The 72,089-nt window shown below is 39.9% G+C and overlaps 1 long non-coding RNA gene across 1 annotated transcript; it reads left to right on the forward strand.

The window, feature by feature from the left end:
• The first annotated feature begins 41,624 nt into the window (after positions 1–41,624).
• On the forward strand, positions 41,625–52,455 carry LOC137153920 (uncharacterized). Its single transcript, XR_010919948.1, has 3 exons — positions 41,625–41,757; positions 44,071–44,141; positions 52,368–52,455. It is a non-coding gene; the product is annotated as an uncharacterized lncRNA (long non-coding RNA).
• Positions 52,456–72,089: the final 19,634 nt, after the last annotated feature.

The raw sequence follows: 72,089 nt of genomic DNA on the forward strand, positions 1-72,089 counted from the left end.
TTGGCAGTAAACCAAAAATCCATCTTGGAATTTTAACCTTTTTCTTCAAGTGATTGCACATATTCATTCCACTGTAGGTGTGCACATGCCTTGTGCACAGTCATCAGAGACCTTTTTCCCTCAGAGGTAGTGGTTGGAGCAGCTCAAGTGCCCTCTGCCATCGCATGTCACTGTGTGCAGGTTTAAGTGGGCTGAGCAGCCCCCAAATCTCCTCAGTTCCTTCTTACTACCAATGACAATTGTTGGAGCCCTTCCAGTCTTTTTTTATTGCAAGTTCTTCCCTCACTCTTTGTATCTAGTTTGTTTTATTCTCTTAGTAGTTAGTTAGATATAAAGTATTGTTAGTGTTAGGTTTCCGTTTTAGGAGTTTTTTGCCTATTTTTAAATCTCTAGACTGGGATTGGAGCCATGCCGCTCTCTCCGGGGTTTGTCCTGCCAGTCGTGTACCAGGCTGCTGATGGTCAGCGATCCAGAGCCCAGCTGCCTAAAACGTTTGGTGGAGTTTCACATCAGTGACACATGTCACATTTGTAAAGAGTTCAAGCCTCGCTCTAAGAAAGAGCAGCGATGGTTAAGTGTCTCCTTATGGAGGCGGTGTTCTGCCCTCCATCAGAGCCATCACACTCAGATCAGACTCTGAGTGGTACAGCCTAAGTGTGGAGCGCTCTGCCCAAGATGTCTTCAGCACCTCGTTCTGTGTCTCTGGTACTGAAAATGAAACACAGATCTTCCAAGGACTTGGTACCCCATTCAACAAGATCGTTGGTACTGAGGCCAACCAGAGGCAAGGACTCTGACAGAGATTCTGAGGGGAGATGTTCCCCAGAGCACTCCTCATCTAAAAAGAAGGGATCACTGACTCCGGAATCTGTGCCAGGTATGTCGAGGCTGACCCCTGAAGTTTCCATAGAAAGACTTAAAGCTCAGGACTCAATATCAGTACCAACGATACTGGAGGTGTATGCAGCTACCAGAGAACTGATTAACCTTTTGGTAACCTTTCTGACCACTGGGCATTCTGGTTTCAGTTGGTTCCAGTGCTTGCGGTTCCTGCCCTGGCTCCTCAAGAGCATGCAGTACTGATGGCTTCTACACTTTCAGTACCTCAGAAACCAATACAATCAAGGAGCAAACCACCCATGATATCCCCAATACTGCCATCCCTGGGCTTGGGTTACTTATCCCCAGTTCAGACAGAATCTGCTCCACTGTTATCACAGGACTCAAGGTCATCTTCCTCAGACTCAGAGATGGGGCCTTTTCTGTTCCACTTGAGATGGGACCAATACCCTTCACCAGAATTTTGGTGCCCAGGGGTCTTGCAGCAGTCTCAGTAGCAGACCCATCTCAAGTGGCAATGGCCCAGGCAAGAATGGGCACCAACACTTGGGGTGTCCCCTCTCATGATAGGACTTCCCCTCACCTACCTCAATTGGTGTCCATGAGGGCTCACTGAGAACATCAACACCCCAGGCAATATTCTCTGACACTCAGTACCTGGATTAGTACCAAGAAGCTGGAAGTTGCTCAGACAGCTCCTCCACCACAATACCAGACATTGCCTCAGCATCCCAGTGCGTCAACTTCATCACCTGATGAAGCTACAGAGATGATGAATGATTCACAAGGCTCACCAAGAGCTACTTAAAAGGGTGGCCTCTGTACTGGACATTCAGGTGAAAGAGGCCAGCAAGAAATCTCAAAAGCTAGTGGATACATTAGCTTCAGTGGGGCGCTACAGGATGGCGCTCCTGATTAATGAAGCAGTTTTGAGAGCCCCAAAGAACACTTCTTCCCTCTCTCCCACAACAAAATAGACAGAGAGGAAATACTAGGTCCCTTCTCTAGGTTTTGAACATCTCTACTCTCAGCCCGCCCAGCCCTGGGCTCTTTGGTTGTGGCAGCTGCTAACGTGTGGGAGAGCCAGAGGCTCCAAGTGTCAACACTGAAGGAAAAGGAGTTGAAGAGACTGAACTTGTCTGGCTGTAAGCTTCATTTGATGGGTGGGCTGTAACTTAGAAGAGCTTATTGGTTAACAATTCTAAGTTGCTATAGCTTAACTCTCTGGGAGAATGTGATGAAGTTTAAAGATGATTTCAGGCAGGAGTTCATTGTGATGGAGGAGAGTAAGCTGGTAGCCAGGACAGCTCTGCAGAATGGTTTGGAAGCAGTGACTCAGCAGCTCATCAGCTGATACAGATTTTGATGGATTTGTCAAGGATCATATACTAGTTCCCTCAGAGCTATCTGTTTCTATCCCTGTGGGTTACAATCGTCTATCCCATTTCTTCCATGCTTGGATTCACAGCATATCAGACTGGTGGGTCCTAAGCATGGAGGATCTGGGATACGCCCTATTTCTATTCTCCCTTCTCACATCTTTTTCCCCATCCCTCTTCAGGGACCACTTTCACAAGGCTGTCATTCAGCAGGAAATCAATCTCTCCTTCAAGCAGGGGACATAGAGGAAGTTCCTGTGTTCCTCAGGGGAATGGGTTTTTATTCTCTTTATTTCCTTATTCTCAATACAAAAGGTGATCTCAGAACTATTTTAGGTCTAAGAGAATTAAACAAATACCTAAAGAAAATTAAGTTCTGTATGGTTATCCTAGCTTTCATTTTTCCATCTCTTGAACAAGGGGACTGGTATGCTGCACTCGACTTAAGATGCTTACTTCCATGTAGCAATCCTTCAATACCACCAGAAGTTTCTCATATTTGTAGTGAATGAAACCCACTATCAATTTGCAGTACGTCCATTCAGCTGCCCTTCATGTTTTCACAAAGTCCACGGCAGTAGTGGCTGCATATCTTTGGAGATTGGGGGTTCCTCTGTTCCCTTTCCTAATCAACAGGCTTGTGAGAGGCTGGTCTGAGTCTCAATAAATGTCATGGCTAATACCATTGGAAAGGACTTTCTCTAAAGATGTTCAGTAAGTACTTATGACTAGTTAGAAAGCCTTCAACTAGGCATACTTACCCGGTCAAATGGAAACATTTTTTATCTGGTCTCAACAGAAATCTCGCTCTCCAGAGCAGGCTTCCAGCAACCACGTATTGGTCTAACGTGTGCACCTAGAACATTAAGGTCTGATAGTTAGTTCTATTAAAGTACATTTGGCAGCTATTTCAGCTTTCCACCCTTCCCCATCGCTATCCGATTTCTAAAAGGTTAGACAGATTATACCCACAGGTGCAAAACCTGTTCCCCCATGGAATCGTAACCTGGTGTTGGCAAAAATTAATTGAGCCACCCTTTGAACCTCTCACAACTTGCCCACAACCCCACCTCACTATGGAAGTGGTGTTTTTGTTGCAATAACTTCAGCCTGGGTGCTAGATCCTCCCTATACAGTTTTCCATAAAGATAAAATTTACCTCTGTCATCACCCAAAATTTCTGACAAATGTGATGTCCAATTTCCACATTAATCCAGCAGTTCATTTGCTGACTTTCTTTCTGAAGTCTCATACTCAGAGAGATGAGGAGAAGAACTTTAGCCTTCTAATTGGACCACACTTAAGTTCTTTCAATCCTCAATGCAGTTGTTTGTCACTTTTATGGACAGAATGAAAGGCTAACGGTTTCCACTCAGAGGATTTCCTCTTGGATCTCTTCTGGCACTTGTTTGTGCTGCCAGTTAGCTAAAGTCACCACCACCACCTATAGTGTTGGCCCATTTGACTAGAATGCAGGGAGTTTCAGCAACTTTCCTGGTGCAAGTACCTATCTGAGACATTTGCAGAGTGGTGACTTGATCATAAGTCTACACTTTTGCTGCTCATTATATCATTTCCTATCAGTCCAGGAATTCTGCTAGTTTCGGACAGGTTGTTCTTCAGTCACTGTTCAGGTAGATTCCAGACTCCGCCTCTACATTAATCTGCTTATGGGACACCTACAGTGGAATGCACACATGCAATAACTGAAAGAAGAAGAAACTGTTACCTGCCTTTTTACAACTGTTGTTCTTCGAGGTGTGTTGCACTTGTCCACGGTCTGCCCTCCTTCCTCTGTCTATCGGAGTCTGTCTGGTAAAAAGGAACTGGGGGGGAGTCGAGGCAGTTCTGCCCTCTTATACCTGCATGCAGTGGCACGTGATGGCAGAAGGTGCTCAAGTCATGTAGACGGGAATCACGGAGGGAAAAGTTGCCCAGCAACAATGCATGAGGCATGCACACCCTACAGTGGAATGGCCATGTACAACATATCTCGAAGAACAACAGTTATGGAAAGATTTGGTAACAATTTCTTCAGCTTTCACCAAATCTGATGGGACTTGGTTCAGATCTATCTCTAATTTTCAAGTAATAATATGAGGGGCTGCTAATCAGTAAGCACTGCTGAGCTATTCCACATACAAAGTAGAATACACATTCACACAAATATTAATGATGTATGAATAAGGAGAATCCAAAAGATCCAGATGGTCATCCATATCTTTGAAGCCTCACACCCCAGTTGGCACTCAGACATCTCCCAACAACTTCCATGAGGTTCCATCAACATCTTGTCTGTTCTGTTGCCTCTCTGTAGAGGACAACGAAACAGCCTGGTAAATCAATATCATTAAACATTTGCCTTTCAGTGAGAGGGGATATAGATATCAGTGAGTGGTATAATGAAGAGCATTTCTTCCTTTCCACAAACTCCTGTTATTTTATCTACATTGTTCTTTCATACTTCTGTTGGCTATGTCCTGTCAGAAGCGAATAAGAGGCACTGTGGATTGGTGCTGTCATGATCTCATCAAGCTTGTGAAAAGAAAACAGTGGGAATGTGGAAAAATTATATTTTTCAGACTCTTCTATGCTAACTCAACAGTTGCCTATGTTTATCTAAGCGTTACTTCACCGGCAACTATGATCCTTCAACCCTATCAACTTCATTTTGGTTCAGATTCTTGTCAGAGTTTGGCTTGACCTTTGTTTTTTATTAGGTCTGAAGCATAAGAGATCAGACTTTCAGAGGAATGTAAAACTCTGTGTGGGTGTGGGTATGTGTGGGGGTGTGGGTGTGTGGTGCGCCAAAGCAATGATGGTTAAAAAACCTTGCTGACACCTGATTGAAATTTTTCCTGATCTCTGCTACATACGGTATATTTCTATATCTTCTTATATATTTGATTAACAGTTAACTGTGACTCCTAACAAAGACAAACAAGGAAACTTTAATGGCAAGACTATTAAATGCCTATGATCGAAGTTCTAATGTTCAGTGTTCTAATGATACATACATGGAGAAATAGTCTGTCCCTACCACATGAATACCATTACCATTCTTTAGCCCACAACTCCTTGCTTCCTGAACTGAAGCGTTGATGAAACCTCCAAACATGAACAACATTTTTAAAAAGGGTAATGGAGTTCTATTCTGTTGCCTCAGAGTGAGTTGTTATGTACATTGCAAATACGGAGGAGTTCTGATTATGTCCATAGTTAAAATAGAAGGTTGACCTTGTGGCTAAGGAATAGGACTGGAGTTGTGAGAAATGAGTGTTATTCCCAGGTGGACTACTTCCTCTGAGTCTAATCACTTAATTGCTCAGTGTCTCAGTTTCTCCAACTATAAAATGATGATTAAAAACAATAAAATGGGGATGACCATTTGTATTTTGTCAAAATGCCCTAGAGAGAAAACTTCCAAACAATCACTATCACTAAGGTTAAGATTCTTTCACGGATACTTTTTAGTGGAAGTCAGGGACAGGTCATGGGTAATAAACAAAAATTCACGGAAGCCAGAAGTTCCTGACAGTTACAAAAAATACCCTGGGGAAGGGGAGAAAACAGAGCTGCCAGGGCTCTCCAGCCCACAATGGGCTAGCCGCCAGTCAACTGTTGGCCGGTGGTCCCAGGGCCAGCCTGACAGCTGCTCCAGCCCTGCCTTAGAAGTCACGGAGGTCCCAGAAAGTCAGGGAATCCATGACCTCCGTGACCAAATCCTATCTTAACCATCACTTCTGATGCTTCAAGTTAGAATGAATGATTTAGGTTGGATCTGGACCTTATAACTCCCTTTTCAGAGGTGCTGAGGACTGCAGCTCCCACTAACTTCAATTAGAGTTGTTGCTGATAAGCACTTCTAAAAATCAGGTCTAAATTTCTCAGAGTGGGCTTCTAAAATCAATGACGGCGCTTGAAGATTTTCTGCATAATAAATAATAAGCCAATGCAGTGAACATTAATTCATTTAAAAATTCAGAATGTTAATATTAACTTGGGTCTCATAAGCTAATAAACTGAAATGTATTAATGTGTAAGTGTAATCAGTGATCCTGATCTAACACAAGACAAATTACCAGATTTGCTTTTTTGGCTTTTGTGTTCAGAAAGGAAGCTTCTATGGATTTTGGAACTGATGGAAAGCTAGACTCTGTGGTGAATTAACATATTCTTACTCTTTCCCTTCCCGAAGACTTGAGTTCAAATCCTGCTTTCTTCACAAGTGAAATGAACTTTGTGACATCAAAATAATGCCTAGTAGACATTTTTTGTTACATCAGAAAACTACAACATAGTTTAACAAGCAGCTAAGTACAGGAATATCTGAGGGTGCAAGTGAAGATGGAAATGCATTGGCAGAGCTGCATGGGAAAGCTCATACAGCACCTTTTTATGCATAGACTACCTCAAGACATTGTTATTAGTCCCTCACTTTACTGAGGAAAGCATTTAATAACACTACATTGTTATCATTATGTGAAATATCAAGCTCACTGGCTATGCAACAGGCTATCAAAGGATCTACCAGGAACTAGCTGTTGAAAAATCAAGGCACCATATATTCTGTGATCTGTGACTGCAGAATTCATCTCTTCCTGCATAGTTGTTCTGTAGAACATCAGCTTTTGTTTAAAAAAAAAAAAAAAAAAAAAGCTTTTAGACCTTTAGGACTATAGAGAAACAGTGGAAACATGAACAGTGCAGTGATAGCTGAGTCTGCAGAGTGGGTGCAATAATAGCTGTGAGATGTGTAAACTCCTTCATTCATCTCAGTCGGGGGCCCGTGGACTCTGGTTCTGCAGCCATGGAATTTGGCATTTTTTCCAAGATGCTGTGGAATGCAGCGTTTTTGCTGTGGAATTCACCATTGTGCTGCAGCTGAGTACCTGGCATTTTGTTTTCTAGCTCCCTACTCTGTCACCCCCGGAGGTCTCTCAGCTTTCCTTACAAGGAAGAGTTAATTGGTTGACAGTGCATTCTCTGTGCTCCGTTCCGTGGATATTTAATCTGTTACAAATTTGCATTTCTTTATATCAGATAAACACTACTTTAATTGCCTATCTGCAGTGAACTATTACATTGAATTAAATGCAGCACGATATAAATTTTAAGGAAAGGACATAAAGTCCCATAACTGTGCAACAGAACTCCTATTAAAGGCAGGATTAGACTTTCTGTTGGACCAATTCAGTAAATCATTTTTGGCCTCATCTCCTGAAGTTACAAAAATAAGTTCGTCCCAAAAAAAAAAAAAAAAAAAAAAGCTGACATAGCCTGGACTTGGAGTAATCTACTTCTGAAAGTATGAAAGGGGGGGGGAAATTTTCCTATTAGTAATACTGTTGTGACCCTTTTCCAAGTTCCACTCTTGAATTTTTGTACGTTAAGCCATCACTTTGGGAATAATATCCTTTATACTTATTTATGGTAGCACCATTTATCCAAAGGTCTCAAAATACTTGGTAAATATTTATTAAACTTCACATCCCCTAAGAGATAAAAGTAAAAATGAGGCACAGAGAAGTTAAATTACTTTTAAAGGTTGCACCGCTAGTCAATGAAAGAATTCACGAGTCCTGATATCTCATCTCCACCTCTAATATCTAAACCATGCTGCCAGGCCTTTTGGTCAGGATTATCAACACCCTGTAATGAGTGATTTAGAGCAGTTCAGGAGATACTGGCCAATTCCATCCCCGGTATAAGCGAGTGAACTTCAGTAAAGTTAATGTAGTTTTACTTGCTTACACCAGGACTGCATTCAGCCTGCTTAGCAGCATGTATGATGGCAAGGCTGCAGCCAGAAAACACTCACAAAAAGTTGGGAGGGATGTTCTGAGGGAATTGTATCCCAGAAGATAAATCAGTCCAGTGATCTATGCTTGGAATATATCTATATTCCGCAAGTATCTACCCTTCATGAACGAGATCCCACTTTGGCACCCACCCTGAGTAACGGTGGGGGTGGAACAAAAGGATAGTCCATATTTTATATACTTGGAGAGTTAATATAAAGGGAGAAAAATATTTGACGTTAACTAAATAGGGTCTCATCTCTGCATAAGTGATCTCCAAGGAATTATAAGATGTGTTAGAGGAATCTGGGAACAAACACTGATAAGCTATTTGGTCCGCTTTCAGCCTAATAATTTCCAAATTACTGTGTTAACTTTTTCACTTTCATAGAAGGGTCACCAGAGGTAGCTTTTTGTCAAGATCTCTTAAAATACTTCATTTTTAAAAATCATTTTTCCTCTCAATACAATATACTCATTGGAAACATCGAGTCACACATTGGATAAGACCCCACTTTATATTCTAAATGCTGTGACCTTATTCCTTTCAATTTTGAAAGCTATGCTGGATAAGATTCCACAGTGTGTAAAATCAAAACTCATTAAGATTAAAAAGAGCAGGCTTCAAGTGTACAGATTGATCTTCTAATATTAAAGTTACATCCAGCGAGGAATTACAGCCTGATAGATGGAGAATTGAATTCACTGTCTTGGACTCCCTCACCTCTTCGGGGAGTCTCTTTGAGGGGCTAAATTTTAAAGAAATCTCCTAAAAATCTGCTTTGGAAACTTTTCACTGTGGTCCAACACTGGAGAAAATCTAGTTTATGGACAACTTTTATTTTTCTGCAAAGGGGCGTTTACCACAGTCACAAATTCTCAGTTGCCAGTAATTGATAGCAGGTGGGTGATTGCTCATCACAAGTATTTTTAAATCAATTAACAAAGAACATGACCTTAATCTCAGTTATTCAAAATACCCATTACGACTGACTTCAAATTGTGGTTGACCAATATCCCCTTTCCTACGCTTCTTGGTTTTCTATCCCTCCTTTCTCATCTAGGATGTTGAGAATTAAATCCCAATGATGCTGGGTAAAGGATACTGAAGCTGGTGAGTATTAAACTCTCTGCTGGCTTCTCCTACTCCCCTGTCTCCTAACTACAGCCCACACTTTTCTGTTGTAGCGCTACATACCTGATTCCTGTTTTTTTTCCCTCAGCTTTACCATTAACTCTTTATGTGGCTTTTTGCAAATTTGTTTTCTCTCTCATTTTCCCCCTAATAATACTTCCCTATCTCTCAGGGGCTTGTGTATCTTAATTTTTTATAAAGGGATTTGCAGTCCTGGGATGAATGCACATATAGTTGTATTGGAATAGCATGGGGGGACACGGATTTTATTCCAAAAATCGGGAGTTTGAAGAATCAAGAGGGAATCTTACCCCAATCCCCTTAGTTCTCGCTCTTGCAGTCAAATAGCTGGACAGGGCATACACTTCATTGTTGTGCATGTGCAATAACAGCAAGGCAGCAGATTCCCTAGAATCCATGCTCCTGCAGCTGCTCATCTTGGCACACGTGCCCCAGCACTGGCTCCTGCGGGCCTCCTGGAGAGCAGAATGGAGGCTGCACTGAAGAGGGAGCTGAGCACCTTGGTAGGCCAGAGCTACCACACCTCCGTGGTGGAGAGGTGGGGGCAGAGGGAGAGGCTGTGCATGCCAGCAGCTGAACATGGATGACAGGGTGTTTCACTGTGGAAGTTGCATGTTGACAGGTGGGCAGTGTGGCTAACTGAGAGGTTGCAAACAAGCAGTTGTTTTGGGGATAGAGAGAAGGAAATGATTCAGATAATGTGGAGGTTTGGGTAATAGCGTTTGGGATAAACTGGAGTATACTGTAAATGTATTGCTAAAAGTACGTGAATTGTCTGATTAATACTCGTGATTTGAATTTCAAAATGCTCACGAGAATGAATGACCTAGCTTAGCCAAGTTTATTAACTAAAACAAAGCAGTACACTAAAAGGAGTCATACATACCACCCTGTAAAGCTCTCACAGTGTTCACCTTGCACAGTAGGTTTGCTTCCACAGATGCATCCCCAGAACTACCTAGGTTTATATCACGGTGGTTTGAGTTAGAAAGCACTGTATAGGTAACACCAAACTAAAATTCACCAGTCTGCTTTTTACCTTCTTTTTTTGATACCATGGTGTACCTTTTCTTGTCTTTGTTTTGGATATCACACTCCAAACCAGCTGGGCATAGAGGTTACATCCCAACCTGTGCTAGGACACACCATACATGTGTCTTCTTTTGGCCAGCTTCTTATTTTCTACTGCCAAAGCTGAAGTCAGCTTTGCAAAGTGTTGTGGGACACTTGAGATGGGCAATGAGAATTGTGAGAAGAGTGTAATACATTCAGTTAACATAATTTCCCAACACCTATTTATATTTATTTAATGTATATCATTGATATTATGTTCATAATACTTATTAATGGGATGTATATGACACATAACATACATATATTGGCTAAAATATGGAATGTATTAATTAAAAAATACATTTCATATAGATTCTCTTGCCATCCCATGTTCTGAAAGCAACAACTACTCTACAACCACACCTTGTCAACTCTAAATTAACATCACCACTAACTTCATTCATTGATCACACTGGCTTGAAACATGGTCCTCATAACCTGTCCTAACACTTGTATGCACAGCTGATATGTGTGATGGGGACATGGGGTGAGAAAAGGCATCTGGGGTCACCTATACATCTGCATAATGATGATATAGATAATGCAGAAGCTACAGACTGTGAACAATGACAAATAGTGCTCACAGCAAGCGTAGTCAGATGAAGTTAAAGCACACTGAGGCCATCCAGTTGAAGATGGGAATTGGCTTCATCATCATAGGGCAAAGGCTATGAAAATGACTGACCAGTGCACCTCTGATGTCCTGTAGCTTTGAGCACATATGCTGATGAACTTTCCTATCACCATGGAAATAATAACCTCTTAAAATGTCAAGCTGTTGCTTCCTATAGTTTAGAAGTTAAGTTAGAAGCATATCCAAGTGTGTGCTGGTTGGCAGAATGTGTCATACCTCTCCACTCACTCATTGACTTGCACTTCAGGGAGTACACTCATCAAAATTATTTACTGACCAAAGGAAACAGTATGTGAGCTGGGGAAAAAGAAGTTAAAGCCAGGTTTGAATTAAGAGGAGGGGGAAATGTTTTGTTTTTGTTTTTTAAAAAGGCAGGGGAGGAGAATCCCAACTGTTAGACTGTAGTCATTGATTGTTTGCCTTTGAAATCCATTCCAGTTCTTCTTGACTGACAACACCAGCAGATTTAGGAGCGACAAGGCAAAATGAGCACAGTTTATAACGTCTGCCCGGCTGTCTGGCTGTCCAGAGAAAGGAATGCTTCTGGGCTGCACCTGTTCCATTGTGGTAACACTTGTTTTATCACTATAGCTACAAAATGGCTGATCCTCCGACTGGGATCACGGCCTTGTACTTAGCGAGTTTTTTGAAGGTGGAGTTTATTTTCTACAGATGCTATGACACCGAAGGCAGGATGTTTACTGTGTGCTGTAGATGTTAGTTACCTGGCAACATCAAGTGGAAAATACTAATAACGTTAAGTAAAAACAGCAAAATTATAACATTTTAATAGGCCTCAACCTTTTGCAATGGCACCCTTTTAATACTTTGATCTGATTTCAAATAACAGAGGCCAATTTTTCCCTATTATGTTTAATAAATTACTACAGCACTGGGACCTGGCTTTTTTTTTTTTTTTTTTTAAAGAATTCCCATCACTAACAGGTACTTAGTGTATAATCCAATTTTAAACAAAAAAGTGGTTTAATTTACCTTACAGTCACCACAGAAACTATAGAACTTGACATTAATAAGGTTAAGACACAAATTCAATCGCCTGGAGTGTTCATTCAAGAAGATGGAAAGCCTTTCTAATAACAGAAATATATGGTTGCCAACCTGCAGCCCATAAAATCTAAGGGACAGGCATTAAGACAGAAATGCAACAGTCTGAGAAGGATGGAAATGGAGATCAAATCTGGGAAACTCTGGGTTGTTTTTTTTTTTTTTTTTAAGTAAGGAAAAGAAATAGGAACTCTTGTTGTATTTTCACACTTAAAGAAAGAAATAACTCAGTTATAGTTAATGAGCATATTAAATGACGGTATCAGAACAAGAACTAAATGAGCTGAGAGAAGATCCTCTTCTCCCTCCCCAAAAGATAAAAATCCTAGAGCAGTAGAGGAAAATAAAACGAACAATGAGAAGAAAACAAGTTTCTAAAATATATTGTGGACTTGTTTCTGTGAAAGGCTAAATACTGAAGTTTTTCTTAGGCATACCTTCCACTGATTTAACCCCACTGAGTTCTGTGATATATAACATAACATAACATAACAGAAGAGACCTTTTTCATAAACTTTCATGGGAAAATTATTGCTATTTCAGTCTTGGCTGGTTCACAGCTAAAAAATGTAGCCTTTCCTGAAATCTACAAGAAGTAGCTGATTCCATATCAAACCAGATGCAAATGACATAATGTGGATTTTAAGGAACTATTCTGATCTGGTCAGACCTGCATAATACAGGCCATAGAGTTTCACCTAGTGATTCCTGTTTCTAGCCTAAGAATTTATGATTGAACTGGAATATATGTTGTAGAAAGCATCTGATTTAAAGACTCCAGTGATGGAAAATTTGAAACATACCTTGGTAATTTGTCCTCACTGTTAAAAATTTGCAGCTCTTTTCCAGTTTGAACACTGTTGACTTCAGCATCCAACATTTGGATCTTGTTATGTCTGCTAAATTAAAAAGCCCTTCTGTATCTTCTCCCTATAGAGGTAATTATAGATAGATTATCATGCTGCGTCTTAAACATCTCTTTAATAAACTAAATAAATTGCATTCCTTTAAGTCTCTCATTAGCTGTTTCCTTTTTTCCTAATCAGCTGGGATCTGGCCCTCAGTTTTTTTTTAAATGTCTAACTGTTCTTATTAACAGTTTTTTCAAACTCCTTTTTAAAATGTGAATACCAGAATTGGAAATAATTAATGGCCTCATCATAGGTTCATGCTATTTTTCTTTTCCATACCATCACGTTGGTAGCTCATATTTAGCTGATTATCTATAGTGACCACTAAAGTCCTTTTCAGAGTCCTTTCCAGGGTATAGTCCCCCATCTTATAAACTTAGTCTGTAGTCTTTGCTCCTAGATGTATGACCTTGCATTTAACTGTCTTGTATATAGTACCTTGCATACAGTAAGCAACATTCTGATCCCAGTATTGACTAGACAAAAATTTACTTCACTTGAGACAGCTAACAGAATCAAGGCATAAGACCTATAGTGGAGATATGGGGTCTGCTGTGCTAAGTTGGCTACAGGGGTTACAGTGTAATTGAGCACAGAATTTGGCCTGTGGGTTCCCCAGTTCCGTGTTTTTTTTTTTTTTTGGCCAAGCATTAAGTCAGAAGAAGGATTCTATTGATGCTGACCATCAATAGGAAATGCTACAAGAAGGAGCTTTTCTGTTTTACTTAACTTAGCATAGCAGTGGAGAAACAATGTATTGGAGGGAAACTTTCAACCTATAAATTGATCTTTAAAAACTTGATACTTTATTGTGCGTGGATACCTCTAGAAGAGGTAGCTTTTAAACTTCATTCTTGGATTTAGTGCCAAATTCTGATCTCAGGTAAACTGAAGTCAGTGGTGTTACTCTGAAGTTATATCTGAAGAAAAAAAAGTCTGGCCTTTGGTCTTTAGTGAAGGCAAATGCCTTGAAGAAATTTGGTTCATAAATGAAAAGGTAGTAAGAGATTCCATAAATAGGGGTTTCAGGAGGACTGGTTCTTTCAAGCTGGGTTTATAGTGGTTTTAATCTCACTCTCAAAGGAAGAGAAACCAGGAACTTTTCATCTTAGAGTTCTGAGAATCTGATCGTTTCAAATTATGTTAAAATTGCATGCTAATTATATTTTACTAATACGAATAATTTATATTTAGCACCTTTCATCCAAGGGTCTCCAAAGACAACATGAATATTAATTAATTAAGCCTCAGAGCAACCTTGTAAACTTACACAAATACAGATGGTTAAACTGCTGACGCACAGAGAATTTGAGTGAATTGCGTAAGGACAAGGACCAACAGTCCTGACATTCTGCACTCTTTTTAAACTGTTATGGAAAACTGCCTCCTTTAAAACAGCACCTACATTATATACCTTTTCTCCTGTTTAGGGCTTGTACAGATTTTTAATTTTTTTTTAAATCAACTTTTGTTATTCAACTTTTTAAAAGCACACACTGGCACTTGAAACTTAAAACACTTGCGCACAAAGATTTGATTTAACGTGTCATGTTCAGCATTTGTTTCCCAATTTGCCTTGAGTAGCTATTAGGATTTCTTGTCTTTATGTAGACATTGCAATTTCAGTCAGTGCCAGGAAAAAAGTAATAACTCCTCTTTAGCAGAGCATAGGTTTTAAAAGTTAATGAGAGACACTTGAAAATTGGCAGCTTTTCAATGTAGGAAGAAAGAGTAAGTTAAGTCTGATGTAATCAAGGGACAGAAGATCCCCTCCCCTTGCAAAATGGTCTTGGCAAGTGTGGAGTAGCAGGTGTGATTCTAGATCAGTAGCACCATGATCTATTGTCAAATACTTGACAATGGATAAAAATTTCCAAATGAATCCATGGTGGTGGGAAAACCTTGAACAGTCAAATCAATTCTTTTTCTTTTGCATTTCTTACAGATTTATAGGAAGCATTGGGGAGGGGGGTGCATGAGTGTGCACGCGCGCGCGCGCGCGTGTGTGTGTGTGTGTACAATACAATAAAATAAAACTGTTGCAATCTGCAATGAAAACCAGCTGAGTTCAATCATGAAGATTATTTAGATTCAAACCACCATGGGACTGACTGAAGATCGAAAAAGTACCATAAAATACAATGGAAGAAGTATTACGAATCTTAGTAAGAGAAAGTATTTTTCTTATAGCTAAAGTGTTAGGGCAGAGCTTTTACCAGGGATTATGGGCATTAATCTATGGTTACATCTGCAGTTTCTCCTGAGATTTTTCAAAATTTATATACACACTAATAAAAAATCACAGCCATGGGGTTATTAGAGTTTTTGCTTTTAGTAGGGATGGTGAAGTAGTTTGAACCCCATTTAAAACTCAGACCTTTTAGTCCCATCAACTCCATTTTATTGTGGGCAGTTTAGAACAAACCCACAGCTATTCTAAAACAGCCAACAGTTTATACTTGCAAGTGTGTGATTTTAAAAAAAAGAACAACTCTGGTACTAGGATAAAATAGCCCATAGGAAACACTCAGTGTTAAGCGATTAGTTTATGGACTTGAGACCTCAGTGGAACCATATCGTAAGTGAATTTAACTTTTGATGCTGTAACTCCCATCCAAATAACAACCAATAAAGAAATGCATCTTTACAAACCCATCTTTTGGGTATGTGCATGACCCTGGTGAGTGAAATTATAACAAATACTAGTGTGTGCAGGTAATTATTATTTTTTAAACCTGAGATAATAAAATGTCTTAATCAGCTTTTATGGACTTGCGTCCTAGGTGTATATCCAGTTAGTTCAGTTATATTTATACACAAAACTCAAGTGTTGTGCAGCTCCATGTGTGATGTGTTGCATAAATTTAATGAACTGGTTTGCAGATCAGCAAATAATTTGCATATATATTTTCATAAACTTCTGCTTCCAGCTAGTGCGTTTGCCCCATGCAATGGCAGTAGTAGACTGTGGAGATAAACACGATTTGACAGCTGTATGTGGGTTAGCTGGTGCTAGGGTGTTTAGAAGTTGTGGGGTGGGGGGGGGTGCTAGAAGTTATTTGGGGTTGCTGGGGTTAGTTGGGTGGGTTTGAGGACGCTTGGGTAAGGTATTGGATGTCTGAATGGTGCTGAGGTTTCTGGGATTGGCTGGGTGCTAGGGTATTGGGAATAGGGGGCTGTGATATCTGAATGCTGTCTGGTGGGGGGGGGGGGGGTGTACCTCGGTAACTGAGAATTCTCTCTAGGGAACTCAGTGAGAGGCCAGAGACTAAACGGAGGGGCCTGGGACCAGCAGTGAGCTCTTTTACTTTGTGTCCCTATCATCTACTGCCACCGCCTTCTCTTGTTGCTACTGCTGCCTACTGCTCCTGGCCGGTCTTTCCTTTCTGGGATCCAGCAGAGGGAGCAGTGAGAGGGGAGGGACTTGCAAAGCAGGTGCCAAAGTGGTCCCCAGCAGGAGGAACTTCAGCCCTGCCTACAGTTCATCTAATTGCCTGCCAAATGCCTGGACATCCTGCTTTATTCCCAATAGCTTTTTCCTACTAATATTCACCAAGGATGCCAGGAGCACTGATAGCACTTATTGGCTTCCTTAAATAAGCAAAGGGCTCAGTCGTCTGCTGCATCCAAACTCCACCAGAGACATCAGAGGTTGGGGAGCCCACACAGGGGCTGGTTTCTGTGCTTTGACCTTTGGGATACCATGGACGTCTCTGTAGTATGTCCTGGTTGCATCAGTCCCAAGGGTTTGCCAGCCACTGTTTATCAGAGCACAGAATGCTTCAGCCATACCCCCTCTGCCAGTGGCTGGGAAGCAGTAGCACAGGGCCTGCTATGCAGGCTTTTTCTCAATCATGTATTTCCCTACAGCTGGTTGTTTGAGTTAACTAAACCGCATGATCCGAGTGGCACAAAAAGGCTGCTGTGGGGCTAAAAATTCAGCCCAATTAGTGTAAATGGATATTTAGAAACTGGAGGAAGCAGTGTTTGTTTAGTGGTGAAAGCAAAGGATTGGGTCCTAGAGTTTCTGGTCTCATTTAATGTGACCTTGAACCATGCTTCAATTTACTCATCGGTAAAAATGGGAATAAGGAAATCGACTTCATGATGTTGATAAGACTTAATATTTGTGAAGTGCTTTGAGATCTGTGATTGAAAAATTCTAGAGAAAAACAGTGTTGTTATAACTTCAAAGGAAATAATCACCCTTATAGCTAAGCACACTAAGATGGGTAATCTTGGACTCCAGAATGGGCATCAGTTGACTGTTACAATGGTCAAGGTGGAATTTTCCCAAAATATTCATATTACAATTGCACGACTTTTTTTGTCAAAACTTTTTTTTTTTTTAACAAAAAAAAGATGGAATTTTCTCTGAAATTTTTAATCTTGGTCAAAGTTTACTGGGTTTTTGACCAAACAAACAAACAAACACACCACACCAAATACTATAACCCAAGAAAAAAGATCTTGGTTAAAATTTTTAATTTTCAGAAAAAAATTCCGTTAAAATTTTTATTAAAATTTTAATGTTTCAGTTCAGTTTCAAAACTTGAATTTTTCTTTCCTTTTTTTTTTTTTTTTTTTTTTTTTTAACTGAAACAGTTAGAAAACCAGAAGAGTTTTGGTTTTTCATTAAAAACTGAATGTTTCTGAGGGAATCTTTAAAAAATAGATAAAGTTTGAATATTGAATAATTGGCGAAGTATATATTTTATTTTGTTTATTGTTACCTTTGGCCAGTTTATCACTTCAGGAGACACATAACTGAACCAGTATTGAACAGCCTCTATTCTCTTTGAAATAAAAATATATGTATTGTACTTGGCGACTTTGGTAGAAGGTTCTTCAGGGACACAGCTAGGGTTCACATGGATCAGTGGTCCTCAACCTATGGTCCACGGATTCCTGGGGGTCTGCAGACTGTCTAAGATTTCCAAAGGGATCCGCAGCTCCATTCAAAATTTTATAGGGGTCCGCAAATGAAAAAAGGTTTAGAATCACTATTGTGGACTTCAGATTACCAAAACTTAGAACCAGAACTGCCAACTATAGTAACAGAACAGGCAGCAGGACTTCAAGAGGAATTTGGGAGAAAAATAAAAGCTCAGCTGGCTGTCAGAATCCCAGTGGAATGAAGGGTTTTAAACCTCTAGAGTATTAAAGGTTGACTGTGCTATTTTAGACTGCAGTAATATAGTCTTCAGAAGAAAAGTCGGTAAATGTGTCAAAAGAAAAGTCAAAGAAAGCAAACTTAAAAAGCCAAATTGAAATCAATTTATTTTCAGTGAATTATCTTTTGAAATGTTGTTAATAATCAAAATCAACTAAAAGGAAGGAAAATGAAACACTAACTCAGAGCCAGTTCCAATGTTTCACTTGAAATTTGGGTTTTTTGGATTAGCAAAAAGTGAATCTTAGTGGGCCTGAAGACTATCCCAATATTTCAGATTGGAAAATCTTGTGGGATGCTCTAGGGATTTCCATTAATCTCTGGTTTTGGCTACAGTGTTTCTACGCCATATGAACAGCATTTAGTAATTCCTCTTCCAAACCTGACTTTCATCTGTGGGGTAGATAAATTAGGTATAGCTCTTTTATTGTAAGCTCTTCTGGGCGTAGATTCAGGTTCCTAGGTGCTATCACAATACTACTAATAATAAAATGTAATTTCTTGCTTTTAGACATATGATGTATGGGTGAGCATGTGCAAAATTCATATAAAAAAACAAAACAGATGTTTTCAGACTACTTCTGTAGTCACAGAGAAAATTGTAAGTTAATTTGTATCCGTGGCTTGATTCAGTTTTTATTTTATCTAACTCAGTATTTCAGACCACCTGCCTCATCATAGTCTTCCTGTCATCCATAGTGATTTTTGCTGCATAATACAAAGAGTAGGACAGCTGATGGTCGTGTGAAGCCCATGTTGGTTTCCAGAGGTCTCCCATATACAATGTAAGCATGCATCTGCACCACCCTTTAAAAGAGAGGAATGTGTACTCCCCTATGCGGCCACCCAGGCTGTCTAATACACTGGTGAGTGAAGGCGGATTGAAGGGCATGGGCTTGTACCTACTTACTCCATTTGGGGTAGCCAGCTAGTGTCCTGGGGGAAGGGCTGGAACTATAATTGTGCCTGGTTCTTGTCTGGGGTGGCTTACAGGGAGAAGGTTTTTGCATCTGCTGCAGACCTGCTTGTGTACTTCCACAAGTGCCAGGAACAGTTCAGCCTTTACTAATTAATCCATGCAATGCCTATGTGAGAGAGGCACGAATTACCCCGTTTTATAGAAGAGAAAATTGAAGCAGATAAGTTATGCAACATACCCAAGGCCAAAGTGTGAGTCATTGTTAGCACTCAAATGAGAATTTGGGGAGTTCCTGGTTCCTCGACCTGTGCCCATACACCTTCATTCATCTGCTCCCTGTTTCCATCCGTCTTTCCCACACATGATATTTTGATACCACCATATCCAGTCATCAGGGGATGCGGAGGGTGGAGAATGAAACAAATAATTTTTTTAAGTTACTTTTTTAAATTTTCAGCAAATATTTAGTTCAGGTTTGGCTGGTTGTTTAAATGCAGGTTCTATTCAGTATTTATTTTTCTGAACCAGTTCATCTACTCCTAATTTAAACCTCTGCAAAGAAGGATGTGCCACATTATCCTAGAAACTATGTTACCCTGTGGTGCAGCAAGATCTGAAATAATCTACACGTGTATGGTAACTATGTTTAAAAGTAATTGCTGGCAAAAGCAATCAACAAGTAGCACCATGTCATATAGGGGATTGGTGTGTCTCCATCACATCTCCAGCAGAGAATTGCTTGCAGATAGCATGGAACAGCTTTAAGCATAATGCTAGTTATGTATGAGCCTCTCTTTTTGTCCCTTCTACTGTAAGGTTCTCATTGCAGGTGAACTTCAAGGTAGCAGTTGAATGGGAGTTGAGGGAACCAAAGAAGCCCAGTTTTACATGTATATCATTTTCATTGCTTCATTTTATATAATTTCCCCCCTTTTTCCTGGAAGCCACCTGGCATTGTTTTTCCTGTAACCAGAGGAGCAACGTGCTGGGTTTCACAACCAACACACTATCATTCCTTGGTCATTCAGAGCAGGTGGTCTTATAGAACAAGAAAAAATACTTCAAATTAGAACTTTTGGATTTTTACAACACTTATGCCATTCCTCCTCTCCAAACCGTGCTAAAACTGCTTCTGTGTCTGCAACATCAATAGGGTTGTTTGATGGAAAGTTCACAGATTATCAGAATTTCTGACTTTACGATTAGAGGCGGTTGTCATGGGAACTTTCACGTGATTAAAGGCCGATTTGATAATGTGAGGTCTGACATTTCTCTGTGCTTTGCACACACTTTTACAATTGCCACCATGTTTGTTTTTATTCCATATTTATTAAAAAACAAAGCCACATTATTTTAAACTTACTGTAGAAGAAAATACAGCATGTTTTCCTGATCTTTCCGTTACATTTGAGAAAAATTATGTTTTGTAGTTCCTGCTTATCACTTTCTGTTGATATCTGGGTGGTGGTCTTCTCTTTAGGGCTTAAAACCTTCAAATGCTAATGCATCTGTTTAACTTGATGCACCTGAGTTGTCTCACTGAAATCAAAGCCTGATTCAGCAGCAAACTAAAATGTTAGTAGGTACCACTGTGCTGCTGGAGCTGTCGTCTTTTGCATGAGAGCCAAAACCAAACTCATGACCCTCAGTGGTTCCACGGCCAGCCTTCAAGCTTTGTGTGATCCTGGCTTAAATTCCACTTAGCAAAATTTCCCTGTTGCCCTAAGTGAAAATGATATTATTACTCACTTCCTGTCCCTCTATAATGTTCATGTAATGTTGATGGCACAGTTATAACGGCTACAATGTTCAATTCCAGATTAGACTGTATTTCAGTACTGGATGAAGCAAAAGGAACTGGGCACCGGGTTAATTTCAGTGGTGTAACGTGTGAGGGGGTCAAGTTACATATCAGGTATATTTTGGCCAGAGAACAGGTGTTAGTGACAAAGTAGAATAACATGCATCAATTGGGAATTCAGTAGGTAGGTAAAATAAGTAACTGACACCAAATTCAGCCTTAGCATAAACAAGCATGATTCCCATTGTCTTTGAGGCTAAATGTTGTGGCTGGTATGGATCTGAATAAAGTGACTTCAAGGCTGAATGTCTAGGCATGTTGTAGATGGGATGGATATGAATTAAAGTAGTGCTGTGTGATAGAAGGACTGCTTTATTTTACAGCCTCTTGTTAATTGCTTTCCCTGCAACACCCCATTTCCATGTCTTCCAACAAGTATAAGTTAGGTTTGTTTCATACTAACATTGGTGCCAAAATAGATGTATGTATAACTGCTAACCACTTCCACTTGGCACGCAGATACTGCAGTCATGGGCATGGTATATACACAGACTCTGTCTTGCAAGCATCCCTCCAGGAAACCTTGTCCACTTGACAAGGTTTTTATGAGGAAAATCTTATGAAAGATGAGCAAATCACATCTTTTAATCATAGAAATGTAGGGCTGGAAGGGACCTAGAGAGGTCATCTATTCCAGTCCCCTGAGCTGAGTCAGGACCAAGTAAACCTAGAACATCACTGATAGGTGTGTGTCTAACCTGTTCTTAAAAATCTTCAACCTCCTTTGGAAACCTATTCCAGTGTTTTAACTAACCTTAGAAAGTTAGTTAGAAACTATCCTTAGAAAGTTTTCCTAATATCTAACTTGACTTTCCCCTGCTGCAGATTGTCTATTACTTCTTGCCTGTCTTAAGTGGACATGGAGACCAATTGATCACTGATCTCTTTGTAATAACCTTTACCATATTTGGAGATTATCAGGTTCCTACTCTTTTTTTTTCTTGTTTCTTTTTGCACTTGTATTTATTGAATTTCATCTAGTTGGTTTCAGACCAATTCATCAATTTGTCCAAGTCATTTTGAATTCTATCATCCATGATGCTACCAACCTCGCCCAGCTTGGTATCCTCTGCAAATTTCATAAGCATACTCTCCATTCCTTTATCCAAGTCATTAATGAAAATATAGAATAGTACAGACCCAGGAACTGACCCAGTGGGTCCCTACTAGGTAAGTCCTCCCTCTTTGACAATGAACCATTGAGAACTACTCTTTGAGTACAGTCTTTCAACCAGTTTTGCACCCACCCCTTATAGTAATTTCATCCATAGCTTGTTTGAGAGTGTTGTGGGACTGTATCAAAAGCCTTACTAAAATCAAGGTATAGTATGTCTACAGCCTGCCCCCGCTATCCCCAACTTCCCCAGTAGGCCTGCAACCCTCTCAAAGTAGGAAATTAGGTTGGTTTGGCTTGATCTTGAAAGATCCAAATTAATAAATGTGGTGTTAAATAAAATTTAGCATTTCTTATTTAAAGTAAAAATTCTATAAGCAAATGTAATATCTGCATAGCAATAATGAAACACTCCTGTTACACAACATGCAGCTTTCCAGCCCTTTGTTTCCCCTTGGTGCAGCTTTTATTGTGTCACTTTATCACCTTTTTTAAGATAGACAAGCCACTATTCTAGCCAAGTAGTGCAGCCACCATTTTCTTTTCATTTAAAAGAAAGAAAGAAAGAATTCATCAGAATGCAGCAAGGACATGGTTTTCTAGCTAAGCCAATTGGTTTTAAATTTGGGTCTCAAAAAATAAAATTAAAATTGTTTTTTGCTTCTATGGGTCTTCCAGGACTAGAACCCCTGGGAGATACCCATATAGACCAGTCTTAGTTTGCTTTCTTCAAATTCCCTCTTCTCTCCCTGTGTCCTGCTCTCCACCTGAAGATAATAAATAATCTTTACTGTATAAGGTTCAGACACTGAGCCATATTCAAAGGTATATACAGAAAGGCAAGTCTTTAGCAGATAAAGCAGCCAACAAGAAAGTGTTAGAGGAAGATGGGCCTTGCTAAAACAACACCCTGTATGTGTGAATTACACTCGCATTTACTTACTCCAAGTAACCAATACATAGTTCACACTGCCATTTACATCATCTCTGAATTTGCCTCATAGTATCCAGAGCTATTGTTGAAAGCATTGGCAAAAGCCCATCAAATTCAGTGGAAGTGAAAGCAGCCCCCTAATGTTTGTTGTTAGTTTTTTACTCTGTGCAGGCCTGCCGGTAGGTGCATGCTTGAAATTCTGTTTTTTAAAAAATCATAAACATATATTTCTCCTAAAAATATTTTTGCATATTTTCCCCCAACTTATTCTTGCTTTTTAAATTTGGTTCTGAGCTTAATGTGAGAAAAATGCTTTCATCTAAAAATAGTTTACCCACATTTTTTATCCATTAGACCAAAACAGGCTGTGGTGCTGTTCTGCTTCTCCCACCTCATCATACTATTCTTCTTCTGAGGGCAACAATAATGCCAAGCTGTAAAGATCCTTTCCAGTGCTTGTATCTGGCCTCTTAGAAAAGTCCACATGGAATTTTGCTGGCAATGTAAAAACAGACTCTGGGTCTGTGATGTGGTTAAACCTATTGACAAGTTTCTGAGCTGCTTTGTGACAATGTGTTCATTCCATTGTGCTTGCTCAAAATTTATGAACTGTCATCACTTCTGGAATATGGTCACACATTATTTCCTGATGACACACCCAAGAGCTTCCCTCTCATGGTAAATGCTAATAATTTATTCATTTATACCAAAGTCTCCCAGACTAACCTCAGAGCCACCTTTTCATAGACAGCTGTGCACAAAATATTCACAGTGTCGCCTTCATTCTGAGAAACTCTTTTTATGGACCCGTGTGTGTCTGAGTAAGTTGTGCTCCATTTGGGGCCAGTCTCAGTCCCACTGAAGTCAGGTTTTCCCATTGATTTAAATGGACCAAGATTCAGCCATTTGTGAAAAAGGCCCACAGTTGGTTGTAATAACCATGTTCTTGAAGGACTCAGCACCTTGAAGACATTCAGTCCATTAGATGTTTTAATTCCTGAACTACCTAAGCTGTACAATTTCTTAGTTACAGTCTCTTCAATTTATGTGAATTTTGAGGCATCTGTAAATGCCAAAAATAAATGACATAGTGATTTCAGAACTTGAGACATGAAACCTTAGGTAGCCTGAAGTGTAATTACCAGATGAAAGCAGCCTAAACACATTTGGCTCTTGCCAAAACATTTAACATTTCATTGACTAAGCGGTACCATCAAAGATTTTTAAGAATTCTGAACATAAATTAACATTTAGAGGACTGGAAAGACAAAGGATAACATCAGTGAAAGGCAAAGGAATGTACTGAATGTTGCTCACATGGTTTGGGAAATATTTTACAAGCCATTGCAGTGTCTGATCTGTGGTTTTTCTTCATGTGGCTCCAATCTGTAGAATTGAGCAATCGTATCTGTGGTATTGCTAAACATGCTAATGCAGTTGGTTGGCTTTGTTATGTCTTACCCTTTTTTGTCACAGCACTGCAAAGTGCCTCACCCTAATTTAAACCATATGGACCGGGATCATGTCATACTTGGAAAGAAACCAATCAAACAAGACATACGAGGGTGGGCAGACCTGACTTGTTTTAACAAACTTTAAGAAAACATTTCTAAGGGGATATTCCAGAAAAACATGCTTACCAAGAGGCCTTGGAACAGATGTTTCAGCTCATGGATTATGTTGCTTCTCAGTTATTGTTATAGAACTCATATAGTTTTGAATTACTGTGACCTTCTAGTGCTTTTGCTGCAGGTCTTCTGTTTTCTGGCAAGAGAGACATGCAGGGCTATTACTGAGCACCAGCACTGTAGCCTTCCCACACCTTTTACAGATTATTCAGTTAGAGGTATCATTATCAATTGTGCCTCTGGATATGATCTTGTACCCTAGTGGCTCAGTAAAAATGTACAGTAATCCTCAGTGTTTTTCTACATTTCAAGCATGTACAGTAGGTTGAAGCATGGAGACAAAAAATGGGAGAGAAACCGGCTCTAAAAACCTGTTTTAGTACCAGGTGTGAAACAGTTGATTAAAGTAAACTTTTTGGTAGAAGCTCTATAGATTTTGTTTGTGAGATCACATTGTCATTTATCCTGCATAGCAATTATTTCACCTTTTCTGAACAATTTGCATTCATTCTCACACAGTAACTTTTTAAAGAAATTAAGGTAGTTTCAAGATATGTTCATTAGTGTTCCTTGACTCCCTTGACTAGGGAGAGGAGGTTAACCTAACAAAAACTTAGTTACAACTTACATAAGGTATATATGAGAGGGAGCAAGGTACAGTAGTTAGATCAAGAAACTGGCAATTAGGACATTTGTTATATTGCTTGCTCTGCTCCTAACATTGTGTGGCTTGTTCAAGGCATTTATCCTCCTTGTAGTTCATTTTTCTAATTTGTAAAAGGGGGTTGATATTTATATACTGCAAAGACTATTCTAAGGATTAATATTTCTAAAGTTGAAAGACTATAAATACTCACTTTCATTAAAGCCCTAAACCATGCTTCAATATATATTTGATTTCTTTTATTGTGGTTCTGCCATATGGCATTTCCTGAGACCAAGCGGAAGCTGTCCTTTGGATATATTGGGAGTTATAGCTAAATATTTAGAAAATTACTTATTTCTCTAAGGTGAACAAACAAATTCATTGCCTCACTAATGTAAATTCTTTGTGGAAGTCAGAACTTTGAGATCTACAGAACAACAAATGGATTTATATCAGTGTTTCCAGCTCACATTCTGAACATACATTGGACCTGAAACCTGATCTAGCTAGATCACAAGGCAAAGAGTTAAATTTCTGGATGGGACGTAGTTGAAAAAATATGTATGTGTAACAAGCACATTGTGCCTGGTGCTTGCTGTTTTGTTACCAATCATAGATGCTTTGGATAATTCTATGGTACCCACATCTAATACCTGTTTAGTCAAACTAGCTACAAAAGAAGCATAAGAAATAAGACCAGAGGGGTAGCCGTGTTAGTCTGTATACAGCAAAAAAAATATTAAATTTGTTAGTCTTTAAAGTGCCACAGAACTCTTGTTGTTTTTGCTATAAGAAATAAGAGTTAGGCATTTGGAATAATTAAAGTTGATGAAGATATTTGGTTATAAATAATAATCTTCTGCCCTTCATTCCAAAACATCACACAGTACTTTGAATATTTTATAAACATATATACAGGATTCATTTTCCCTACCACTGAAGAGCAGCCACCTCTGAAAATATACAAATTTAACATTTTTTGTTAAATAGGTTGAAATGGTTTTAAAGAATTCAGCATGGGCAAACTTTAATTTCATTAGGTTCTGCTTACATTAAACTGTACCGCGTGGCTTTTACCAACTGTATTGAACTCTTCATTTTCAGGTAGACGTTGCATTGATCCCTCTCTTCTGTTTTGGTTACTCACACGGACTCCTACCTTCTATTTGTCTGGACTCATTCACTCTTTCCTCTACAAATTTTTCTCATATAATGACACACACATCCTAGTTAGGATTTAAACTCTTCAGAGTCTCTTCACCCATATAAAATTTTGGCTCTTTGTATTTCCTTTTCAGCCAAACCTGAACATTGTCCTGAATCAAATGCCTTGCTACTTTTTTAGTATGTAATTAAATCAAATATTTACTTTTGATTCTATTAAGACCTCTTATTTTTTTAAATGGCTATTAGTTTCAACAGGCTATATAGACCTTCACTGGAATTTCACATGGGCAGGATTTAACCAAGAAACCTAGAGGTGAAAAGCTATATATCCCATTGCTAGTCATTCCCCTCAGCCATTCAGTGCCCTGCTCACATTTAAGCCTTTTTTTATTTTATACTCTACCTCTGTCTCACAAACATGCATGTTTGTCTGAGTAGCTCCTTCCTAATTACTTGTCACTATTGAGCTGCCTGCATTGAACCATTTTTGCCTTAATTAATTATTTTTAGCTTTTAAAAGATCTCTGGTTTTCTGTATGCACATGTGTAATCTGACTACATTCATTCACATTATGTACAGCTTTTACTACCATCCATTTCTGACCAGCATTATTCTTTGCCTTTGATTTCTGGAGAAAATTTCCATAGCTGCTATACCTTCAACACTGACATTAACCTCAGATATGGAGCTCTATCAGAAATGCTTGATGAGCAGAATTTTATCATTAGGAAACGTGCAGATGGAAATTGGAGATGGCTCTCATTTTCCTAATGCTAGGACTACACACATCATAGCACCTTTCATCAGTGTAGCTCAAACATTTTTAAAAACTAATTTGTGTTATAAAACACTCTGAGATAGGTGACGGTATCTCCATTGCACTTCAGGTTGGACAGGAACATATGTTGACTTACAAATTCTTTAAAGTTTAAGAAAAGTTGATCACACATTTAACAGATGGAAAATCCAATGAAAAATATTCCCATGGATAAAGTTAAATTAGATACACTAGACCTGATTCTGATCTTGTTTATACTAGTGTAAACCAGGAGTAATTCAACTGGTCAGTAGATTTACATCACTGTAAGCAAGACCAGAATGTGGCCCATTGTACTCTAAAAATGTCATGAATGCAAAACATGGTGATATAGTGCTTCTTTGCTTGTTCTGCCAAATTTTAATAGCATTTCTTGGCAACTTGGTGAAACTGGAGGAGACTGAAGTCCCAAAAGGGGCACTGAAATGGTTTAAATATTGTTTATATTTGATATCCTCAACAGATACTGGATACTCCAAAGAAACATTTTCAAATATAATTTGCTATCCTATTCAGACCTAATTACCATTCAGCGCAAGTGTTGGAAATGGGGAGACAACAGCTCAGAATGAGAAGCCACAGCCCTTCCATGAGGTATTAAGCAGATGTATTAAACGACAGTCCAAGTATAATATCAGTGCATATATAGCATATAGAAAGCTGCTGGTCTTGTTTCCTGGTGTTTATGGCTTAGTTTATGCTTTTTTGTGACTAAGGGTCCTATTCAATATTCCTTATTCCAGCAAAATGTCCATGGGGAAAGAGCCTGAGTCCTGTATTCAGTGTGCCCTCAATCCTTACTTAGGCAAACTCCAAATGGCTTCATTGTCAGTTTTTCCTAAGTAAAGAGAATAAGATTATACTCTAAGTAACATCCACAGGTATGCTCTTTGATAACTGGATCTGGCTCCAGTGATTCCAAGGGGTGGGTATGACAGAACTGCTCAGTTCAAGTCTTCGACTGGCTAGATTCTGCTCACCATTGTGCGTGTGTGTGTGTGTGTGTTTCTTATTGATTTAAATTTTGAGCAATCAAGGACAGAATTTGGCCCAAAGTGAACACAGCAAAATTATTGCTTATAATTGCAGCCATACATCTGCAATAGATATTTTACATCAGTAGCAAAAAGAACCTTTATGTTGTTTCTCCCTCTCTAAGACAGCACCTGTCTTCAGTTTAATTAATGTTTGCAAAGCACTGTGATTATGTTTAAGCACTCATCAGCTCTTTGCACAATTGCTCTTAACAGTGCAGTGGAAAGGATGAAGCATAAATTGAGTATCATTCAGTTTACTTTAGGGGAGATGTGGGTCTTCATGATGAGAATTAAGGAAGAAAATAAAAATAAACCCTCAGGTTTTGTTTCCACTTTGTGGACTTGAAAGATCCCATGCCAATTTCATAAGAGTAGGGGTTTGCCACAGTATCCTTTACTAAAATTTTCTTTCCCTTGAACAGTTTATTGTATTGTGATTGGTTGCCATTATTGGTCACAATCGTGGATGCATTTCAGTAGTATTAAAGTAATTTGGGACTGTTGGGATGCAAGACTTGGTATAAATATAAGATACTGACATAGGTCCAGTTAGTTGTCTAGCTGATCGTTCTGCTGTGCATTTACCGCTAGCTCAAACTTAGTCATGAGTAATTGCAAATGCATTTTGTGTGTGTGTGTGTGTGTGTGTGTGTGTGTGTGTGTAATTCTCATATCCAAAAGCACGTTTCCCTTGCAATACTTCTTGCTACTTTTTGGCCATTCAGATGAATTAGAATGTGCATATCTATTTTGACACAAAATAATTAGATTTGTAGCCTTAAAAATTGCCACAAAAATGTGTCAACTCAGACACACAATCTACTTGTGCACCATTATCTTGAAAACAATGAGGGGGGGATGATATTTTACTTGACTCCCTTATCAGACCTCCATGGGTTGAGACAGTTCCTCAGAATTTGGTGAGAGTCATAAAACTGCCCTTTATGAATAGAAGAAATGAGTAAACAGAAGATGTTCCCAAAACTTTTCTTCCCTGTTTTGCTTAAATATTTGATAACATTTGTTTCCAATAAGTTTTGTGGAAAATTTTGCTTGTCATAACATTCTGACTAGAGAAGCCATTTGTTGGAAAGTAATGTGATTATTAACCAACAACCACACCAGCTGGTCCTTCCAGGTCTGGTCTGAAGCGTATTAGCTGAGAAAATGAAGCAGGGAATTTGGCAATATTGCTTGTCATGTTGTACATATTAGGTAGTAACTCTTATGTAGCTATATAGAAGACTTGAGCCTGCAAAGTCATTGGTCCAACATCAGTACTAAATACATCTATGAATTGAAATATATTGTCAACGTGCTATGACCCCCATAGTGGTTGTTTCTGGACCATTTTTATCATTGCCTTGAAAGAGAAGTAGCCTATCTAAAGTGGAATATGGAAATGTTGAAATTCAGAGTCGAGGTAGAACTATATTTCTCAATAAGCTATTGTTTGTTTGGGGGCAGCCTACACAATATGACATTTTTAAGGGTGATACTCACAGGCCTTTAGGATATTTTGAAGATTATTTATGCTAGGGGAGTTAACTCATTTTAAGGGAGAAACATCTCTGCCTATATACAACATATGCCTTAGTGGCCTGAAATTCCCAACGGGATCACTGTGTTGGAACTAAAGGAAAGCAGTAGCCGCAGTTTTACTTATTTGGGGATGGGGAAGAAGAGAGACATCCAGCCCTCCAATTCTTTGTTGTTTTTGCTAAATAACAATAATAGCAAATTTTCAGGTTCTATAATTTGTCATTGCTCCTGCTTCCATCTTGCAGATCTGAAATGAAAGTTATACTGTGCTTGCATGCAGTCTTGAGAGGAGTGCTTCTAACTCTGCTGAATAAGTGGTGATAGGGTGATCAGCTAGTCTCCTGGCACATTGTGTCCTTTATGTACTGGCTCCCTACAGGTGTAGACATCAAACACAAGGTTACACAACAGTCATTAGCTACCTTTGGCCTGGGAGCTGTGTCTCTGATTCCCATGATATGCAGTATACTGTATATCTACCCATTTCATGAGCCATTATCAAAACTCCAAATCTGGAGCCTGCTGAAGTCTGGGAAAGTCCAGATCCAGACAGCACAACTGGTCCCTCACTTTATAATGGACCATATCGAAATCCTGGATGAGACCACCCATTTGGATCTAAAACCAAGCTTTGTGCCTTGAGCCCAGCTCATTATCTGTATACTGTACAACATTCCTTTTCAAGATACAGTATTTAACTAAGCTATAATGTGTGAATAGGCTTTTACCTTTGATTAATTTTGGAACAGAAATATTCACATTTGGTTCAACGTTATCTTAAACTGGAGCGCTATCTCACACTACCTTAGCCCTCTCCCAAGCTCTGCTGCCATTCTTCTGCACTTTTCATTGTTGCCATGTTCTCTGCTGCTTCCCTGTTCAGAACTTCCTCAGTTCTTCTAGCAGAATCTCAGGTTGTAGGTCTGGACTTTGGCTTTCATAGAGAGTGTATTTTGGATAAAGCTGAAAGAAATAGAAGGAATGTTCAAAGATGTTGAAGACTTGCATTATTTTCTGAGGTGCTTGTATGCCTGATTAAGTATAGCCTAGTTATAAACCCAAGGGATTATGTTTTCTCCTCAGTGGTGAAAAGTGTTATATAAACTGCAAGAAAATGTCAGATTTTCTCTCACAGTGGTTTTCTGATTAAATAGTTATGCCAAAAACATAAAGCAACTACTCAGCTGCACTTTGGGACATTTGCCTTTTGTTTATCCCTTCAGTGCTGAACCTCTACTACAGCTTCTGAGTAAGTGTTGAGATTTTCTGATATTTAGCAATACTGGAAGGATACAACTGTGGAAGGACTTGTATAACTTGTTTCAGGATGCTACCATGTTCCACTGGGAGGGAAATACGTGCCTGGAAAGGATACAATTAAACCTATATAGAACTACCACCCAAAGGAACAGCAAAACTCAGTTGCATAGCAGGGATTACCTTTATCTAACCATTGTATTGTAAAGCTTGGAGGATATTTTAAATATTTAAGCCAGGCAGTGGTTCTCCTATTTTTACTTCAGGTAGGTCATTTCAAAATAAAGAGACACTCTCAACACCCAGTTCTCCATTGCTTGTTTCTCAAAGATCCCAAAGCCTTTTCTGGTGCACTTGTGGTTCATGGACCACAGATTCAGGACCACTGGTTAAGAGAGAGAACCACTAGGTCTCCATATCTAAGGACTTGCCACAATAGAAGTAAGACTGTAGGGATGAACTCAACAAACTGCAGATCTTCTGCTCACCTGATCTCCCTGTTTTTGTACTCAACTGAGCAAAAATAGGATACAGTTTGGGAAATGATTTAAATGGGAGACCAGGTTATCTGCTGCTTTGGAAAGCTAGATTTAGGGAATGATCTCCAGCAAGTGCCGTCTTTTCCTTGTGTGTCAATTCAAACAAAATATCTAGTTGGTAATACATATAGCGAAATGTTCATTCTGATTAGAGATAGCTTACGTAACTTAGAGGTTCAGCTAGTCAGAACATTTTCAAAAATTTTAACATGAGATTTGTTTTTATTTTCATTTTTCAACCAACTCTACTTAGAATTCAACTTAATGATTCCAAAAGAATATGCTCGCACCAGGGGAAAAGATTCATGATCATCATAGTGAAACATTGGCTGTGTTAGGACTAGAAGCCAGCCTCCTACCAGACCCATGCTGTACCCACTAGATGATGCTGACTTCTGCCAGTATTTAATTTATCATTACGTAATGAAATGTAAACTCTGACATAACTAATGGCAAACATGATACTGACTCTTTCTAATTTATATGATCAAAATATATACTGGAACCAGCAAGTCAAACAGATTGGCTTGTAGCAGTTGTGTATAATGTACTTAGACATCTTCTGGTTAAAGAAGGTAAATGGTACCTTTCTTAAGTTGTACAGCATGTGATCAAAATTAGAAAAAACCTGGCATGTGACATTTCAGGCCACTAAAGTTGCTTGAAGTTAGCTTTTTGCAGAATTCCAATGAAGTAAAATGCCAAGCTGTACTGGAGTCAATTAATTCCAATGGCAAAGCATTATCGACAATTTCTGGATCTTCTGTAACAAAAATGCAGCAAACAGAGCTAGCTAGCTTGGCAGCTTGCTCTTTCCAAAGTCAGCAAATCCTGGCAGAAACTCATCAGTGACCTCACCTCTTCTGCGCATGTGCAGGTGTAACAGACTCCTCATCTTCTTTCAAAACTAGAGAGAGATTCAAACTTTTCAGCTTTCTGTGCTTTGAAGTCCCTTGAGTTAAGAAAAGGATCTGCAGTTTTCCTTTTCCCCAGAAATTCGACACTTGTCACACAAGATGGCCAGACAGACACCATATGCAGCTATAAACAGTAATTGCCAGACTGACCACCTCCTTCTCATTCTTTAACAGGCCAGATGATTTTTTTTTAGCTCCTTCTCTTCTATATTAAGCCAGAGGATATCTATGAGAAACAGTGTCCAAACAGGTCCCATGCCAAACTGCTTTGGGGGAATTGCATTGATTTTGGCCTCCCATGCAAAATGCATATAAAATGTAGCAATGGGAAAGGATTGAAAAACATTAATCTGTCAATATCACTTCTAGTGCGGGACTCTGTGTGTGAATGGAGAGCTGCATTAACCACACTATGACAAGATATGGTTATGGGTCATTGGTAGACCCACTGCTTCTGTCCTCTTCTCTGTTTTAATTAGATCTTCCTCCATCACAGGTTTTGGCAGGAATAGTAGCTTCCTTTTCCAGTCTGAGTCACGATTTAATTGTTTGTTTGAGTTTCTTATAACAATAACCCAGACTGTTTTGGCAAAGAGGTTTCACGCCAGCCACATCTCCATTGGGCATCTACACTGATAGTAGTATCATTAGGCTTACACACCAATAAAAGAGATTGCTGAGCCTCAGTTTATTTTGCTGGATTTTAGAAAGGGCTGACTGACTGTTACTGCTATCTATAACTGTTCTGATCTTTCTGTCTGAGCTGCTGGTCATCTGTGCGTATTAGAAGGAATTTTATCCCCCTCAATCTTCTCAACAATGGCCCAGATACTAGGTTACTGACTTCAGTGGAAGCTGCTGGGAGTTCAGTACTTTTGAAAATCAGATCACTTATTTAGGTGCTTAAATATGACTCCACCACTAGTTTTAATACCTATTTGATATGTAGCCTCTCTCACTCTCCTCAGTAAGGACCTGTCCTTGATCCTTGACTCATTTTCCTTGTACACAACAATGCAGTATGCTTCAGTTAAAATGATTTGTCCTGACCTGAGGCTGAGAGTGGCCAAGCATTTCTTTCATGGGAAGCCCAAGCTATGTAGAAGGATGTAGACATAAACCTAAGAAGTTAGAATGTTTTATACTCAGAGGTTTGGCATCTTTACATGCAAGCCTGATCCACATCCTAGGCTGTGTGGCCTACAGAATAGCACATTGGACTGGGACTCAATAGACCTCAATTCCAGCTCTGCCACTGTCCTAATGGGTGACTTTAGGCAAGTTACTTCACTTCTCTATGCCTCAGTTTCACTATCTGAAAAATGGGAATAATGATACTGACCTCTTTTGAGATCTGGTGAGCAGCATTACATAAGAGCTAGCTATTTAAACCTTAAAGTGAAAAACACTTCATTTCTACATTGTATGCCATGTCTAAAGGCCAAACCTTGGCCATCTGCAGCTTGGGAATGCAGGAGGAACAGACTTTGTAGAGACTCTGCAGGTAGTCCCTTGTGTACCATAGAGTCCAGCTTTGTGGGCAAACCCCTTACGTTCCTGTGCAGGAGGGTTTGAGTTGATGGGTGCAGGGCTTGGCATAAAAAGGGTTGTGGTGGATCTCCTATTATTTAGGAACACTAACCACTGTTCCCACAGAGCCAGTGAGCAGAACCAGAAGGGGCTACTACCTCCTCAGGGCTGCATGAGAGGCTGCAGGGGGGTGTCTCCAGTGGCCTGAGAGGGTATGATTTCTCTTTCCGTGCAACCTACACTGTGCCAAACTTAGCTTCTTGGGCATGGTAGAGGGGCGGAGGATTGAGCTCTAACATTTTTGCTAATAATCTGTAATGGAAACAAGTTAATTCCCAGCCTGCTCTGTGTGCCTTGCCATTATTAGTCACCCCCCTAAGCACCTTATTTCCCATATTAAGCCTATGCCGCTCCTCAAGCAAGAATTTTCTATCCATACTTCCAGATGAGTCTTCCTTGGATATTTGTGCCTGGAATCTATTAGTATTAATGAGAGTTATGTATACACAGAGGGAGGAGAATACAGCCTTTTGGGTGTGAGGAACAGGAATCTCTGTCACTGTCAGGTGAAGGCCAAAGGGAACAGTGCCAACAGTGCCTTGTCTTTTGCTTGCAAAATGTATTCACAGGTATTAAGCCATTTCTTTACAGTTATTTTCCTCTCATAAACTCATGTAAAACCAAGTGCAAACTACTAAATAATTATCTGTTCTTTAACCTTTAACAAGAATAAAAGGCTCAACATTGACTTCAATATTTGCTTTTAAGTGCCTCCTCCCTTCATATTGACCTTGACTTAGTCACAAAATTTGCCTGTAGCTTTCACAAAGTCATCGGAACTAATGGAATATATTTGGGGTGTCCAGCACAGAGGGGGGTCATTATTCCTGGGTGGAGATACAATATGAATAAATAAAATGTTTAATTGCCAAACTAAAGGAAAGGAAAAAGAACCTTTATAATGAGCACATGGTGCAGCTTTCCTTTATTCTTTTACTCAACGAGTATGTTCATCACAGCAGTGGTCTTTTGGGGTTTTTTAATGACATTTACAGACCTTTTTTTTTCTTTTGGACTAGGTTTTCATGCATTTTGGATAAAGTCCCTGAGATGAGGGGACAGACCGTGTGAGAGGAAAAACCATGTCCCTTTGAATGCCTCCAAAAGTGCAGAAATACCAAACTTCCTCTGTTTCACAGCAGCAATTGTAAAAGCCTTTTCTTCTCAGCTGCTTTCTTTCTGTTGGTATGATGGTAGAGTGCACTTCCCCAACCCCCCCCAGGGGAAATTAAAACAAAGTAAAAATCATCCTTCCTGATAGAGGCAAAACTTATAACATGAACTCTACGATACACTTGAGTTTTGCCAGCCTTTCTGTGTACAAGACCCCTGAAGTGGCTCCTATAACAACTCGTATTAGCCTGTATCGCTTTTCAGAGTTTCAAAGATGCAGAGCTCATAGACTCTCACATTCTAAGGTCAGAAGGGACCAATATGATCATCTAGTCTGACCTCCTGTACAATGCAGGCCACAGAACCTCATCCACCCACTCCTTTAATAAACCTCTAACCTATAACTGAGTTATTAAAGTCCTCAAATCATGGTTTAAAGGCTTTAAGGTTCAGAGAATCCACCAGCAAGTGAGCTGTGCCCCAGGCTACAGAGGAAGGGGAAAGTTAGGTTTTTCTTTAAGAAAGTTAAAGATAAGTCTGCTGACTTATCCTGGCAGCAAGACCCAGGTCAGTTTAACTGGCTTCATCTCAAGAGTACATATTAGTTTCATCTTCTCTCAGAGGCCGAGGACATGATGGTAAGGAGCAGAGGGCTCCTGCAAGGAAAAGTCCTAGGGACAGTCAAACTCAGGAGAAAGCTTATGCTGAGGTTTATGTTGTAAATTAACATTAAAGTTAAAGGCAAACACCAGGAACAGTGTAAATTTGGACTATATTTAGTGTATTTGTACTGTGGTAGAAGCAGGATCAGACTCCATTTTCCTAAAAGCATATGTATAATACACACACATTTGTGTATATGTGTACACAAAACATTTGAAGCTATCAAAACTCATATTTTAATATATTTATATATGAATATACTATATATAATGTTAGATCAGTTATTAAAGTTCTAAAGTAGTTAGAGGTACCTATATTCTCTTAAAGTCACTAACACATCTCCCCAAACTTGAACTTTTTACTGTATGGATACTTCACTTGTAATGATATAATAAAAAAACATAAGTTTTAGCAGGATATTTACAAATACAAATTACTTGAGTGTTTTTCCAGTTTCTTAATATTTTTATAATAGCAGATCTTTGCAATAATCTTCTTGCTAACATGAATCTACATTTCCATGTAAGCTTGTGTCTAAACAATTTTAACAACTTCATAAGTAATAGAGCATACCTCTATAAATGCTGCTTTGTGCATATGTGTGGTTTTTATTTCTTCTAGACATTCTCTTTGCCCTCTTAATCTCTCTCAACACCACTTCAAAATAAAAATGACCAAAAGTTAAGTCAAGCACTTCCTTCAGTAGTAGTGGCTACTTACCATTTGTAGTTAAAATTGTTTATAGTCTGTACATGACTAGAGTCTCAGACACACACATGCACACCACACACATACCTTTTCAAGTAAATTAATCATAAATAATTCCTTTCTTTTATTCAGGCTTCTTTGTTCTTCACCAAAATCTTCCTGAAGAAAGCAATGGAGAAGTCAACATTTTATTTGTAAGAAGGTTTTAAACAGAGCCACTCCCAGAAGACACGAGAAATATGTTTGTGGTTTTTTTCTGGAACTCCTGGATTTATGGTACTTGCAAGCTGAGCTCATATACAACAAACCCTTAGTCACAGAACAGTCTGTTTTGACAATATTAAATGATCCATGCAAGTCTTGCTGTACAGGAATTCGTAATGTCTCTGTTTCAATACCTTTTAAAGAATATGTTAATGTTAACTTGCAGACATGGACCAGAGCTGAGATCTTTTCAAAAGAGTGATATTTAACATAATTATTTGATGTTCTAAATGGCTAGGACTGTATTAAGATCTTGGAAGCAGTGTGAGTGTCCTACTGGAAGCAAGTGAGAGGTCATGGACCTCATTTTCTGACTTGATTTAGACTTACTAGTCACATAAATTGTTGAAAGATCTTAATTTGTTCCATCTCTAAATCAATTTTGTTGAGTTAAAACCTGCTAAATCAAAAATAATTGGTGTTAACACTTGTTTATGGTATCTTATCAAATCCATGACTACCAGAACTTCTTGGTATTCATTATACTGCCATTCAGATCTTCTTGGTAACACTACAGATGGAATTCAGTCCCCTACTGCTCAAAAGCACTTGCTCACCCATCTCTTGAGCCGAAGGAGAATCTTCTTTGGGTGACACTGTCAAGCAATTCTTGACTATCCTCTCGAGGGTATTCAATGCTGAAATCTTTGGGAAAAAAGCTCAGAAGATCTTGGAACTATTGAACCTAAATCCTACCCCTTAGATCTGAACCACGAACTCTACTCTAAAGAAAACCAGATCCAATCATTCTCCTCAGCCCATGTTTCATGAGAAGTGACACTTAGGGCATGGCAAAACTCTGTGGTTTCCTTTGACAGAGAGCTGTGAGGATATCTTCGTGGGTTTTGATCCCACACATTGTTATGTTTTGAGTTTGAAATGAATCCAAAGACTCAAAGTGAAACTTATTTCAAATGTGTTGAGTTTAATGGTAAATTCTCTAAAGGAGAAATCACCAGTAAAAATTTCACCAGCTCTGATCCAAAGTAACTTCACCTTTCTTGATGCCCTTGGGTTGATGTATGGAACTATTGTAGAATCAAATATAGACTTGAAATATAGAGGTAACTGGGATCTGAGCAGGAAAGGAATCCTTGCATTTTGCTGCTTATATGGATTTTATCTTGATTGCTGGAGTTAAACATAAAGGACAGCCCATATGCATGGAAACAATGTGAGAAATCCCCAGGGGACTGTAATTGTTCCTTAGGTTGATATTCAGGACTGTGAATGGAGTTTGACAATACCCTGGTGCTAGAATGTGAACTAATATTCATATTCATTTTCCCAGCTCTTACGTTGTAGAGGCAGGAAAAGAGAAATGAAGATGGTGTGACCTTTCCATGCGTAGGGCAGCCACCTGAGAATGCCAAGGTCAGGGTAGGCTGTAAAAAGGGAGCAGATTTCCCCTGCACTGGTGGATGGCACTAAAGCCGGACTTCCCAACCAGCCACAAACTGTGCTTCTGATTCCCCCAAACTGGTTATCAAGAAGCCAGAACACTAATACACACAGCCCCCTTTACTGCATTCCAGTCTCCGGCCCCCAATCAGCCACTAGGTCCAGTAAAGAGACCAGTTATTTAAACTCTATGCTCTTTACTAAAAAGGTTCCCTCTGACCCCAAAGGGTCAGCCACAGTACCAGATCAATATAAGTTTGGATCTTACCCAAAATACCACGCTGCCAGCCAATCCTTTAGTAACTAAAACTAAAGGTTTATTATAAAGGGAAAGAAACAAACCATAAGAGAAATGTTAAAGGCTTAAAGTAATCAGATACATACAAATGATTTGAAAGTCCATATACATCATTGTGGAGTTTCAGGCTTGTACAGTTACTCTGGTATACGTCCAGTATCTGGATGGATCTTAGTTCTTCGGTTCAGTTGCAAGTGAATTGATCCAGAGGCAGATATGTGTCTGTAGCTGAAAAGGAATAAAAGACTAAATGGATTCCCCAGGCCTCTGCCTTATATACCTCCTGGCCCTGGCCATGCTGTTTGTGGAGTTTTACAGGAACTAAAATGGAGTCCAGAGTCACATGGGCAAGTCCTGGTGACTTATTAGGTATATCCCTGGCTTCTCCCCCTGGGCCCCTTGCACCTGGGAATGTCTTAATGGGCCATTAAGCAGGCTATTGTTCTGCAGCCATCCTGTCTGAGTCATTATCCAGACAGCACAATTTGAAATGCTGATATATCAAACATATCCATAACTTCCATCTCACGTATAACACATGAACATAAACATCATCATCTTACTTAGCACATTATAGCCTTTCTAACAGTACCTGACATGTCATATCTCACATGAATTATTATGATTTTGACATATTGATGTTAAACAATATAACAAATGCCCCCCTCCTGTCCAATCCAGCCAGCGTGACAGATGGATCCATCCACTCAGCCTTAATGCATAGCGGAGTAAGCACAAGATTTCTGGGCTAGTGTGTGCTAGCAGTGGGAAGTATGTATGCCAGCTAGCTGGGAAGTTAACCACATACCCAACCTGGCAAATCGCTTCCTGTTGGGGCCGTGGTGGGACCTGCATGGTGACTAAGGAGACGACTTGGGGGGAATATGATAGAAGTCTATCGAATTATGAATGGTGTGGTGAATGTGAATAAGGAAGTGTTATTTACTCCTTCACATAACATAAGAACCAGGAGTCACCCAATGAAATTAATAGGCAGCAGGTTTTAAAGAAACAAAAGGGACTATTTTCACATAATGCACAGTCAACCTGTGGAACTCATTGCCAAGGGATGTTGTGAAGGCCAAAACCATAACTGGATTTAAAAAAGAATTAGATAAGTTCATGGAGGAGAGGTAGATGTATTTGGATGCAATCCCAGGCAGTGGGTGTCCCTATGTCTCTGACTTCCAGATGCTGGGACTAGACGACAGGGGATGGATCACTTGCATTGCTCTGTTCTGTTTATTCCCTTTGAAGCACCTGGCACTGGCCTGTGTCAGAAGACAGGATACTGGTCTAGATAGACAATTGTATTACTCAGTATGGTCATTCTTATGTTCTCTTCTTACGTATATATGGTAGCTTGTCCCTATTCCTGGCTATCTCAAGTTTGTCTAAACAGTGCAGACAAAATAATGAATATGAAGCATCAGTCCTTTACTGACCTTAGAGGTGGGCTCAAGTTGTGACGTTCACATTCTGACCTTCCATAAGCTAGACAGGTGTAGTGCTCTTGTTCAGATCTGTGTAAATGATTTTGGAGGCTAAAATCTTGAACAATGCTCAAAGTGCAAATAATCAAAGGAAACATATATTGTCTGCTTGTCTTGTAATGTATCGTGTAGGTATTTGTTCTGTGAAAATTACTGATGTTAGGCGAATGGGCATACTACATTTGCAAGGCATAAATTGGGCAGATTCATTATGAGCTTTCTTGACTTTCATTTCTTTGAAGTATCAGGTGTTCTGGCCATGGATATTCTGGCTTCAATTCCTGATCATTTTGATTCTCCCAAATGCATTCTACTTGTGATCGTCTGAGACAGTTCAACCCTGAGATTCTATAAATAACAGGATAATGTTAAATATCAAAGGACTGAGGCATTCACTTGGTGTTTATTGTTCTTCATCTGTTCTGCATGTTAACATGTTAGCTCAGAATTCCTCTTGGCAGGGTCAGAATTGTGATGTCATTGAAGGTTTGGTAAAGTTAGTACTCCAGCCATATGTTTGGCAAACATTATAAGGAAAGAAATTAAAATCATTTTAGTATCAAACAGTCAAGAAAAACCTCTGATACTTAGACTTGGTCATTTTAAGATTTCAGTATACAAAATGACAGAAAGACAATGAGACTAGACAGTGTCTTGGAATAATAGCAGTATCCTAAGGAAAGTGGAACCCAGATGGTCTTGTATGGGACAGTTGTCCCATTGTTAAGATAACTAGACTTCAGGTTATAGTTAAGCAATTAGACATGACAAGCACTGCCTTTCTATCTGAACAGAGCACACCTTGGAGAGTGTTATAAAACACAAGCCCACAGCTTTACTGACTTTAACCACACGTGAAGTTTAATCATTGCCATGAGATATATAGCCTGAGATGTCGTACTGCCAACTTCTATGCTTTCCTTAAATATCTGTACCACACTTCTTGACTGGTAGTCTGTTGCCCTTATGACTTTACCTACCAACAAATTACTGTGGTGACAACTGGTTCCTTCATGAACATCCACATTGGAATGTCACATTAACTAATACTGCTTACCATATGTATAGCACTTGTGTTCTTCAAAGAGCCATGTGGGACAGGTAAATATTACTATCACTATTTTGTGCAGTCCTATTGTAGTCAGTAGGTGTTGTGCCAGCTTACATCAGAGCTGAATTGGGCCAAAAGAAAGCAAGTTCGTTGCCCAAAGTTACAGAGTGAAGTTCCTTGAGAGTGGCTCCAATTCTGATGTTTCGACTAGTAGACCATGCCTCTCTCTAAAACCCCCTCTGAAGTCTTTACCACAAGAAACTAATTATATTGACATACGCTGAATGACGGCTTGTAAGAAACAATTAATTTATTGCATTAGTACTTTATAGGCATGGTGAGCAATACCCAGGAGGTCAAAGTTGAAGTAGACAGACTCCCTTAGCAGTCTGTCAGATATAGGTACAATTTATCCAGAGCAAAGTTTCATAGAGTATTTGGGAATTAAAATCTTGTATCTATTTGTCAGAACTGCCTATTTCTGCTTTGGTGGCAGGTTTCTTTATCATACTCCCCCATCTTTTAGAGACAGGAGCAGAAAATACTTCTTTCTCGAGCTCTCTCCTTTCTCATCCATTCCTCTCTTGATTTGCACAGCTGGAAAAGAGAAGTAAAGATGGAAAGAGAAAGAAAAAAGGAAAGTGGACAAGAAGTTAGACAAAAGGCAAAAGTTGAAGACTAAGGAAGAAACAAGGAGAGACGCATAAGCAGAGAAATGAAGAGAGGTGAGGGTTACAAAATCACAAAGAAAAAAGGATGGGTGGAGAAGATAGCTATGGTGGTCCTAAATCCTGTTGCTTCACATGATCTTTTCACAAAGAATTATGAGTCACCAAAGTTTAGGGGTGAGCTACTGAAATTTGTTTTGGGTTTCCCACTGAACTCCCCAGCATGATGCAAGAAACCTCCCATTAGCTCATCTAAATAGGATGTGATCTAAGGAAAAAGGAAAGTTCCAGTGACAGAGGGGAATGTATTCTTCTAAACTTCAGAACCCTGCCAGCTCAGAAGAACAGAGCAGAAGTTCTGGGCATGACTTGTGTGCCTCCCCACCATCATATACCCAGCTCCGGGGCATGTTACATGGTAAAGCAGATTAGATACTGTGAATGTTAGCTCTGAAGAAGCGGATTAGACTTTTTCTAGGATCAGGAAGAAAAATGTTTATAATTTGGGTTTTTGTCAATATAAACAGTCTTTTAAAAACAGTAAAACCAGCTTTCCCCCTTCCCTGGTGTTTAATAGTTAGTAAAATAAAAATACAAAATAATATTTAATAGGTCTGATTTTCTACTGCTGTGCACATTGTGGACTTATTTATACTTGTACAAAGTGAGTGTAAAACATTCTCATTTTAATCTAGTAGCATTTAATACCACTTTACACTGTTGTAAATGACTCCACTAGGTGCCACAACAGTGGTGTAGCAGGTCCAAGTGCAATACATCTATGACACTTCCTAGGGATACCCAGGGCTGCTAGGGTCCTCGCTACCGTCTGCCCTTAATGCACGGCAACCTTATCTGTGCCTACCAGGGGTCAGCTCCCTGACTCTCCCCCACAGGCAACACAAATTCATCCCTCTCAGCCTATGCATGCTTCAATGTCCCTCATGCAGGCTAGAGATAAGCACGCTCAACCCTTAAGTTCTCTGAGCATGATACTGTGTTCCTGCCCCTTATCTACTGGACACTCACAAAATTACCAGATCTGCTTTTCTTAAAGGAACTGCACACTGCAGCTCTCTAGTTACACTTCAGAATGCAGCTCCACTTAACACACAGCACATAGATTTGTTTACGGAGAAAGCAAGTATAAGTTTATTTAACAAAGAACAGACATTCAAATGCTAGCAAACAAAAATATTGGAAACAAAGGTTTACATATAAAATAAAATCATAACACACATTCTAAAGCCTCAACTCAACTAATGAGTTGCCCTCTTGTCTAATAAGTTATTGATTAACCCAAAATCCTTCTGACAGCATTTTTCAGCTAGGATGACTGAGATCCTTCTTTCATGAACTCAAGCCTGCTGGCAGCTTGCTTGTAGGGTGCCAGGGTGTCTTTCTGCACCCCAGATATATCAGCTCAGACCTTTGATCTTCACCTGAAAACAGCGTTGGCAGTGTTCCCTGCTGTTTACCTCTTCCTGGTAATTTTCCTTATAAGGCATCCGCAAGCTGTTCATTAGCACAGGACTCAATATGCTAATTGACTTCTGTTATAGGATACACAATACAGTGTCCCACCTTGTGTCCAGAGAAGTCTGTCTCAAGGCACGCAACCTCTGAGTGACCTGTCTTTAAGTACAAGGACTTAAGAACATAATTTCCAATATATATCTCCTCACATATTATCTGCACATACATTTAGCAAAGATTATGATAACCAGTATGACAGGCTTTCAATAGAAACCTTATATGACACACTCTTTGGTGAACTAGAATGTAAATATCAGACCTCCAGGATCCCTGTAACCCATAAGCCCCCCGTTCCCTCTGCCAGTGGGCATCAAGAGATCCTTGGGTCACAATATCTCTTATCTCAAAGGACCTAAAAGCACTTTATAAACTGTAAATGCAAGAATCCCATCATCCATTACTGAAATTCATTCAGCTCGGAGGTGCCCAGAAGCACCACACAACACTTGTGACAGGAAGGGAAGCATACCCCTTTGCCATTAATATCTGTCATTTTATGCCTGGGAGAGAGTTCTCAAAAAATGAAAATTGTTTCACTGTAGTTTTGAGTTGGTTAAAGCCCTCCTCATCTGTCTTCAGCTCTGTGTCTGCTCATGGAAATGGCATCCTCTTTTCCCATTTAATTTTATTTACAAGAACACTAGTCTCAGTTACAATAGTGGGTCAAATCCTGCAGTCACTATATTCAGGCCATACATTTCAATGGGAATTTGGCTGAGTGAGTACTCCATGATATTTGGCCCAGTAATAGTGCTTTGCACTTATATGAGCACCTTTCATTCAATGATTTCAGTGTTCTATTAAGTTCCATAAGTTATTAACTCTGTTTTACAGATAGGAAAATTGGGATGAAGAGAGGTGACATGACTTGCCGAAAGCCACCTAACAAGCCAAAAGGAGAGCCAGTAAGTGTTGAATTTAAAAGGTGCTAAAACCATTTAAGTGACATAATCACTTTCAAAAATTATATCCAGTGATTTCCTTTCCCTGCTGTCAAAGTTTGTCACAACTGTGAAATGGTCCCACACAGAAATGGGGTGGATGGAAAAGCATGAGCAAATCAATGGGAAAAGGAGTGTCTGTGTTTGGGTTTGGGTGTGTGTGAAGTATCCCTTTTCATCATCTGTGAATTTAGGTGGAGTGTTTGACCCTGAAAAGCAAACAGTGCAAATGCTACTACTTGCTAGGAAGTGTAGGTGGGCTGTTATGCTTTTCTTTTATAAATGTCCATAAAACCTTAATCATTAGGGAAAAAGGCAGACTTTGTTATGAAAAGCAATTACAGAGAGTCACTTTTTCCAAAAGGTACATTGTATTTGCTTTCAGATTTTTGCATTGTGTGGTGATGAATAACACTTGGAAGCAGATGTCAAAGTTATCACTGCTCAGTGGAAATAGTACATTTTTTTCCATTTTATGTCTAGTTTAGACTATATCAAAGAGAAGAAAAAAATGTAAAAGCTGAAAACATGTTGAAACAACGTTACGGTTGTGACAGAAGTTGATGACAGCCAGGAAATTCCAAGTTCTGGTCTTCACTCTGTCCTTTGTGTGAGTTCAGGATAGAAGTTCAGCCTCTCAGCTCTTAAGACAGTTTGTGTCACAAAAGCTTTACGTTTCTGAAAGGTGTTATTAGCTATTACATATTTGCCTATTAGTCTCTGCCTGTTTCCCTCCTCTCCCCACCTTTGATTTTTCATGGAAGTTTATAAAACCCACCTTCTCTACCATGCTCCTTACAGAGCTCTTTGAGGCTTTTGGGTAAATATGTACTTACAAAAAATTAGTCTTAAGTACTTAGTTCCCCAGAAAGTTCCCAAAGGATTCATTCTGATCTGTTATATATATGTTTATAAAGGGATGTGGTGTCCACATAAACCTCATATTAAAATATTTTCCTTACATCTGTTAGTAATAAGAGCAGCTCAGATTATTAAAACAGAAAGAATGTTTTAAAAAATCATATTTACTATTTTGCCATTTTGAAGGTTTAAAAAATAATGCATTTTACTCAGAGTTTGACATTAAAAACTAGCCTGGACAGTTTTACTTTAATTCTCACACAATGTAAAAAAGATTCATAGATTATAAAGTCAGAAGAGAGGGACCATTGTGATCATCTAGTCTGACCTCCTGCATGACATAGGCCATATGACTTATTTGCATTAATTCTGTTTGAACTAGAGCATATATTTCAGAAAACGCCCCATCTTGATTTTAAAATTTCCAGTGATGGAGAATTCACCACAACCCTTTGTAAATTGCTTGAGTGATTAATTATTCTCACTGTTAAAATTTTGCACCTTATTTTCATTATTTTTTATTTCAAGTCAGAATTTGTCTTGCTTCAAGTTCCAGCCATTGGTTCTTGTTATACCTTTGTACAAACCTTAACGGTTTTCCATTATCAAATTTCTGTTCCCCAGGTAGGTATTTATAGATTGTGATCAAGTCACCTGTTAATCTTGTCTTTGTTAAACTAAACAGATTGAGCTCCTTGAATCTTTCACTATAAGGCAAAAGGCAATATTCAGATCAGAATCATGTTAGTAGGCTTGAAATATTTAGGAGGCCAGTCATTTGGGGAACCATTGGACAAAGCTTAATCCTCAGATTAATCAAAAAAGACCTTACAGGTCTCCCTAACTCCAAATCTGGGAAAAGGGAAAGCCAACTTTATTACAGATCTAAACCTTTTCATGGCTGCTCCTCTAAGTATGACAAGCTAGACTACAGTAAAAGCAAATGGAACAAGTCTTCACCCAGAAAGGGGAGAGTCCAGTCTTCCTGCAATGCAAATTCCAACACTAGAAACAATGCTTGACTATGTTCAGGAGAGTTCCAAGGTGCAGCACATAGGTGGGAGTCTGTTAAAATTCAAGGATCAATGGCTTCTCTACTCATTGGACAGATAAGTAATGGACAGGTTATGGGCTTCCATGAATTTTTGTTTATTGCCCGTGACCTGTCCATGACTTTTATTAAAAATAACCATGACAAAATTGGGGGATGAGAGACCAAGCTCTGCTGCGGGAGAGGAGTAGAGGGGGTGGGATCTGGCACCCCCGCCATGGGGTTTTGGATGCCAGGGTCCCCCCGCTGTCCACAGTATCCTGAAATCTCCTAAAAGGTAAAATATGCTAAAGACCATCTTTTGTGAACTGGTAAGGTAAAGAGAGTTCCTGAACTGGAGATGTACTCCAACCACTACTCAGTCTTACTTCTGGTACTCAAGAGATTCAAGGAGGACAGAGTGGTGTTGGACTTAAAACACCTGAACATAAAGAGGACTAACTTCAAGATGGGGACCATGAAGGCAATTGCAGCAGTGATCTACCTAGAGGATTACCTTACATCAGTCGATTTGAAGGAGGCCTTTTTAATCACATTCCGGGGTGCAATCCAGACTAGTGAGAGGTTATGTCACCACCTGCCCTGCAACCTTGGATGCCTCACAATGCTTTGCAGCTGTAGGTCGCAACCTGGACCTCTCATAAACAGCCAAACAGAATGTAGGTCACACCCTGAGTGTCTGTGTATAGTTGCAGCCTAATAGCAACACTCCAGTCAACACTCTGGCTTCCGCCAGCATTGGTAACCACTGGCTAACACTTGCAGGGTGACCCCAGTGCACTCCCAGCCCCAGATTTTTCCCAAAAATATGTGTTCTGCACTGTCCAGCCCTCTTCTGGACAGTTCAGGTATTAGAGGCCTGTTGCCCTTGCAACAGGTCAAAATACAACAATTTGCTACTTTTTTAATTGGCATTACCAAACAATTCAGTTGAAGCATAACACTGGATTAGTTTTGATTAAAGAATAAAACAAGTTCATTTAACAAAGAAAGAGATTTTCAGTGGGTCCAAATCAAGGCATTAAAGTCAGAAATTGTTACAAGAGAAATAAAGATAAAACACTTTCTTATAACTAAAACTTAAAGTAGATTTGGTTCAAAGTAAAATCCTTGCTACATGTTCCCAGCAACAGGGTTGACCAAATTCTCAGGATAGAATCCCTCCCAAAGTCCAGAAGCTGGTTCCTTTGTCTTCTAGGTGAAAGAGAGAGAAAGGGAGAGAAAGAGAGGGTATGTAGTGTGATTTTACCCCTCACTTTTATAGTTCAGTCACCCTTTGAAATTCATTTTCCTGAGGGATACCACTAGGTAAAGTTCCTTTCCACTGTGAGGATGGCAATATGGAGTCTCATGCTGAAAGAGGTTCCATGTTGCTGTTTGTTAAAATGCAGATGGATCTGTTCCTGCTCCCATCTGTTGCCAATCAGCTTTGAGACCTGGTTAGAGGTGTCAGCTTGTCCTTTGTCTTTGAGAAACAGGTTTACCCCTTCCCCAGACTTGACGTGTAAACACATTTCAGTCATAATTTCTGCTTATGTTGATAACGTTACATACAGTGTTGCTACACACATTTCACTATGATATTACTGGCCAGTGATTTATTAGTTTTTAAATAATACCTCACTAGGCATATTTTGTACAAAGATTATTACAATAGTGTGTAGGGTGTGAATACCGGGGTGCATTCAGTCACAATATATTCATCAGTCAAATCACCAGGCACACAGGAGATTTCTGAGAATCATTCATGGAACTGATCATTTTCAATACAAAGTGCTGCCTTTTAGAATGTCATCCGTACCTTGAGCATTCACAATGGTCCTCGTTGTTCTGGTGCCTTTTCTCAGGCAGGAGGAGATACAGAATATTTTTTTCTGGATGACATTTTAGTTAGAACCCTGTCCACGAAGGATCCACTCAAGCAACTCAGGCAACGATCCAAACATTGACATAGAGATCCACAAAATCTTTCTGTAAAGTTGAAAGATGGGACATGATCAGATCAGCAATTAGCCTCCTGAGGAGGTGCCTGAGGTGTCGGTAGGTGCCCTAATGAGTATTCTAGGGATAATGATGTCCTGTATAGGGATAGTGCCTTCGGCAAGAACGCACAGACTCCCCAGCATTTCCTGCTGTCTTTTCACCACTATTTTCTGATTTTTGCATCTCAGAAAGTGAACATTCCATTGCTTGGTGGATGAGTTCAAAGACAGATTCCAGGGACAGATGGCCATGGCAGAGCCAAAGAGGTCTGTCATAACAAAAGACACCAATCTGGAAGGATGGGGAGTGTTCTTCAAGAAGTCAGTGACTCCTTGGAGTCCTTTTCAGAGCAAAAGAAAAGAATACATTCTCTAGAGCTGAGGACAATGAAGTATGCTCTTCAACAATTGTCCCCAGCATTGACAAATGTCAAATTCTAGTAATGACAGATGGGGTATGTAAACCATCAGGGGTGTATGAGTTCACAGGATCTCTAAAAGGAAGCAGCATTGATGCAGTGGGAGGAAGCCCATCTACAGTCTCTCAGGACCATGCATATCAAGGGCACTAGAAATGTGAAAGCCAACTGGCTGAGCAGCAGGAAAATCCATCAGGCAGAATGAAGTCTTCACAATGAATCATTCCAATTGATCGTCAGAAAATTCAGAGTTCTGATTCTAGTTCTTTGCATTCAAGACAAACCAGAAGGTTCACTAGTACTTCACAAGAAAAAGGGAGCCAGGAGCCCAAGGCATAGATGCTCTGTTGCTCAGATGGCGAAAGGACTTTCTTTATGCTTTTCCCCCAGTGCCCATCATTACTAGGATAATACAGAAGATCAGAAAGATGGACAAGGAAGTGATTTTATTAGTCTCCCATTGGCCCAGGTGGCCTTGATTTCCTTACCTCATAAATATGTCAATGGGAGTCACCATTGTTCCTGAATCATAGTCTAGATTTGTTATCCCATGGTCCATTTCTTCACCAGGATTCAATCAAGTTAAATTTAGCAGCTTAGCATTTGAAAGGAAGTTTTTAGAATAAAAGGCTTAGTTTACTAGTCTTGTTACAACTCTGTTAGCATTGAGGAGAAAATTGACGAAGGCTTACTCGAGGATCTGATCTAAATTCAAAGCTTGGTGTAAAGAGAGATGTATACAGCATCATGTAGGCAAAGTGTCTCATGTTCTGGAGTTTTTACAAGATGGTTTCAATATCAGGTTGCAGGCTAATATATAGAAAGTACACGTTTTTGCACTGTCTGCAATTTTGAGTGTATTCCATTTTCAGTTGTCCCTTTCTTAGACCAGTGCAGCTATTGCATTCTCCAAAGGTGCACAGAGCTCCATCTTGGGATTTGAACAGCATGCTTAATGCCTTAATGCGGGTGCCCTTTGAACCTCTGAAATCAGTTTCTTTGTATTACTGGTCTATCAAAAAGACCTTTTTGATTGCTAGCACTTTAGAAAGAAAGAAGTCAGTCACTCCATCCTTCTGCATTGTTCACAAACAGAAGGTGGTTTTGAGAATGGATCCTACTTTTATACCAAAAGTCAATTAGATTTTTCATTGAGCTAAAGAGATCTCATTGTCTTCTTTTTGTCTACATGCTTCTCACCCAAAGGAGAAGCTATCACTTTGCTGAATGTACAGAGAACCTTAAAATTTAATCTGAAAAGAATTGAAAGCGTAAAACAAACCACAGCTTTACTAGTTTAATTTCATCCAGGAAAAAGAGCTGCTAAGGCATCGTGTCATCAGTCTCATGGTGGGTATGCTGGTGCATTGATGAGGTGTACAGAGCAAAAGAATTCAATCCTCCAGTGGGCACCAGAGCTCATTCAGTATGAGCAGTGGCAACATCATGATCTGAGAAAGGGCAGGCCTCTTACAATGAAACTTGGTCATCCCTGCATACATTTACTAAATTTTACAAGGTAGCTACTCAGTCTTCAGCCGATGCAACCTTTGGCATGCAGATCTTGCATGCTGAGCTCCTATACAATGGACCCAGAGGTCCTCTAGGCATATTCCTTGAAAGCAGGGAAAATTTTCAGGTAAGCACCCAGAAATTCTCCCAGACTTTGAGTGTTCTGCAGACTTTATCAGTAATGGTTTTTGTTTTCTTCCAGGTCACTGAAAAAAATGTTAAATAGTGTAGGACCCTGCAGGACCCCATTAGATAAATAGCTGCTCTATAATTATTCCTTATTTACCATTACATTTTGAGGTCTATTAATTAGCCAGTTTGTATACATTTAATGTGTGCTATGTTAATTTTAGTTTCTGAATCAAAATGCCATCTGGTACCAAATTGAATGCCTTACAGAAGTCTAAGTATATTACATTAATGCTATTATCTTTATCAATCAAGCTTATAACCTTATCAAGAAAACATATCAAGTTAGTTTGACAAGCTCTGTTTTCCATAAGCCCATGTTGATAGGCATTAACTATAATTCTTTATTAATGAGGTCCTATATTCTGCCCAGGATCAATGACTCGCTGACAGGTCTGTCATTACCTGAGTTGTCCCATTTGTCCTTTGAAAATATTGGCATAACATTAGCTTTCTTCCAGTCCTCTGGAACTTCCTCAATATTTCAAGACTTACTGGAATTTCAAGTATTTCAAGACTTATAATATTGTGTGTTCTTGCATCCAAACTTCCTACCCCATTTTCCTCCTCAAAAACAAATTAATACAAAATTGTTTTAATTCAATTTATTTCTTAAAAGCATTTCCAGTGGTATAATGTTTTGTAAAGTCCTTTTATTGCAAAACCTAAATTTTAGGCCTAAAGTTAGTTGACTTTATCTTTTTAAAAGCATATTTTTACATAGATTCTCATCATTCCATCGGAGTCATTCCAATCCGTGATGGAATGCTAATTTTTGTGCTGTACACAATACTATAAAAACATGTAAAGACAAGCAACTAAATTCAGCCTTGAGGGAAGGACTCCGCTCCCATTTGATTTTAGTAGAAGTTGCCTCTTGCTGACCCCAGGGCTCTTCATTTACCTTGCTTATTCCTACGGATCATGTGGTTTCTATTATTTAAAGTATTTCACATTTTTAACACTGATTTTAATATAGAAAGAAAAATAAAAGATTATTATTGTGAGCTTCTGTTTAACAACTTTGATTTTTGGCTGCAATCTTGTACATTCAGCCCAGAACGCACGTATTTATGGCTGAGTTATGAACTCCTGCAAAAGGGGCAAAACCCACAGCCAAGCTCAATCATACTTGGGAAATATATACAATTCTATCATCAATGAAACTAGAGACAGGGCTGAACCTAACTGCAAACCCTATTCAACTTTGATATGGATCCTTGAATGCTAGGTATGGAGCATCATTTGACCTAGCGTCTTCAAAGTCCAAATTATGTGGCACTCACTTGATTTTGAATTTTACTTCCAACTCTGAACTTGGCCTTCATTCACTGAAATAGTCACAACAGTTCTTGATCCAGTCAATAAAACCTGGTCCTTGTGCTGAGATGACTTGATCTGATGTATGGCTTTATGACAAAATCAAGTTAAAGTTTTGGTTTTATATTTTAATATAAAATTATAGAAACAAAACATAAAATAAGTCCACGGGAAGATGTGAATACCAGCCTCTTTATCATGAATGTTTAATATGTATATGTTTATATAATGGAATAATATCCACACATGCCCTTCCACCTCTAGAATTCTGGCTGCCTGCCAGGATTTTTCTGTGCCCCCTGCCTGACACTAAACTCAGCTTTCTCAGCTCTTGCCTGGAAAGCTGAAGACACAGGCAGAAGCTGAGCAGGGTCAACAGAGGGCAATATCACTTTCTCAGTCCTACATACAAAACTAGTACATTATAGCTTTCACTCTGCTGCTCTGCCCTCAGCATCCCTCAAATTCATAATGCAAAATGTCACCCTTAAACTCCAGAAAATCATACTGTCCCTATCACTGACTAGGGGATACTTCAGCTCACACCATAGAATGTTGCTGCTTTTTTTTCAATTCATTTTCTAAATCTTTATTATGCCAATAAATATAAATGGGGCTTGACACTTGTTTACAGTCCATTATCAAGTTTTTTCTTTATTCTAAATAAATAAATGCCATGTATAAACTGTTCTGTGAATTCACTGGCAGTTAAAAATAGTAGCTCTTAAAATTGTGACACATTCAGTTATCTTAACCTACAATAGTTCATAAAGTGAGGCAACTGATGTGTTTAATTAATAAGTCCCCTATGTCATTCCCAGTAAATGGTTCCTAAAATGATTCTACTCTCTTCTAGGGTAATAATAGCCTTTCCAATGTGGTTTCTGTAAACAGCTACAGTCCCGTATGAAAATATCCTGATGTAGGATCCTACATGATTGCAGTGATACATTTTTCCAGGAACCAAGTACAAAATCCATCATTCAGTCAATAAACAAACCTCTCTCACACTTTTTTGTTCTTGCAAATGGTATGGTCAAACTGCTGCCTCTATTGGAAACTTCTTTTACAAGTGCTGTAAGAGTTTGGGAAATCTGTCAAACATTCTGAGCAGCTGCTGAGCAGAGCCCTCCGATCCATGTGTGCTTTGGCACTGAAGGGATGCACAGGAGCGAGGAGTGAGTGGAGGAACTGGGCTTTGAAGTCTGCTTGGTGATGTTATATTATTCTTGGCTCTTGGCACTTTGGAAAATACACTGCATCAAGTTCTCATCATTGCTGAAGTGCACCGTTTTTCTGGAGGCTGTGGAAGGGTGGTTTTAGCATTACATTCGGCTATGAAACACCTCAGTAATTTAGCTGCTGAGATTACGTTATTTTTATTAAATTCTTAAGTTTTTTCTTTCTGTGGCTGGACCTGTTCCATGGCTCGCTTTTTGGGGTGTTTCATGCGTTCCCCTAGAAGCTCATGGGTATTTCATCTGCAAAAGCCAGATTTGCTATGGAGCTCCATTCACAACTGAATTTACTACTTTGAAATGTGGATTCAGCGACATCTCACAAAATTTTGTCTTTCTACAGCATCTTCCACCCAAAAATCACAAGAGCCTTTACAAACATTACTAAAATTAGGCTCAAAATACCTGTGTGTTACATAAGAATTGTAATGAGTCCATGTGTGTACACAACTCTGCCATCTAATGGATTGATAAAAACTTCCTAACTCTTTGTCAGCGGTCTTATACTGCTAACACAGATTCCCCTTTAAATCAAGTGCTAGCAACTTGTGCTTTTGGAACAGGAGGGTCTGAATTCTGTCACCATGAAGGGCCTAAGTGTTCATGGGTGAGTCTTAGTGACAGTCACTAGAGTAATGCATAGCAATGATTTCCCTTTAATTTGTGGGGGGGAGTAGGGAGGGTTAATTCATTAGAGTTTGGAAAAATGGCTTTAAATTGCAGGGACAAAAGGTTTCACAAACTAGTCTTGCAAACCCAAATGGTTGAGAGATTCATATACCCTCAAATTCTATGAGGTTCATCCTTCTCTTATATGGCTGATACAGTTCACACCATTGCTGGTAAAGTATGGCAATTGCTATGTGTTTGACTTGTCAGATCTTGATCTGCCTGCCCTCACTTGTTCCTCCACAAAAGAATTCCCATTTCCTGTATCTTCCCAGTTGGAGATTGCCTTCTAATCTTATTTAAAAGGGTTCTTCTAATCTAAAACCTTAGTTAGAGATGGACTGTATTACTGCATCTGAAGAAGAGAGCTGAAGTCTCTCGAAAGCTTATGCCTGCAAATATTAAATGTATTAGTCTTTAAAGTGCCACAGAACTTGTTGTTTTTGCCGTATACAGACTAACATGGCTACCCCTCTGGAACTAGAGATGGACTGAATCACAAAGTTGAGGTCCATATCTGTCTGTCCTCAGACTTCCTTGCAATGGGCTCAAGTCCAATACACTGGTATTACCTAGTAGCATCTAAACAGCTAAATTGAGTCAATAGAGATGTACCACTTTAATTTATACATACTATGTATGTGATATAATAGCTACTGTGACTAGTTAAGGTCTCATCTTCTTAGATATAATGCTTGATTTCCTTTGAAAATGTGATTTGTTTTTCTCTTGTATTTTGTGTGATACTCACTGGCTTTGTTTCCATTTAAATGTTTGCATCGATCCTTAAGAAAAATTGTTTTTGAAAAATTAAGGTTTGAGTTAGTAATGGAGGAAAAATCCCATGAATATTGATTTTTGCATTTAAATTAATTATCTTCAGTCATGTTCACATCTCTCATGCACCTCTGCATTTTGTAAGCATTTGAGCAATCAAGTTTAACTGGCAAGAACACCCCTGAAAAGTGAATTTCAAAGTTGCATGTTAGTAATCACAGAAACCAATTTTAAAATTTGCATACATAAATATTGTTGTCAGAAGTGCTTGTGCATTTATCTGTTCAAGGAATAGAAACAATGCCATATGACCAATTTGACCAATCACAATAAAACAATACAGCTTGAGTTTTGAATTTTCACAGTTGATCCATAGAGTAAAAAATGTTAAAGTTGTTTTTCAGAAAACAGTGGACACTGAATGGATTTGAGGGGATCATCATCTTCTTGCAGATGTCTGCAAGCAGAAAAAGAAACTAAATTCTTCAAATAAATTACTCATTATGGCTTAATTGCTTAGCTCTAATTACAAATTGAACATAATAGTTAAAATTCTCTGCATCCCACCCATGTTTATATGATGCAGAAATAATCTGGAATATATGTGCAGTCTGACCCTGTGAGGTGCTGAGCATATTCCACTCCCATAAATGTCAAATGATTGTGGCAGAGGCTCAGAACCCCACAAGTTTGGGCCTTTACTTCGTACCAGCTTTTTAAAGTGCCCTGTGTATCTAGTTCTGCGTCTGGCTGCTCTCATTCCTGGTTTACTTACACAATTTCATTGAAACTTGTGGAAATGCAGCCTCCTGTGTACTTCTACCAAATGACTGCATCACAGCCAAATTCCCCTAAATTCTAAATATATAAATAAACTTCTGTTTCCATACTTTCTTCCTTATTAGCCATACCAAAAATGAAGGAGGTATTTGATCAGCATAAAATTATGCAAATCCACTGGTACCATATTTTCTCAGTTTCGTATTTGGTTTACTAAATCTGAAGTCATCCCCTAAGAATTCTCTTTGTACTTTTGTCCTTCAAAACAAACACCCTTAAGGGTCAAATTCCAACATGATATTCAGTACAAAACTTTGAATAAACATTTTATCATCAATCAGAACTCAGTTCTGGTAATACTTTACAACAAATGGAAATAGTAGCAAAGGAATTCTTGTGGACTTACATATTACATACTACAACTCTTCTAATTCCTTGGTGCCAGCAGAAAGCATATCCTCATTCTAATCTTTAACAAAACCACAGAGACATTTATAAAGAAACAAACATTTTGAAAGAAACCTTTTGAAAGGTACTAGAGTCCATGAATCTGACTCCTTTATCCCACTGAACTACTCATATGAGTAAGTACTATCCCAAGTGCACCAGGGTTGTAGAATCAAGTCCTTAGAGCATGAGTTCTTCAGAGCAGAGATGGACCTTTCTTTTGTCTGTTAGTCTGTCTGACATTATTTATGCTACCCTCATTTACATGGTATGTGTGTTTCTATAAAGTACCTGGCATACTGTTAACTTAAAAATAAAATAGATACTTTTATTAATGTGCTCTGAAAATATAAAATAGCTATAAAGTTCTAAATGTTATTAATAATCATCAAAATGGATGCTAACCAGTGGACTGTTTGTTTTTTGATCATTCATCTCAAGGAGACTAGTTTGAGCACAGAGATTGAGTACTCAGTTGTAATTGTATTGCACTTCCATTATTACTAGGGTAATTTAGATGAGTAATTACTAGCCAGCATGAGTAACAGTTGCAGTATTGTGCCCTAATTAGACAAACAGACAAAAAAGGGAGACTGAAGGTAGAAAAAAGTGTGAAAGAACAGTGAAATCAAGCACATTTCTTGTTAATTTCACAATTTTGTTTACATTTTTTAAAAAGTTTCTTGAGTTTGTTCAATTTTTGTTTATTGTTTTCATTCTCCTCTATTAGTTCATACCTCTGTGGGGAAGGGAAGTGGAGAGTAGGAGGACAGAGGTTCATAGGCCTTTTGGAAGAAGTGGAATTTTAGGGGGACTTGAAGGAGAAACATTTTACAAACACTCATCTACTGGATGGCAACAGACAATTGTTAAGTTCTGTATTTTATGTGATTTTCAATGCTATTTTTAAAAAATAGTATGGCTAAAATGATCCTTCTACCGCTTTAATCTTACAATATTGTTTTTGTATTTTTTAAGAGATTCCACAGTTGCTGAGAGCTGGTTGTGATAGAAACAGATTGGTTAACCAAGGATAAACTTTGTGCATTTTTCAAGCCTATTCTATATTTTGTAAGGGGAACGTTTTAGAGCCCAGGATGCCTGAAAACACAAGTGAATTTTAAGGGCAAATACCTCTATCAGGAGTTTAAAGAAAGGAAATGCCCTTCAAACAAATACTCTCATGCATCCTGTTTGCAAAAAGAATTATAATATAGGCAGCAAAAAAAGATGGAATTGTTAGTGGAAGGGATACATATTGAGGTCAAAGTGTTTTAATTTGGTTGAAATCAGCAAGCAGTCAGTAGTATTAAATTTATTCCTTTTTTAATCAGCTAACAAATTGAAATAGTTCTTCCATCATTAGCCTCTTACCTCATTCCCTAAACTATCTGTAGGATCCTCAAGTGTGTACTGCTTGACTCACTCCCGCTTTCTTCAATAAGCATTGTATGTATGTAGGCAATCACTCGTGAACGAGTAAGATTGTCTTCCAGGGATCTCGATAGTGGGTCCGCAGGTGGCTCCATAGTCCATTCCTAGACCCACATGTCTTGTCACAATAAGGACAAGTGTTTCCAGGAGGGATAGGCACAGTGTTGCTGCATTAAATGTCCCGATGTTCTTTCCGCCTGTACCTCTTTTCCTCTTCTACCTGTCGACGAGCTCTATCAGTATTGAGATCTCTCAGACAGAGCCTTCCTCCATTTTGGATGGTCCTGAGCGAGGGTCTCCCGAGTATTGATGTCAATGTTGCACCTCTTCATGTTTGCCTTCAAGGTGTCTTTAAAGTGCTTTCTTTGCCCTCCCTTCACTGACCTTCTTTCAACTGCAAGAAAAGGATTCTCTTGGGGAGGTGAGAGTCAGGCATGTGAACAACATGACCTATTCAGCAAAGTTGGCTTTTGATAATCATGTCTTCAATGCTGGTAAAATTTGTTTCAGCCAAGACACTGATATTTGTACGTCTATCCTCCCAGCTAATCCGAAGAATCTTGCGAAGGCAACGTTGGTAGTACTTTTTCAAGCTCTTGAGATGTCTTCTGTATGTAGTCCAGATTTCCGAGTTGTACAGCAGAGTTGGGATAAAAATGACACTGTAGACCAGGAGCTTTGTTTCAGCAAGGATGGCATGATTTAAGAAGACTCTCTTACTCAAATGTCCAAAGGCTGTGCTCGCACATTTCAAGCGGTGTTGTATTTCCACGTCAATGTGTGCATTTGATGAAAGATAGTTTCCAAGATAGGTGAAATGATCCACATTCTCCAGCATTTCTCCATTGATTTGAATGGGGGGAGCGTTATTTCTTGCATTTTTCTGATATTTAAAGTTAGGCCAATACTCTCGTAGGCTTCTGAAAATGCATTGAGAATGGTTTGGAGATCCATTTCAGATTGAGCAACAGTAGCATTGTCATCTGCATACTGGAGCTCCATTAGGGATGTTATTGTGGACTTTGTTTTGGACTTGTCTGTTGAGATTGTCCATCCTATACACAATTTCAATTGCAGAAGGGAACATTCTGTCAACGAGGTGCATTATGGTGGAGATGAAGATGGAAAACAGTGTTGGAGCAATGACACGGCTTGCTTCACTCCAGTTTTCACCTCAAATGGTTCTGTTTGATTCCCATTGCTGACGTGTTGTTGTGGAGAAGTCTCTGAACACTGATGAACTTGTTTGGGCAGCCAATTCTGGATAGGATTTCCCATAGGGCTTCATGGTTTACAGAGTCGAAGGCTTTGGACAGGTTGATAAAGGCCATGTAAAGAAGTCGATTTTGCTCAAAACACTTCTCCTGAATTTGATGTGCTGTAAAGATCATGTCCATAGTTCCAAGGTCTTCTCTGATTGCTTTTTGTGGGATGTTGTTTATCTTATCTTCATCGACAGTTGAGTCACAGTTCAGGAGATCCTGGAAATGTTCTTTCCAGCGAGCATTGATGGCTTCTCTGTCCTTCAGGAGTATTGTTCCATCCTTTGATCTTAGCAGATTGAGGCCTTGAGTGCTATGGCCATAGACAGATTTGGTAGCACAGAAGAAGCCACGAGTATCACAGACATCAGCAAAATGTTTATTTCCTTTGATTTCTGAATCCACCACTCATTCTTTAGTTCCCACATTCTCCTCTGCACCTATGACTTTGCTTGTTGATATGCATTTTTCTTAATGGCAGAATTGATGTCATTCTGCCAGGCACAGAAAGCTTTCCATTTTGTGTCAATGAGATCTTGAATTTCAGTGTCATTTTCATCGAACCAGTCTTGATGTTTCCTGGTCTTGTATCGTATGGTATTTTCACAGGGATAAGAGAACAGTTGTCTTGAGTCCCATCCAGTGCTCCTCGACTCCTTCTGAGTGCTCTGTTGGGTAATGACTCATTCAGGAGTTGCTGGAATTCTCTCTGCTTGAGTGGGTCCTTCAAGCAATCGATGTTTATCTTGCACCTGATCTGCTTCCTTTGCATTCTACATTTGGGAGCAATCCTGATGGACATGCATGAACGGATGAGGCGATGGTCAGTCCAACAGTCATCAGCGCTAGCCATGGGTCTTGTAATCAAGGACATCCTGGCGATCATGAGTCCAAACAATCACATAATCGATCAAATGCCAATGTTTTGATCTAGGATGCTTCAAGGACGTCTTGAACTTGTTCTTTTGATGAAACAGGGTATTTGTGATGACAAGTCCATGTTCTGCGCACTTGTCAGGAGAAGAACCCGATTAGCATTTAAATTTCCAACACCTTCTTTTCCAGTAGTGCCATTCCAAAGTGATGAGTCTCTTCCCACTCTGGCATTGAAATCTTCAAGAAGGATGATCTTATCTTCCCTTGGGATATTTGAGAGGATGATGTCAAAGTGCGAGTAGTAATTTTCCTTCATGATCTTATCGACATCGAGAGTCGGGGCATATGCACTCACAAACATTGCCTGTTGTTTTTTGGTGCGTTTCAAATGGAGCGTCATGAGGATTCATTGACTCCAATTGGGAGTTCTGAGAGTCGGTTCACAAGTTCGTTTTTGATGGCAAAACCAACTCCATATATCCGTGGCTCTTCTTCTGCTCTCCCTCTCCAAAAGAAAGTGTATCCTCCATCTTCTTTTTTCAGATGTCCTTCTCCAGCACGTCAAATTTCAGATAGAGCAGCAATGTCGATGTTGAACTTCCTCAATTCACAGAAGACAATTGCTGTCCTTTGTGCGGGGCAATCACTATTTGCATTGTTCATTAAGGTTTGTACATTCCAGGTTCTGAAAATAATTTTTGTTCCTTTGTGACAGCATAAAGGTGATCCCCCTGGATGCGGATATCCAGTCAGGAATTGATCGAGGCAGACTATGTTTAGGGCACCTTTACTAGCCCACTCCCCATGTGAGGTGAGCAGAATGGATCCTAAATAGGACTGCTCAGTCGTGGGTGCAGCTGCCAAACTGCTCTTACTGCCTCTGTCCTCGAGCAAGACAACTGAAAAAAACACCCACCGCCTACGTGTTGGTCCATGACTAGGAACTTCCAGATCTCTCAATCCTGTCCTCATTGCCACTTGCTGATTGCCGTAGGACTTTCCTGTTGTGCAGAGAAGATGTTGATTCCCATATGAAAGATGCCTGTGCATGATTTCTTTTATCGTCTTCAATAAGCATTAGATTCAACATGGAGACCTGGGCCCTTTGCTACCTTGATCATTCATAAAGAGCCAAAATCCAACATGCACACTGTTATGTAAAGCGAAATCGTCTTTAATTGACAAATTCTCTCAAACTTGTGTGCAGTGTTGTCATAGCCATGTTGGTCCCAGGATATTAGAGAGACCAGATAGGTGAGGCAATATCTTTTATTAGACCAATTTCTGTTGGTGAGAAAGACAAGCTTTCAAGCTACACAGAGCTCTTCCTAGCCCCTTAGAATATGTGCTAACTATTTATGCTATACTATTTGTTCAACCTTATATTTAGCTGTAAGGAAAAGCTCTGTGTAGCTCATAAGCTTGACTCTTTCACCAACAGAAGTTGATCCAATAAAAGATATTACGTCACCCACCTTGTCTCTTTAACTCCTCCGAAAAGCAGTCAGCAAACAGTCTCTCTCTTGAAAGACATTCAGGGTATAACTAAGAAACAAGAAATAGATTTAAAATAGTAAAGCAGTGAGGAACTGATTCTTTCTTCAACTTCTTTCACTCATTCATTTGAAAACTCTCTCTCTCCTCGCAGTATCGGGGTCAGCATGCCAAAGCAGTTGACACAGAGATACCACAGTGAAGGGCAGATTATAAGAACCTCTGTAGATAGAATCAAGAAATAACACATGAACAAACAGATTTGTCATAGTGAATAGGAGGAGGGTGGAGTGGGAAGAGTGAGTTCCTCCCAGGGCTGGTTACAAGCCTGGAAGGACAATATAAAGGCCAAAATCATGTTAGCGGCTTCAAAATATTCAGAAAGTCAATAACAAAGTGATGGTGTAATCCTCAGATAAATAACAAAAACAAAAAAACCCAACGTTAAAAACCCCCCTAACTCCAAATCCAGAAAAAGTCAATCTTACTACAGGTCTAAATATTCTTTTCATGGATGCTCTTGTAAGTATGGAAGGCGAGACTACAGTAAAAGCAAATGGAACAAGTATAAACCCAGAAAGAAGAGAGTCTTCATGCAATGCAAATTCTAATATTAGATACAGTGCCTGATTACATTCAGGAGAGTTCCAATGAGCAACACCTATGTGGGAGACTATTAAAATTCAAGGACCAATGACTTCTCTACTCGTTAGACAGATAAGTCCTTGGTATGGTTCTACAAGGGTATATCCTAGAATTTTCAGAGATTCCAAATCACTGTTTTTTCCTTTCTCCAGTGTCCTGAAATCTGCAAAAGAGGTGAAATATGCTAATGGCCTTCAGGTTTTCTGAATCAGCATGGTAGAGAGAGTTCCTGAGCTAGAGATGTTACTACTACAGCCACTACTCAGTCTTGTTTCTGGTACTCAAGAGATCCAAAGAGGATAGACTTAAAACATGTGAATAAGTTCATAAGGAGGACCAGATTCAAGCTGGAGACCTTGAAGTCCATAGCAGTAACGATCTGCTACGGGGATTACCTTACATCAGTCAGTTTGAAAGAAGTCTCTATTCATGGGTCAATTCACCAGGTGCACAGGAGAGTTCTATAATTCACTCATGGGACTGATCGTTTTCAATACAAAGTGCTGCCTTTTGAAATGTCATCCGTACTTTGAGCGTTCACGAAAGTCCTTGTTGTTCTGGTGGCTTTTCTCAGGCAGAAAGAGATACAGATATCTTTTCCTGGATGGCATTTTAGTTAGAGCCCCATCCAAGCAGGATCCACTCAAGCAACTCAGTCAACAATCCAAAGATTGATGCCGAGGACCACAAACTCTTTCTGCCAGCCAAAAGATGGGACAAGATCAAATCAGCAACTACCTGCCTGAGGAGGTGCCCAAGGATGTCAGTAGGCACCCTAAGTATTCTAGAAACGATCATGTCCTGCATAAGTATAGTGCCTTAAGCAAGAATGCATATGAGGACTTTCTAGAGTTTCCTGCTGTTTTTCCATCCCGGAAAGTGAACATTACATCACTTGTGCTGAAATTCCTGGCCTGGTGGATGAGTCCTAAGACAGATTTCAGGGAGGGATGGCCATGGCAGAACCAAAGAGGTCTATTATAACAACAAATGCCAGTCTGGAAAGATGGGGAGTGTTCTCTAAGAAGTCAGTGGCTCAAGGGAAACAGTTGTTCTCACAGCAAAAGAAAGGCATACGTTTTCAAAAGCTTAGGGCAATAAAATATGCTTTTCAACAACTGGCCTTAGTGTTGCCAAATGATCATATTCTAATAATGACAGAATACGTTGTCAATGATGTACGTAAGCCATCAGGGGGGTACGAGCTCATGAGATCTCCAGAAAAAAGTGGCATGATGCAGTGGACAGAGGCTCATCTACAGTGTATCAGGGCTTCACATATCAAGGGCACTAGAAATATGAAAACCAACTGGCTGAACAGCAGGGAAAATTGATCAGGCAGAATGGAGTCTTCACAACAAATCATTCTAATTGATCATCAAAAAATTCAGAGTTCTGATTCTGGTTCTTTTTGCATCCAAAGCAAACCAGAAGATTCACCAATACTTTGTAAGAAAATAGGAGCCAGGAGCCCTTGGCATAGATGCCCTATTGCTCAAATGGACAAAGGGCTTACGTTAGGCTTTTCCCCCCAGTGCCCATCGCCACTAGGGTAATACAAAAGATAGAAAGACAGACGAGGAAATGATCTTATTGGTCTCCCATTGGCCCAGGTGGCCTTGGTTTCCTGACTTCCTGAATACGTCAGTGGAGCCACCATTGTTCCTGAATCACAGATTTGTTATATCAGGAGTCCAGTTTTTTCATCAGGATCCAAGCAAGTTAAATCTTGAAGCTTGGTATTTGAAAAAGGAAGTTGCTTGAACAAAATGGTTACTTTCACTGGTTGTCTTTAAGCTCTGTTAGTATTGAGGAAAAAATCAACAAACAGGGCTTGCTCAAAGATCTGATCTATATTCAAAACTTAGTGTAAAGAGAGACGTATTCAGCATCATGTAGGCAAAGTGTCTCGTGTTCTGGAGTTTTAATAAGATGGTTTCAGTATTAGGGTGCTGGCTAATACCCGAAAAGAACATGTTTTTGCAATTTTGAGTGTATCCAGAAAGATCTTCCATTGTGCTTCCATTGTGCTCAATGTCCTAATGCAGGTGCCCTTTGAGCCTATGAAATCAGTTTTATTTTAGTACTTGTCTATCAAAAATACCTTTTTGATCACTTTCACTTCAGAAAAAAGTGTGTTAGAATTGGGAGCTTTGTTATTTGATCCATCCTGCTGGATCTCTCACAAAGACTGGTAGTTTGGAGAGTGGATCCCATCTTTATTCCAAAAGTAAATTAGATTTTTCATCATGCATAAGAGATCTCGTTGCCTTCTTTTTGTCGACATCCTTCTCACCCAAAGGAGAAGCGATGCCATATACTGGGTGCAAGGTGAGCCTTAAAGACTTATCTGAAATGAACTGAGAACATATGTAAAACAGCTTTTCTGGTCTTATTTTATCCAAGAAAAAGAGTTGCGAAGGCATCAAAATCGTACAATTTCACGGTGACTATGCTGGTGCATTGGTGAGGGGTTGTTAGGAACTGAGATGTAGGTGGTCTGTCCTAGTGGGTGGAGTAAGTGTCCAGATGAGGGAACAGAAACAGGGATCAGAACCAGAGTCAGCTGCCCAATAACAGAGCCAGGGATGGAGCCAAAGTCAGAACCAGGAATCAAATCTGGGGATTGGAGCAGGGGTAAGATACCAAATGCCAGAGCCAAGAATCGAGTCAGAATCAGAAGTCAGAGACAGGAATAGTAACCGATGATCAGAATCAAGGCATAAGGATAGGAACCAGAGTTGAGGCAAGGGTCTGACGCAGGTCAGAAGCAAGGTAGGAGCTACGAGTGAGAGCAGGAGCAGTACGAGAGTCAGAAACAGGGTTGGATGTGGATTGCAGGAGGCAGGCAAGAGCAGTGTCCAACACAGCAGCAGCAGTTAGTCTGTATAATTGTTCAGATGGCCCATCTGGCTCACTTCCTGGCTGAAGTAGCGGGAATGAGCCATTCAGGCAGCCTTAGACCTTGGGTGCTCCAATAGGACTTCCTGTGCAGTCTGACCTTCCAGGATTGGCAACTTCACCCATCTCCCTTGGTGGCAACGAGGCAGTGTCAGAAATCCAGGACACCCACAGCTCCGAGTGTTAGACCTGTGGTGTCAGATCCTTACAGGCATATGGGAAAAAATATTCAATCCTCCAGTGGGCAACAGAGCTCACTCAGTATGAGCAGTGGCAGCATCATGGACTGGGAAAGGGCAGGCCCTTTCCAATGAAATCTGTAAAGCAGCAACTTGTTCATCCCTGCATTCATTTACCAAGTTTTACAAGATAGATGCTCAGTCTTCAGCTGATGTACCCTTTGGCAACTGGGTCCTGCATGCTTTGGTGATTCCTTAGGGTGAGGGAATCTTTTCTTTCAGTGACATTATTTTGTTCCCTCCCTAGGAATTTTGTTGCTGTTGAGAAAATCCCATATTGTGGATTTGTGGATTTAGGCATGAGAGAGAATGGGAGAATTTGTGGTTGCTTACCTGGAAATTTTCCCTTCTTCAAAGGGATAGATCCAGCCCTCCCTGAAAAAGGGAGATCTGTCCAATTTATCGTTAAAGTTCTCTGCAGTAGTTAAATTTTTCAGGTTGTTCATAATGTTCTCTTGTTGAGTATTAATTTTGCAAAGTGCTGATATAGATGAGAGATTCATTCTTTGTTTTACAGTCCAGAAGGGCTAGCTTTCGAAGCATCTCAAAACTGAGGTCGTCTAAAGAAGGTGAGGGCTAGTCCCCAGTCAGCTGTCCAATCAGCTTTGATTTTGCCCCCTACAGCTGCATGAGGCAACAACCCACACTGAGAATCTATGGACCAATTCCTTTGAAGAAGAGAAAATTTTTAGGCAAGCAACCACAAATTCTCCCATTTCAAGGCAGTCTCAGGCCTGGTCTTCACTGGCAGTGGAGGTCAATATAACACCGCTTACGTCGACCTAAAGCATGCATCTCCACTGGCATGTAAGTTCTGTCAATTTAAAGCGCGGTAAAAGTCGACCTAATAAAACCACCTCTGCAAGTAGCATAGCGTTGAATTTGAATTCCATGGATTGAATTTGTATCAGTGTAGGCAGAGCACAATGTAAATCAATGCCATTGGCCTCTGGGAGGTATCCCATAATGTCCAGTTGTGACCGCTCTGGATATTCATGTTCTGCTGTAATGTGGCCACATAAATAGTAAATAGCTCCTCCTCTCAAGCCCCGGGAAATTTTGAATTTCCATTTCCAATTTAGACAGTGTGAAGAGAACTTTGTAGCTGAACTGCTCATGGTGACTGTACAGACCAAATGCGCTCCAGCTTGGAGTCGACCAGACATCTTGGATCTCATCGGTCTGTGGAGTGAAAAGTCTGTTCTGGCTCAGCTCCGAGCCAGCAAAAGAAATTTAGATATATACGAAAAGATATCTCGCAGCATGTTGGAGAAGGGGCACAACAGGGACGTGCTGCAGTGTCGCATTAAGATCAAAGAGCTGAGGCAGGCTTATCAGAAAACTAGGGAAGCTAACAGCTATTCTGGCGCCTCACCCAAAACATGCCACTTTTACGAGGAGCTGCACGCAATTCTCGGTGGTGACCCCACTACTGTGCCCCCAAGCAGCATCGATACCTCCGAAGAATCCCAGTCCAGGACGAATGAGGAGGACTCAGTGGACGAGGAGGTTGGGTGCAAGAGAGCGGGGTACCTATTCTCCCTGAGAGCAAGGACCTGTTCATTAACCCTGAGTAGTTCAGCCACACACAAGACAGCGGGACTGATCGAGATGCAGGGGAAGGCACATCTGGTGAGTGTGTCTGGCAAATCTTTTTTTTGCGGTTATGTCCCCAGTCCAGCTTCTTAAAAGGAGTTTGTGTTTTTAAGGGGAGGGTTTTACTGGGTGGTGGCAAACTTCAGTGGAGGGTTACTTCCAGAACAGACTATTTATGTGCAGAGGTATGCTCCGAGAATCCTCTGTGGATATCTCAAGGCAACTTCCATGTAGGTAATCTGTTAACCTTTGTAGAAGGTTTCTGGGGAGGGCAGCCTTATTTCTTCCACCATGGTAGGATACTTTTCCCTGCCACTCTGCTATTAAATGAGCAGGCATCATCACGGAACACAGCATAGCAGCATAAGGGGCAGGCCTGTACCCCGATGCTTGCAGCAAATCTTCCCTTTCCACCTGTGGTACCTTCAGGAGACTGATCTCACACATGGTCACGTAGGGAAGATGGCACAAGTTTAAAGTTCCTGACCAATACAGTCTCTCCGTTTTATTCCTCTGCCATGGATGGGGTCCCTGGGTGCCTCCCCAAGACTATTCTTAGTCCTAGTACTGTTGCAATGGGCATTATGGGTCGGGACACTGGTTACCCTATGTTCTCTGCCGCTACAATTCACCTGCAGTGTCCTCTAATCTGTTCTGCCCACCTCCTCCCAGACCGGTCCTTGGCATGTTACAGGGGAGCCCAATGATCCGTCTCCTTGCTCAAGTGTGGATTGTGGATTTTAGTGCTAATGAAGCTTCTCTATAACAGATGCAAGGATGCCTTGCTTATCATGTCTGTAACGCCACTCCAACCTGTCCGATATGTACAGAATGGAACTCAGGTCTGGCTTAGCCTTGTGAACATGAAGGAGAGTACTTTTTACATTGTACCATTTCCTTTACTACTTTGGGCCAGCTAACAATGGCAACTTTGTGCTTTGCCTATCTTACAGTAGACACGTCGGCCTTCGGCCCCCCTTGCCGAACTCCAGCTGAAAGACTTTCCCAGATTAGAAAGCAGAAACCTCCCCCCCACACACCCGGTGGGATGACATGTTCAGCGAACTAATGAATGCCTCCGCAGCTGCTGACCCAGAGCTCAGAGCCTGGAGGATGTCCTTGTCTGAAAAAATAGACATGGACATGGAACACAGATGATCTGTGCAGGAGCGTGATATGCAGCAGGAGCTGTTGCATATTATGAGGGATCAGTCTGACATGCTGAGGCATCTGGTAGAGCTCCAGGAAGAGCAGTGGCAGGACAGATTCCCTCTGCAGCCCCTCCAAAACGCTCTGTTGCCTACCGCTTTGTTATCAGCCCCCACCCCCAAGTGGTCAAGGAGGAGGCTGACCAGGGTGCAGTACGTGCTGCACTCCACACTGGTGGAGGTGAGCAGAAGGATGCAACAGCCCCTTTAAGAACTGCATGCAACCACAGTTGCTTGCACAGTGATACTTTACAATGGTAAGTTATCCTCCTTTCCCCCCATTAAAATGGGTCACAAATAAAACTTTGTAGCATTAGAAAACATCTCTCTTTATTCATTCATAGCTTGGGCAGGGAAAGAAGGGGAGGGAGCCGCTTCTGTGAGTGAGGGTGGGGGATGGGAAATAAAGGCACAGCACAGACATACATTACTGCAGTTCATTGCAAAACCCATTTTTCAATGCTTCCTGAAGCCGAAGCGCTCTGCGGATGACTTTGAGCATAGTGCTGGAATCTGGCTGCTCAAAATTTGCAGCCAGCCTATTAGCCTCCACAGCCCAACCTAGGTGAACTCCTCCCCCCTTCATTTCACAGAAATTGTGGAGCACACAGCACGCAGAGATAACTGATGGGATGTTCTTTTCACTGATGTCAAGCCTAGTAAGCAGACATCTCCATCTGGCTTTTAAACAGCCAAATGCACATTCCACCACGATTCTGCACTTGCTGAGCCTATTATTGAAACGCTCCTTCTCACTGTCCAGGTGCCCGGTGTAGGGCTTCATTAGCCAAGGGTGCAAGGCGTAGGCAGGATCCCCCAGGATCACTATTGGCATTGCCACATCCCCAATGTTTATTTTTAAGAACAGACCCGAATTCCTAAAGATGCACGTGTCATGCACCTTTCCAGACCACCCCACATTGCTGTTGGTGAAATGTCCCTTGTGATCCACAAGGGCCTGCAACACCATTGAGAAGTATCCCTTCCGGTTTATGTACTCTGTGACAAGGTGGTCAGGTGCTAGGATAGGGATATGCATGCCTCCCACAGTTTGGGAACCCCATTGCGGCAAACCCATCCATTATGTCCTGCATGTTTCCCAACGTCACTACCCTTCTTAGCAGAAGCCTATTGATGGCCCTGCACACTTGCATCATAGCAGCTCCAACGGTGGATTTACCAACTCTGAATTGATTCCCAGCTGACCGGTAGCAGTCTGTGGTTGCCAGCTTCCACAGAGCAATGGCCACTCACTTCTCCACTGTCAGAACTGGTCTCAAGTGAGTATTCACGCACTTCACGGCTGGGGACAGCTTGGCGCAAAGTTCAAAGAAAGTGGGCTTTCGCATACGAAAGTTCTGCAGCGACTGCTCATCATCCCACACCTTCATAACGATGCAATCCCACCAATCTGTGCTTGTTTCCCAGGACCAGAATTGGCGCTCCACGGACTGAAGATGATGCGTGACAGCCTGCAGCAAACGGGAATTGTTCCGCTCTATGGCTTGTAACAGGGCGGCCTCAGTAACATTGCTATTTTCCATGATGCGGCTCCTCTCTTGCCTTTGAAAATACTGCAGGATAAGCCGTGAGGTATTTGTGATGCTCACAATGATAGTGCAGAGCTGAGTGGGTTCCATGTCTCTCCGGCAATGGCATGTGCGCGGCATAAAAAAAGGCGCGAAAAAGTGTTTGCAGTTTGTTTGTGACAAGAAGGGAGGGAGCACGTTGCATCATGGGAGGACAACAAGCTTCCCAAGAGCCTCTGTGGCTAGTTGCCCTGTGGGATAGCTACCCACGGTGCACTGCTTTGAACGTCGACCCAAGTGTGGCAAGTGGGGACAAAAGAGCCCTGGGCAAGGAGTGTGGTGTGATCACGCACCTGCGACTTCTAATATTCGATGGGTGAAAATTGATTTAAAGTAAATCGACTTCAATCTGCAGTGTAGACATACCTCAGACTTTTCAAGACAACAATTTTTAGTTGGATTAAGCTGGACTAAACCCAGGCCCCTGAAGTGAAAAAGACAGCATTTGTAAGCCTAAAGCAACACTTCACTGCCAATTAGTTTTAAGTATGCATTGCATAGTTATAGTTCCAAGTTCTGTGGAAAGCTTAACAATATTTTAACGTTTTAAGGACAGGGGGACAAGAGCTTAACCCGTATATTGCAGTTCTGAATTAGCCATCTATGGATTCAGAAAGGATTCTAAAGAATATTTTCATCGTGAATGCCAAAATGATGGCCAATAAATTATTTTTCTATAGTATTTCATAAACATAATTTGCCAAAAAGCCAGATCAGTTTCTAATAGTTAAAACAATTAAGGCTTAGTTCTTTGATTTCATTGGAAGGGCATCCAGTCCCTATCCATCAAAGTCTTGGTCTGGAGCAATTTTTCCAGAGATCTCATGCTTTAAAATGATGGATCTGCAAATATTGGCAAGTCTATTTTATGTAGATTTTTCTAACTATTCCTAGCTTTGCAGCAACTGGCTGCAATTGTATTCTTGAAAGACATCACAAAAGTGCCATATGCAGACAGGTATATGCCCAGAAATATTCCCTATGGTTTTAAATATGAACTGCAAATGAGTTTCAGAATTTTCCACCCTCCTCCCCCAGACTGTTTACATTCCCAGATCAGTTGGAAAAATATTAAGAGTCAAATTTTCAAAGGAGCCAGTCTCTACCCTAACATTGCACCCTCATTTTGCACATCCAACTGTTTCTATGTATAAAAACTCCAAGACATCTAGGCAACTGCATTGGCTCATGCGAATCAGGTGGTAGTCCTCTATCCATTTTCAGAGCATGGATGTAGATGACATGTGCAAATGTAAGATTTTGCAGACACAGAAAAGTGGTCAGTGAGAAAGTGGCTGCACACAACTCGAGGGGGCAGTTTTAGAGGCTGTTTTTGATATTTTGGGCATTTGACATTTGCATATTGTTGCCTCTTTTTGATCGAAGTGGATAGTCAAAGTTCAGGACCCTAGGGATGTTCCAGTTGGAAGTAGAGATTGATGGAGTCAGGTATTTTCCTTGTTGCAATCTTGTTTATTTAGAAGGAACGTATGAAGTCCTGTGTCTCTAAACATAGAAAGAACCAAGAACAAAAGGAGCAGTTTCTTATATTACAGCCCTCATGGCTCTTTAGCAAACATCAGACCCAAAAGCTCCCTCTCTAGCTTTTTCCAGTGTTACATTGTGCTTACAGGCTCCTACTTCGCTTTCTTGCTTCTTGCCTCTCCCTCAATCTCTGTCCTTGTGTTTTTCAGTTTTTGTGTGTTTTCTTCCTACGCACACATGACCCTAAACAATACTCAGTCAAAAAATCCTGTGTGGGTCCACATCTTTTGTCCTACATCTAGGAGCTTATGCTTATAAATTATGTTAATTGAAGGGTGAGCTCTTGCCTATCAATCGCAGTGAGATTTTAATTCAACCCATAACTAGGTTTTACCCATCTCATGACAATATTTTAAAACTACCAAATAAATATATTTCAAAACAATTTATTTTTTAAAAAAACAGATTCTCTTTTGCTTTCTTGCTAAAATCCCTAGTTCAGGAGTCCATATTTCCCTTGCAGGAGTTGTTGCCATCAAGGAGTCTTAAAGGAAAATACTCCGTTCAAAGGTAGCTGTAACTGGGGATTTGAGGAACTTGAAGTCATTCAGATTTCAGTTATGAACATGTTGGTAATTTCATTAATACTTGCAGGAAAATGCAAAAACCCAAACTAAGGACTTGGCAGGTAAATGTACGAGGAGTCAGTTGTCAAATGGATTTGCATTTTTATTTTAATCTGCAGATTTAATCTCTGATCTTGCAAATGTTTTTGCATATATTTAACTGGGACTACTCACATGCTTAAAGTTATACAGGTTTGCATGTGTTTGTGGGATCAGGGTCTTACTCTGTTTAAGGTGTGAATATATGTCTTTTCAGCTTTTTGTAATTGACTTATGATGAAAGGTGATTTCAGAAGTGGTGTGTCTGAAATATCTCTTCATGTATGTTTATAGTTTTTTATTTATATTCTGAGAAAAGACACAAAATTCAGGCTTTTAAACAGTTTTTTGTTGTGGTTTTTGCTTTGTTTTTGTTTTCTTCTTTGTTTTTGGTTGTTTTGTTAAAATTTTTGTAGTTTCCCTTTAAATAAAGTGTATAAAGGAACCGAAAATGACAGGTTGATTAATCAAGACTAGTTATTTTCTCACTCCAGCAGCCTTTTCCAGGGTTAAAACAAAGAGCAACAATTGCCAGATCTCCTAATTTCTGGGCCTCACTGAATGTAATGCCTGTTAACCCCTAAGGACTTCTGAAACATTTGTGCTCTGTCGGCCTTTAGCCAAGTTTAGCATGCTGAAAATGAAGTAATGCCATACCTGTCCATCTGTTTGGCCTATTGCTTTACAATATTTGGAATAAAAATTTCATTTCATATAATTTTCTGTGACATTGTTTAGAAATAGACCGTTTGTGTGTGTCAGAATGAAATGCAAATCACCCCATAGTAAAAGAAAGTACGATTTTTGATTGATGTTTTGTAATGCATGATTGTTATGATTGCTACCCCGTTGTATATTCTCCCCTTCCTCCAGAAGAAAATGTAATGGAAAATGTAACCCTAACAATTATATACAGATGGTACCATCCACGTTATTTCAACTCAGTGCAGTGGCTTATATTTCTATACTACAACCGGTGCAAATTACATTTTAGTCATCTTCTGTACATACATTATACTGTATCTCCACTGGCTAAAAGAACAAGAACTGCACAGCTGTTGGATGAAAGGCCGTGTTTGTTCTGTTTATTCGGCTGTTCTATGTTGCCTGTGCCAATGAGGAACTGGTGATCCAGCTGAACTGTCTGAAAAAGAGTGTGGCTGTAGCTCTGAATTAAATGCCTCAGATAAAATCATCCTATAATGTTTTATTTTCATGGTGTAACAAATCAGGTTGAGGTGTAATTTTTGTTAATCTTGGATGTTGGAAAGAA

This window comes from Emydura macquarii, unplaced genomic scaffold, assembly GCF_026122565.2.
Source record: "Emydura macquarii macquarii isolate MOO-44397 ecotype Brisbane River unplaced genomic scaffold, CSIRO-AGI_Emac_v2 contig_1253, whole genome shotgun sequence".
In the NCBI taxonomy this organism is placed as follows: Eukaryota; Metazoa; Chordata; order Testudines; family Chelidae; genus Emydura; species Emydura macquarii.